The sequence below is a fragment of the Aotus nancymaae genome, unplaced genomic scaffold (assembly GCF_030222135.1).
Source record: "Aotus nancymaae isolate 86718 unplaced genomic scaffold, 86718_ANA_hifiasm-v0.15.2.pri h1tg000029l, whole genome shotgun sequence".
NCBI lineage: Eukaryota > Metazoa > Chordata > Mammalia > Primates > Aotidae > Aotus > Aotus nancymaae.
In genome coordinates, this window is record NW_026988442.1 from 28,697,627 (window position 1) to 28,769,217 (window position 71,591).

At 47.6% G+C, this 71,591-nt stretch overlaps 1 protein-coding gene and 1 long non-coding RNA gene across 2 annotated transcripts; one reads left to right on the forward strand and one right to left on the reverse strand.

Moving 5' to 3' along the window:
- The first annotated feature begins 752 nt into the window (after positions 1-752).
- LOC135276976 (uncharacterized) lies at positions 753-4,172 on the forward strand. Its single transcript, XR_010344565.1, has 3 exons — positions 753-922; positions 3,361-3,527; positions 3,731-4,172. It is a non-coding gene; the product is annotated as an uncharacterized LOC135276976 (long non-coding RNA).
- A 3,681-nt stretch (positions 4,173-7,853) lies between these two features.
- Positions 7,854-50,235, reverse strand: PTGIS (prostaglandin I2 synthase). Its single transcript, XM_064382903.1, has 10 exons — positions 50,213-50,235; positions 47,178-47,301; positions 45,036-45,214; positions 44,670-44,813; positions 39,521-39,672; positions 26,344-26,525; positions 18,141-18,309; positions 17,000-17,181; positions 15,007-15,158; positions 7,854-11,772 (listed from the first exon to the last, which is right to left on the reverse strand). Exons 1-10 carry the CDS (start codon positions 50,233-50,235, stop codon positions 11,628-11,630), a joined length of 1,452 nt encoding a protein of 483 aa, XP_064238973.1. The 3' UTR covers positions 7,854-11,627.
- Between the last annotated feature and the right edge of the window lie 21,356 nt (positions 50,236-71,591).

A 71,591-nucleotide genomic window follows, 5' to 3' on the forward strand; every position in this document is an offset into this window, starting at 1 on the left:
TTATTAAGCCCTGGGTTTCCTGGCCCAAGTTTCTGGTAAATGGATGAACTTGGTTTTCTTTTCTTTCTTCATTTTCATTTTCTAAATTAAATAAAATTTGTTTTAGAGATGGAGTCTCTCTATGTTGCCCAGGCTGGCCTTGAACTCTTGGTTCAAATGATCCTCCCACCTCAGCCTCTCAAGTACCTGGAATTACAGGCACATACCCAATGTGCCTGGCTAAGCCTGGTTTTCTGACCAACCTAAACATTTGTCCATCTCTCCTTCCTTTCTTTTGCCTATCACCTATCCGTCAACCTAATCATCCCCTCATCCATCCATATACTCAGCAACCAAATTATTCAACTACATACTCGCCCATCCATATACTCACTTACTCATCTATTCAGTCACTCACCCACTTACCCATCCATCTTTCTTTTTATTCATCCACTGTCCCTCTTTCTACCTACTCATCCACCTACCTATCCATTTATCCATCTATTCACCCATCCATATACCATCTGTCTTTCCACTCATCCAACTATCTGCCCACTCACCCACCCACATGTCCAGTCCCTCATAGACCCCAAATATTTATGCATCTATCCCCCACTCACTCCCCACTCATCCGTCCATCCTTCTAATCCATCCAGGTATCTACCCGCCTGCCCAGCCATCTTCACCCATCTACCACTTAATATTTACAGTGACGCTCTGTGCTAACCCCTAGTTTGTTGTTTTCAGCTCCCTCCCTGGGAGGAAAGGCGGGTGCCATCAGAGGGTCCCCATAGAGAAGACAGACAAGCCTGCGTGGAGTCCAGTGAGGCTCTTTGTGGCCAGGACCTTCAAAGCCACTGACTTCCAGGATCTGTGGCCAAACAATGATGAAATGCAAGGTGGAGATGGATGGAGGCATACGCTTCCAGCAGAGCAATTAGAGGTAAACTAATATCTCTTTCCCACAGAGGAGCCTGGAACTCCAAGACGCGATAGAAAAGAGATGAGTCAGCAAAAGGAGGAAATCAAAGCCACAGAGATCAAGAGCTAATTAACTGATCCTCCTCAGATAATATTTCATTAAAATCCAGTTCTTCTGCCCTTTGGGGACTGATATTTCTCCTACCGCCTCTCCATTGCCCTTTTCCCACCCATTCCTGATCTCATCTGCCTCTGCTCTGATCTTTCCCAAAGTCTTATCCCCCCTCCAATCCAACCTCCCCACAGCTACTAGGGTAGACTTTTAAAGGCACAATTCTGACCATGTCACTCCCTATTCATAAGCCTTCACGACTCATTGCCCAGAACATAGGGCAAGCTCTCAAATTGAGGCAAAGGCCATTCATTCATTTAACACAGATTTTCTCAGAGAGCTCCCTCACAAACTTGGGGATGGCAGGGCACAGAGACAAGTTTCTGACCCTTGCCCTGTTTCTCCAGATTCCTCACCCACCACTGCTTTCCACATTCCTGCATTTCAGCAAAGACTTTCCAACCTCTGGCCCAAGGGTAGCCAGTCCCCAGGGAATGTGCCCTCAGTATCCATGCTTTACTCAGTTCACTTCTATGTTGGCTCTGGGCTTGGTTTTGTGACTTGCATTTACCAGTGGAATGTGGCAGCAGTGATGCCAGTTCCAGGCCTAAGCCTTGAAAGGGTCAGGCAGCTTCTGCTTTCATGCTCTTGGGAGCTCTGAGCCACTGTGGAGGCAGCCAGGCTACCCCACTGGAAGGGACCGTGAGGAAAAACTGTGAAAAATAAGAAACCCTAGAATTACATGGAAAGAGACAGACGCTTAGCCCTCCCAATGTTACAGCTGAATGCAGCCTTCCAGCCATCTCTACCAAGGCACCAGACATGTGAGTGAAGTCATCATGGACGTCCCAATTCCATCTGACATCTGACTGCAGCTGCATGAGAGACCCCCAAGTGAGAGCAGCAGCAGAACCAATTAGTTAGAAGTCCCATTCTTATTCTACCAGTGCTTAGGAGAGCTATTCGTTCTCATGAGCTTTTTAAAAAGTGCCAACCTGACTGGGCACAGTGGCTCATGTCTGTAATCCCAGCACTTTGGGAGGCTAAGATGGGTGGATCACTTGAGGTCAGGAGTTTGAGACCAGTTTGACCAACATGGTGAAACCCCACCTCTCCTCTACTAAAAAAAATAAAAATACAAAAACTAGCCAGGTGTGGTGACAGGCGTCTGTAACCTCAGGAGGCTGAAGCAGGAGAATTGCTTGAACCCAGAAGGTGGAGGTTATAGTGAGCTGAGATCATGCCATTGTACTCCAGCCTGGGCAACAGAGTGAGACTCCATCTCAAAAAACAAACAAACAGAAAGCACCAAGCCACAAAGCCATGATAAATAACCAAACAGTTCTGTGTCAAGTCACTACATCTGGGGGTTGTTTGTTATACAGCACCAGATATCTGATACAGCAGCCTTGCTCCTGCTATTTCTGTGGCTTAGAATGTCTCTTTCCTCTGGGAAACTGTTGAGACTAACCTACAATACTCATTTTTCCGTCTCCTTCACTGACTATGAATGACAATATTTACTCAGGCAATGCTCACAAGAACCCTATGAGGGAGAAGGTATTATTATCCATTATACCATTTTACAGGTGAAGAAGCTGGGGCACAGAGAAATGCCCCCAAATCACCCTGGTATTAAGTGGCTCGGCAGAGATTTAAGCCCATACAGAGCCCCAGCTCTTGTCCACTGTGGCTTCTAAGTAAAGTATAAAAAAGTTATGACATTTATTGGTCTCATTTTAACACAAAATCCAAAAGTAGGTGATGCCAGGATCTGTCCCAGCAGCAGCCTAGCTGTCTCAAGGTTCTCCTTTGATTTCTGTGAGAGTTTCTAGTCCACATAATCACAAAATGGCTGCCATGCTCAGCCTCTCACATGACAACTCCCGGAGCGGGAGGAAGAAAGAACATCTCCCATATTTTTGAAGTTCCCCCCTGATTTTCCCAGCCATTTCATTGGCCAGTACTGGATCACATGACCACCACTAGCCCAGTTACTGGCAAGAGAAGCCTGATACCATGTTTGGCTTGGCCCTGTCTTGATTTAGAGGTTGGGCCCATTTCCTCTGAGCACAAGACTGCCTAATATCTCAAGAAAGCCAGGGTTTCTTCTAGTGAGGAAGTTGACCAATTAATTAGTGTCTCTTCCACAGTGGTCAGCTCTCAGAACACCTGACGTAAAGTCACAGACAGACCCTGTGCATTTCAAGGATCCAGATGCCCCAAAGGTTACTCTCCCAGGTTTGCATAACGTGGGTAGTCTTAGTCCATTTGTGTTGCTATAAAGGAATACCTAAGGCTGGGTAATTTCTAAAGAATAGAGGCTTATTTGGCTCAATGTTCTGCAGGCTGTACAAGATGTGGCACCAGCATCTGCTTCTGGTGAAGGCCTTACGCTGCTTCCACTCATGGTGAAAGGGGAAGGGCAGCCTGTGTGCGCGGAGATCTCACGGCAAGAAGGGGAAGCAAGAAAGAGACGAGGGAGGCACCAGGCTCTTTTCAACAACCAGCTCCTGTAAGAACTTGCAGGAATAGAGTAAGAACACACTTATTGCCAATGGGAAGGGCACCAAGCCTTTCATGAGGGATCCACCGCCATGACCCATACCCTTCCCATTAGTTCACACCTCCAACGCCGGGAATCGAATTTCAACATGAGCTTTGCAAAGGTGAAACATCCTAATTATCGCATGGGTGCACCTGTCTTGTCTCTTCCAGGCCACTGGGAAGCTCCATGGAAGGTCCTGGGGCCGTAAGATCACACACTGCCAGCTCTTCCCCAACTCGTCAGACTCCCGTCCTTGCAGACACAGCTCTCAACCACGTCCCAAATGGCCATGACTCCCAAATGCCAGACCAATAATGTGTTTTCATTTTCACTGGCCCATCATGGAATGAATGAGAAAAATAGGGACAATGGAATGAGATTTGTATAAAGCTAAATTGATTCCATTTAAAGGGTGGTGGTTTACTTTCCTACTTAAACTCTCTAATGGCTTCCCGGGGCACTTAGCATAATGCCCAGCCTCCTCGTCCTGATGACGTCTGTGCCCAGAGCGGCTCCTGCCACCCCTCACTCGGCCTCAGCCTCCCTGAGAGGCTCTTTCTCCAGCACACCAAACCCTTTACCTCTTTAGGGTTCTTTGGACTCGTAGTCTCTTTCTCCTGGAATATTTCTCCCTAGTTCTCTACAAAGCTGCTCTCTCATCTTCACCTCACCTCATATTGTCGCCTGCCTGGAGACTTTTTGTGACTGCCTCCAAGGCCATGGGCACATCCACCTCCATTCAGCATCCATCACCTCCTGCTGTTTGCTTGTCTTCAGAGCCCTCCTCAGCACTTGACACTGTATTTATGCTAATTTGTTTCTTCACTGGGTGGTCTCTGCTGCCCAAATGTGAAACCTATGAGGGCGGAGACCTTGCCCAGACCGGTGCAGTCTCTTCCTCCCTGGTCTCCAGCTTCCCACCCCTCGGCATGCATGGTGAGATGGCTCCTGCTACAATATGAGTTAAACCATGGCTCTTCTCTACCCGGAGCCTTCCATGGCTGCTGGCCACGCCACACTGCCTCACCCCTTCTCCTGGAACCTGCCCCAGAGCTTCCCATCTTCACATTTGCTGTTGCATCTCTCCGGAACATTCTTTCTTCAGATGCCCCGTGGTTTGCTCCTCTCATTTCCATCGAGCTTCTGTTCAAAGCTCCCCCAGGGAGACCATTCCTGCCCACTCTTTAAAATCTCACTTTCTATCCCTTGAAGTCTTTATTCTTCTCCAAAGTGCTTATCTCCATTTTACCTGCTTTATATAGTGTGTGTGTATGTGTGTGTGTGTGTGTGTGTGTTACTCACTGCCAGGTCCTGTTGTCTAGAACAGTGCCTGGTACAATGAGAGTTGCTCAAAATATTTACTTTAAAAATGCACAACAGCTTTCTTGAGGTGTAATTCATATGTCATCAAGTCTGCCCACATGGCCAAGCACGGTGGCTCACACCTATAATCCCAGCACTTTGCAAGGCCAAGGCAGGAGGATCACTTGAGACCAGGAGTTTGAGACCAGCCTGGGCAATATGATGAAACCCTATCTCTACAAAAATATACAAAAACGAAAGTTAGCCAGGCAGGAATGGTGGCTCATGTGTATAATCCCAGCTACTCAGGAGGCTGAGGTGGGAGGATCACTTGAGCCCAGGAGGCAGAGGTTGCAGGGAGCTGAGATCACACCACTGCACTCTAGCCTGGGTGACAGAGTGTGATCCCCGTCTCAAAAAAAAATTTGCCCACTTAGAAGTATATTCACAGTTTTACAACCATCGCGGTCATGGTCACTCCCTATTTCTCCCTATTTCCCCATGCCTGGCAACCACTAGCCCACTCCATGACTCTATAGATTTGCCGATTCTGGACGTTTCATGTACATTCAGTCCTATAATAAGTGGCCTTTTGTGACTGGCTTCTTTCACTTAGGATAATGTTTTCAAGGCTCATTTGTGTTGTAGCATAGACCAGTACTTGATTCTTTTTTATTGACAAATAAGATTCCCTTGGAATGGGGGATACACCACATTTTGCTTATCCATTTATCAGTTGGTGAACATTTGCGTTGTTTCTACCTCTTGGGCTATTCGGTATAGACTCTCAAGTGAGTGGTGTGTTAATTCTAATATGAAACCTACCTTTCTGATTTACAGGTATTAAAATATCCTTTCATAAACTGACAGTAGGAGTAAATGTATTTCTTAATGTCCTTACTTGGCAAGATAAAACACTGGGTCTTTCTGTTGACTTTAATGGTACAAGGGTATGGAAGGCCAAAAAGTCTTGGAGCTGCAGATCACTAGGACCCAGGCTGTAACAAGGGCTGGGTCAGTGGCTCAGGGCAGCCAAGCCCTGTACCTCTGGCCTTGCCATTCAGACCATGACTGGTAAACAGGAGAGCATAATGTAGCACTTCTCAAATTCGGGTATAGTACCCCTCTGAGGACACACACTGATGTCCTGAAGAGAAAGACTACATTTCCCAGACTCCTGTCTGTCCAGCGAGACATGATCATGTGATTGACTTCTGACCAATGGGATGAATGCAGGAGACTTAATCTCTTCTTTGCTTCACCCTCCTTCCTGCTGGGTGGAATGTGGACAAAATGGCTGGAGCTCAAGCAGCCATATCAACCCCTGAGGTGAAAACCACTGGTTACAGATGCTAGAGGGTCCAGAAGGAGGGACCTGGTGATTGTGGAGATGCCACACCACCTCTGGCTTCCTGTATCTGCTTGAGAGAGAGAGAAAAAAAAATGTGGCTGGCAACAGTGGCTCATGCTTGTAATCCCAGCACTTTGGGAGGCCAAGGTGGGTGGATCACTTGAGGTCAAGAATTCGAGACCAGCCTGGCCAATATGATGAAACCCTGTCTCTACTAAAAATAAAAAAATTAGCTGGGTGTGGTGGCGCACACCTATAATCCCAGCTACACAGGAGGCTGAGGTAGGAGAATCGCTTGAACCAGTGAGCCAAGATCACACCACTGCACCACTGCACTCCAGCCTGGGAGACAGAGCAAGACTCCATCTCAAAAAAAGAAAAAACCTGAGGTCTTGAATGCCTGCAGTCTTGAATGTAAGCATGCTAATGTATAACATGTTGCTATGTTACTGTGAGAAGTCTGTCACTCACTGCCAAATCCAATCCCACCTGATGTGCCTCCATGACCTCCTCCTCACAGATGAGGAAACTGACGTGAGAGACATCTGCCCTGGGATGTTATTTCTATACAAGATTTGAGATAAAAAACAAATTTCCCTTTTTATTTTTCCCAAGGCTTATTTAATCCATTTCACCCCTTCTGTTTTATATTAAAACAAATGCACGCATTCTGGGGAAGGATGGAGAACATCCAGTGAATTTTAAAGAAACCTTTTGTGTTATCCACTTGTTACCAAGGTCTGCCCCAAGGTCCTCTAATGCAGCGGTCCCCTACCTTTTTGGCACCAGGGACCGATTTCATAGAAGCTAATTTTTTCACGGACCCAGCGGTGGAGGAGGGGATGGTTTCAGGATGGTTCAAGTGCATTACATTTATCGTGCACTTTAATTATATTATTATTACATTGTTTAAAATAGTGAAATTATACAACCCACCATATGTAGAATCAGTAGGAACCCTGAGCTTGTTTTCCTGCAACTAGACGATCCCATCTGGGGGTGATGGGAGACACTGACAGATCATCAGGCATTAGATTCTCATAAGGAGTGTGCAGCCGAGATCCCCCGCATGCGCAGTTCACAACAGGGTTCGAGCTCCTATGAGAATCTAGTGCCACCACTGTGAGGCGGAGCTCAGGCGGTCATGCGAGCGATGGGGAGTGGCTGTAAATACAGATGAAGCTTTGCTCACTTGCCATTCACCTCCTGCTGTGCAGCCCAGTTCCTAACAGGCCAAGGACCTGTACTGATCGGTGGCCCAGGGGTTGTGGTTGTGGACCCCTGCTCTAATGGGTACCTGGTCCCTCTGCTGCCAGCAGGAGGACCACTGAAAGAAAGGTCCTGAACATTGTCTTAGGCAGCAGAGGAGCCTGCATTTGAATCCCAGGTCTACTACTTCTTAGCCACGTGTTCTTGGGCAAACAACTTCACCTCTCTGACCCTCAGTTTCTTCCTCTGTAAAAATGGGGATACTCATGTATGCCTTGGAGGGTAGGTAAAGGTGTGACTCGATTCCGTCTGTGAGTGGTCCGGGCCGAGAACAAGGCACACAGTAGATGCTCTGTGTTCCTGTCCCAGGAGCTGACCTCACCATTCCAGGCACAGCCAGTGGCCTCTGTCAGAATCACACTCGGAGACAATTCCACAAACAAGATGGTTTAATAGATTTCAGCATGTTTCCACTTGACAATGTTATATGAAAATAGAATCTTTATTAAAATAGCAAAGCACAACAATCACTGCTACTCAGGAAACACTGTCTTTGTTGTTCTTAACGATCAAAATCAATGACTTTGGGCAAGACCTGTGAACTCTCGGAGACTGTTTCTCCCTCTGGAGGACAGGCAGGTAGGACATTGCCAGCTCCCTGTGGGTGGGAGCCACTGGTGGGAGGAAATGGCCCTGGTGGCCTGTGTGATGAGCAACTCACTCCTCCTTCCGTCCCTGGAGAAGGTCTGGGAGATGCTAGGTGGCCTTAAGGCAATGCTAACACTTGCTTATCTCGTTTTGTAACAGAGAAGAGACAGCTCTGAGCCTTGGCCAACCAGCATGGACCCCCCTCCCCAGTGAATTTATTTTTCACCGTCACTTTCTATTTTTGGCAGCGAGTGATACATGTTATCCACTATCGGCAGCAATAGAAAAAAAAAGTTCCTTTTTAAAACAAATTTAAATTTAAAAAGCGAGTCTGTTTAAAGGAGAATATTTGGTAAACAACAATATTAAAATATAGCAAATAATAGTAATAATAATCATAATGGTAAGAAAACACTTCATTAGGTCAACTTAAGAGTATTTCATTCTTGCCACTGAGCTTCAAAAAAAAAAGAATATTCCTTACATATGTCCAGCAATTTTGATTCTTTTTTGGTGGGGGGTGGGGGAGCATAGTCTCGCTCTGCTGCCCAGGCTGGAGTGCAGTGGTGCAATCATGGCTCACCACAACCTCCGACTCCTGGGTTCAAGTGATTCTTCTGCTTCAGCCTCCCGAGTAGCTGGGACTACAGGCACGTGCCACCATGCCTGGCTAATTTTTGTGTTTTTAGTAGAGACGGGGTTTCACTGTGTTGGCCAGGATGGTCTCAATCTGTTGACCTTGTCATCCTCCCGTCTTGGTCTCCCAAAATGCTGAGATTATAGGCGTGAGACACTGCGCCCGGCCAGCAATTTTTATTCTTAAGCAAAAGATGAAGAAATACAATGGCATCCACGTACCTTCCTAACTAGCATGTAGCAGGTAGCTAACCCACTCATCTCTCCCTCTTTTCTTTCTGGCTTCTATTTTTTTAAGAGAGAAAAAGGGAGAAAGAAAAATAACGATTAAAACAAGGGCAGCTTTAAATCATCAACTCCCGAGCTGCACTTCAGTATCTCAGGTAACAGCTGGAGCTGCCTTGTGGGAGCAGGTCTTTTCCTTGCGTGGAATTCACTAATGATTGTGGCTTCAAGGAGGTGCGACCTTTAAAGGGAATTGGCCCTTCTTTGAAGGCAGGTGAGAATCTAGTCTCAGTGACAACCCAACCTGATTTGGAAGGGGGAAGTCATAAGGGTTTTCCCCCAGCACACTAGGGCTGCAGCCTGCGTGAGACCTTCCACAGCTATTTCTGCTGGCTTGCTTCCTTCCCTTCCCAGCCACCATGAGGCAGCTGAGGGTTGCCACGGAAACCGGCTCTGTCCTCCCACTGGAGGCTGCCAGCTCTGATTTCCTGCAGAGTTAAGAAGGAGGCGGCAGCGGGGGTCACCCAGGCGTGAAGATGGGTTTCCCTGGGGATATCCCGCCTCCTGCCAATCACAGTGTCTCTCTGGGAATCCTGGGGGTGCCTGGAGGCTGAGGCCCAGGGAAGCCCCCAAACCCCAGTGCTGCTCTGAGAAGAGACAAGGCTCTGGGACATTCAGAGGTGTGGGGTTCTTTTCTCTCCCTCCAGCTAAAGCTAGAGGGACCTCATCATGTGACTTATGAGATGTCCCCATGTTTAGGTGCCTCTGGCTCTGTCAGCTCTCTGTAGTTGAAAAGAATTGCCCCATCACCATCCCCCAAGGAACAGGAGTTGCCCATCCAGCATTTGCTCCCGGGACAGTCAATCTGCCTGCGGAGTTCTACAGCTTATGAGCCATGTGGCCTCGGCAAATCATCTCTCCTCTCGGTTTTCTCATCTACAGAGCAGGCACAGCCCGCCTTCTCTTCACAGAAATGCTGTATTTCTAGAAATACTGCCAAAAGGGCCTATCGCAGGCATGTGAAGGGTCTCAATAAACAGGACCTAATATTAATATAAGTATTTAGCATCTAAAAAAGGCTTGTAGGCCATTTTCCTCTTTAAGCTGTATTTTGTTTTATTTTATTTATTGAGACAGAGTCTCATTCTGTCACCCAGGCTGGAGTGCCATGGTGCAATCTCAGCTCACTGCAACCTCCGCCTCCTGGGTTCAAGCGACACTTGTGCCTCAGTCTCCTGAGTAGCTGGGATTACAGGCGCGTACCACCACACCTGGCTAATTTTTGTATTTTTAGTAGAGATGGGGTTTCACCATGTTGACCAGGCTGGTCTTGAACTGCCAGCCTCAAGTGATCCGCCCACCTCAGCCTCCCAAAGAGCTGGAATTACAGGCATGAGCCGCGGTGCCTGGCGTAGGCTTTTTGTTCTAAAGCTGGGGCAAAGGCAAGTTTTCATCACTGATACATTTGTTCCAAGGGTGGTGCACTCAGGCTGGGTTGGACCAATTAGCTGGTCCCCACCACCTCTTGTAATGTCACTTCTAAGAGTTAGAGCAGGATCTCACACTCAGATGCCTTCAGGGCCAGGAGGCACTGTGAATGCAAAAGCAGACCTGGTCAGAACTGCAGTGAAGCAGAGAGCTCATGTCCTGCATAAGGGAGGTGGCTGCCATTCGGCTCTGGCCAAGAGTTACCCTTGGGAATGTGAGCCCAGTGTGGTCAGATATACCATGTTTCCAAGAGAAGCTGGATATTTTGAACGAACTCTCCCAAAGATGATAACAACTAAGGAAATTTTCTTTAAGTGCAGTCCAAACAAAGCACGTCTGCAGACTGGATCGTGACCACAGTTTGGGCTTCTGCACTAGAATGCATGAGATCAGCACCTTCTTTTTTGGTTTGAACAGTCCAAGGAGTCCTGGGTGGCTTCTTCCAGCCATCTCATCTGGGCTGTGTCTTCCTTAGCTCCCTACCTGAGTGCTGACACTGAGAAAACCCATCTCATCTTGTTCCTGTCACTCTAGAACAGGAAACTCCACTCCTCAGAGCCCCGTGTTTGGAGGGTGCCCTGTTCTGTACCCGGAATGCATCAGCCTTGGGGAAAGCTCTCCTGCATTTTCTCAAGTAGTGTGAGCAATGAGGGAAGTGTCTGGTAAATGGGGCGTCCAGGGAAGCAGATATTCTAAGGGACTCCTTTGGCTTTAGCTGGTTTAAGGATAATTTGGGGACTGACTGCTGAATGACATCAATGGACACACTGCTAGGTCCTGAGTGGCCTTTCTGTGGCAAGTATCTGCTTTGACTGGATAAGGCCTGGACCATGATAGCTGATAGGAACAGGGAAGGTGGCCCTCCGGGAGTTGGGGGCAGAGCAGTGAGGACTCCTAGTTCTGCCTCGTTTGTCTTCACAGCGCCTCCTGGCCCTGGAGAAATCTGAATGATGAATGAGGTGAGTTGGGAGCAGATAAGGCCTGATTTTGGAAAGAAAACTTTGCAGCAGATAATCCATAGAGCTTTGGATGTCTTTTCTTTGTTCACCGTCTCTTGGCTTTTCCCTCCCCTGGAACCAGCCTTCTGGGAGAAAAGCAGGGAAGTGGTAATGCTGGCCCCTGCACCCAGGCCAACTGTGCACGCAGAAAGCTGGGAGGCTGGGGCAGGCTGGGCAGAGGCAAGCACGTGGATCCGTCTGCTCCCTGTGTCACGGCCGGATGCGGTAGCGGATGGGCACGTCATGTTCTGGCTGCATCAGACCAAAGCCATACCTGCTGAGGTCAAACTCGGGGATTTCCACATCTGCGTTGATCAGCTCCAGGTCCAAGTGCACCAACACGAGGAAGACAAATCTGCAGAGAGATGGCATGGCAGGTGTGAGGAAGAGGGGTAGGGCGGGGTGCTATCAGGAATAAGGCAGGGAAGCCATGGCTGCCTCCTGAGTCTGACTTCAACTTTGGGAAAAATGAGAACAGAGGAGCGAGGAAGCAGAACAAAGGCATTTGCTGCTCACCACATTTTCCAGCCCCCTGTAAGGTTAGGCAGGCCCATGGATGAGTTCTGGTGAATGGACTGTATGCAGAAGTGGCCTGTGTCATTCCTGTGTCAAAGCCAGTGTGTGGCTCTCCAGCTGTCCCTCCTGCCTAGCAGCCATGCGGGCTTCACCTTGAGATAGCGGAGCCAGAAGAGGAAAAGAGCCTGGCCCGAGTCTCTGCACAGAGTGGGGAAGCCCCAAAACTCACAGCTGATACCATGAGTGGAACTAAACCCCTGTTGGTAAAAGCCACTGAGGCTCAGCAGGTGCAGAGCTGAGCCTATGCTGATTAATATAGACTCCTCTGGATCCTTCAGCCCACACCCTTCTCCACCTTTCTCCAAGCTTCTGGAACCCTCACTGTCTATCCTGGCCAGGGCTGCTGCTCTTAGGCGTCTTTGTGAGGTTAGAAACAGGCATTGCTCAAGACATTTTACTGCCATCTCCGAGAACATTGTCCTAATAGACCAACTTTGCAAGAACAATTGCTCTCTACTGCCATCTTCTGGGAAAACTGTCATAATAAATATTCAAAGCTGCCATGCCTATGATGTAATCAGTGCCCCCATAAATGTGGAGCCAGCCCTACAGATGTCAGCGGTTGCTGCCTGTCTGCCTCATCTTACCACTGCCTGTGTTCATAAGGGTCACAGAATATCTTATGACTTTTTTGCCACCATTATTCCCTACCCAGACCCAGGTGCCCGATGCAGGACTGAGCATATGGCAGGGATTCTTTTATCTTACTGAAGGAGTGAAGGAGGGGGAAGATGAGGAGAGAGGGAAGTTAACACTCTGGAAAGAAGATCTGGGCTGTGCCGCTTATGGGGATGTGGCCCTCGCCAAGTTTCTTCTCACTCTGGGTCTCGGTTCTCCCATCTGGTCAAAGAGGGGAAAGACAGGATGAGTCTCTTCCAGCTCTGAGGCTGTAGAATACTAGAGGGTGAGTTTCTATGGGATGGCAGTTTTGTGCTAACCCCTGGATTTGAACCTGGTGCCTCCACTTCCCAGGAACATGACCACAGCAAATGGTCTACCTGTTGAGACTCAGTTTTAGACGGACCAGCAAGGTTGTCATGACAATTCAGTGAGATAAAAATAACAACAAATTAGCTAATTTATTGGAACACTGTGCGCTACGCACCAGCTAAGCATTTAGTATCTATCGTCTCTTTTTATCTGTCCAAAAACTTGATGAAATAGGAACGCCAGTCGATTCTGCTCAACACTTGTTTTGAACAGGTGAATTTGTTCCAATAGGATTGATATATTAGGGCACAATTTGAGTATAATGCAAGTTTCACATTTGCTCATATGCAATTTCACTTGTGAGAAACATGAGATGAATACAAAAAACTGTACCCAGCTGAACCCTGGCTGTGCAGAAATCCATAAAACATACACACACACATAACTAAGCATCGATCTACAGCCAGTTACTACAGCACTTACACAGTTCTTAGCCATGTAACATGCATAAAACTTTACTACCATTTTTTACTGGGTTCCTCTTTCTTTTTTTTTTAATGTGTCACTGATGAGGTTTTTGAGTGTTGGACCCAGTCCCTCTTTTCCTCTAATCCCTGCAGTTTTGTTTGTTTGTTTGATTGGTTGGGGTTTTTTTTTTGAGACAGAGTCTCACTCTGTCACCCAGGCTGGAGTGCAATGGTGCGATCTCAGCTCACTGCAACCTCCGTCCCCTGGGGTTCAAGAGATTCTCCTGCCTCAGCCTCCTGAATAGCTGGGATTACAGGCATACTCCACCACACCTGGCTAATTTTTGTATTTTTAGTAGAGATGGGGTTTCACCATGTTGGCCAGGCTGGTCTCAAACTCCTGACCTCAAATGATCCACCCACCTTGGCCTCCTAAAGTGCTGGGATTACAGGCATAAATCCCTGCAGTTTTTGTTGCATGATTTCACACAGCAAAGTGATTTTTAGGAATGCATATGAACTGTATTATGCTCATAATCAACTCCATTTTCTTGAGGAAACTGAGGCCAAAGGTTAATGTAATGTGCCCATTCACTTAGCATAATGTATGCACATTAATAATATTAATAATTATGATAATAATTAACATTTATCAAATGCCTACAATGAGCCAGGCAGTGGGCTAAGAACTTAGAAAGATCCAACTCATTTATCCTGATACCCCTGGGTGCAGTTATAATCAGAACCCTTGTTTTACAGTTGAGGAAACAGGCTCAGGTCACCCAGCTTATGATTGCACAGGGGCTGGACAGGAGGACAGGGCAGATGTCATAACCCCAGTCCAATCTGTTTGTGAGCCTGGTGGCCAAGGCTCCTGGGGTTCAGGGGAGATAATTTATCAGGCTCTCGGCCCCCATTGGCATTAAAATAACCAAGCGGGAACAGTGAAGTTCGGCCAGTTCCTAACACGAGGTTCTGAACATGCAGTAGCAGCTGCAGACAGACAGCTATGGTCAGCCGAAAAGAATGTCCAGTATTTGGAATTTGGACACCAGTCTTGCAGGGAAGAACCTACTGCCAGATCTGATTATTTCAAAAGAAATCCAAAATCTGGCTTTTTTTTTTTTTTTTTTTTGGAAACGGAGTCTCACTCTGTTGCCCAGGCTGGAGTGCAGTGGCATGATCTTGGCTCACTGCAACCTCTGCCTCCTGGGTTCAAGCGATTCTCCTGCCTCAGTCTCCCAAGTAGCTGGGACTACATATGCCCACCACTACACCCAGCCAATTTTTGTATTATTTAGTAGAGACGGGGTTTCACCATATTGGCCAGGCTGGTCTTGAACTCCTGACCTGCCCACCTCAGCTTCCCAAAGTGCTGGGATTTCAGGGCTGAGCCACGGCACCCAGGGCCTGAAATCTGGCTTTTTAAAATAAGCTCTTCTGATTTTTAAAAGCGCATAGTTGAAAAACCACAAATAAATGATGGCTCACAGGCTGTCCTTGTGGAGCCTCTGCCAAATCATTCTCCTGGCTGACCCCTCAGTCCCAGGAGAGAAGGGTGCGTGCCAACCAGGGGGTCAGGAGCCACCCTGGCCCCACCCTGGCCCCCCACTTACTGTTTGATGCTGTTGACTGCGTAACTCCTCCCCAGGCAGTGATTGTGCCCCGCCCCCCACGGCATGTTGTAATTCTTCAGCCGTTTCCCATCCTTGTAAAAGTCTTTCTTCTCTGATCCGTCAGGGTTCAGGAATCGGTTGTATTTAAATACCTGAAATAGGAAGAAGGTCCATTTCTGACCCCACTCCCAGAACAAGACTGCACTAAGAAAAATGTATCAGGATGTTCATGACAGTCATGTTTGCAAGAGGGAAAAACTGGAAACCATATATAGGTCAATTGATAGGAGATGGGTTAAAAATTTATGGCAAAAGGTTTGTGTATACTGACATGGAAAGAATTTCTACAATTGGTTGTTGAGAGAAAAAAGCAAGTTTTAGAATAGTATTCACTGTATGATCCTATACACACACCGGTCTTTTCATGGTGTGTGAATGTGCTGTGTGTATGCCGGTAAAGCCATGAAAACAATTCACAAGGCACACTCCAAACCACGTTAGAGAACTCTGTAGAACTGGAGAAGAAGGGAAATATATATTTTTTACTTTTAAGTATGTATTTCTCCATATTTCTTTATACTTTATGATAAGTATATATTACTTTTGTAATGTAAAATAAAAGAAACTTAAATAATTTTTTTAAAAGAAAATGCCAGTTTCCTTTGGTTACATTGCACAGTGGTAAGGCAAGGATTGTACCTGAGCACAGGGCTTGGCATGAAGTAGCTGCTGACTGAAAGATGGGTGGAAGGACAGGTGAATGGACCAGTGGATAGACTAAGAGATGGAAATGTGGATGGAACAATGTATGAATGGAGGGATGGATGAATGGATGGGTAGATGGGGTGGATGGATGGGTGGGTATATGGATGAATGAATGGGTAGACTGATGGATGGGTGGATGAATGAATGAATGAATGGACAAATGGAAGGATGAGTAGATAGGTGGATGGATAGATGCATGGGTGGATAAGTAGAAGAATGGGTAGATGAATATATGAGTGAGTGGGTAGATAAATGGGTGGGTGGATGGATAAATGAGCAGATAGATGAATGGACAGATGGATGGATAGATGGATGAATTCACAGGTAGGTGGGTGGATGAAAGGGTAGCTTGGTGGGTGAATGGATGGATGGATGGGTGGAGGGGTGGATGGATGGATAGATGGGCGGTTGGGTGGATGGATGGGTGGATAGATTAATGGATGGATGCGTGAATTTGTGGGTGGATGAATGGATAGATGGGTGGATGGATGGATAGATGAGTAGATGGGTGCTGGATGGATAAATGAATGGGTAGATGGGTGAATGAAAGGGTAAATTGGTGGGTGGATGGATGAATGGATGGATGGATAGATAGATGATTGGATAGGTAAATAGGTGAGTGTGTAGATGGATGAATAAATGGATAGATGGATGCATGAGTAGATGGGTAGACAGATGAATGAATGGATGGATGAGCATGTAGTTTAGAGTCTGACACACAGTAAGCACACAATCTGTTAGCAATTGTGAAAGTCTGCTTCATCTCAAAGTCTGGGGAGAGGGAAGTGTTGGGAAACTGACCTTATAATGTTCTGAAATAAGGAAAATGGCTCAGCTATCACAAAGCACTCAGTGTGAATGAACATCCCTTCATGTTCAAGGGTTCCTCAGAGACCCTTGAACATGAGGGGATCTGGGTCTGACTCGAAGAGAAGCTGTGAAAAAAGGTAGGAGCCAGAGAGGTATCAGAAGGCTGGGGAGAGAGGGGGGCCATCAGTGTCTGCTTCTGCATGATCCCATTTCATCTTCCTTTCAACCTCATGAGGCAGGTGCTATTATGAGGTCCATTTCACAGGCGAGGAAGCAAACACAGAGAGGTGAAGCAATCTGGGCAATGTAACATAGCAAACAAGGAGCAGAGGCAGGCTGCCACTCAGATCTGGCTCATCCCAAAGTCATTGATTTTTCTCCCACAGACCCCATATGACCAGGCACTCCTGGCATTTACCTCTGGGTCTGTGTAGATTTCCGGGTCTCTCTGGGGGCTCAGGAAGGGGAAGAGGAGGAGGCGGTCACCACGTCGCAGGCTGAATTCTCGCCCGTCTGCCATGGGCATGGCCAGGTCCACCACGACCTCACGGGTGATGAAGGGAGCAGCCGTAAGCCTGAGGCTCTCACTCAGCACGCTGTCTGCATGAGGCAGGTGCAAGGAAGGGTCAGCAGGCTGTTCCTTCACCTGCTCATATGCCACCCCCAGCTCTTATTTTACAGAGGAAGATGAAAAGGCTCAGAGAGGGTGCCTGCCTTGCCCACAGTCACACAGCAAGGTGGAAAAGGCCAAATTGATGAGATAGGGTCTCTGTGGCCCCTCAGAGACCCTTGAACATGAGGGTATCCAGGTCTGACCCCAGGAGAAGTTGTGAGGGAAGGTGGGAACTAGGAAGATATCAGAAGGCTGGGGAGAGAGTGGGGCCATCGATCTCTGTTTCTGCCTGCCCGGCATATATTTCTCTTCTGGAAACAGGCCCCTGATTTTCCTCTAGGGTCCACTCCTCTCTCACTCTCAGGGGTTAGACTGCTGATTCTGTGCTCAACTACTGGGATGGGGCTGTGACTGGCCAATCAGAGCATCCCTCTGAGCCCTGTGATTGGTTCAGGATGGATACATGACCCAAAGAAAGCTAATGAAATACAGTCTTAGGATTCTTGGTGGAACCATTGTAAGAGATGCAGAATCTCACAGAGCTGGGAGGAAGTCAGCCTTGAGCTGCCAATAGCTACTGCCAGCCTGAGACTGTAGGAAACAGTGGGAAACAGGGCTGAGAAGTGGAGAAGAACTGAGTGGTCCTGACGACATTGTTAAAGTGCCTGGGTCTACCTGTGCCTTAGGCCAGTCCTCTGGACTTTTTAGTGACATTTCTCAAAGTACCTTTTCACCTCAGGCAATTGAAGTTAGGTTTTCTGTCCCTTGCCTCCTAGCTGAGACTGGAGTATGCAGATGCCAGGTGTGTGAAGATAGGAGGCTCAGGGAGACCCTAGGTTGGAGGACACTGATGGACCCTGGAAGACAGGAGCCCATGTTGGGGAGAGTTTTGGGGTCCACAATGATGCAGTCTTAGGGGCTATCTTGGGGGGTCTGACCATCTCACCAAGCACAGGTGTGCTGTCTAGAACCTTCTGTGGGAGGGTGGTCATCTGCGAGACAGGCTGCTCTGCTGGCCAAAGGATACTCTCGAGCTCTCCGCGGACAGCAGCCAGGGCTTCAGGATTCTTGAGAAGGAACAGCAGGAGCCAGAAGGCAGCAGGACCCATATTCCCCTGCAAGGAGAAGGGCCCCTGTTATGCCATTATGAGGGCAGAGCTGACTCGTCTCTGCCAGGGACACAGCCCAGGCCAAGACAGAGGGGCCAGTAGGCCTGGGCTCCCACTGCTGCCAAAAACCTGGGCATGGCCAGTGTCTATCTCCAGCCTCAGGACGTGTCCAAAACTGCTCTGTGGCCCAAAATACCGACTTCAAGCCCACTCATGGCATCCCTGACTGTGAGCAAAGTCATGAATCCTAGGTCACACAGGAAATCTTCATAGCTAATCAGCAAGACGGTGTCAGTAATAGGAACAGGTTGTCTCAGTTAAGGCCGTTAACATCTGAGAATGATCACGTTGTTGGCCCCAATTCTTCACCAATCCCAGAATCCACATTCTTTACCATGTGACTTCACTGTTCCTCCCATTAAAGAGCAAGAGTGTATTTCCCCTGCCTTTTGAATTTAGGCTCAGCTATGGACTTACTTTGTCCAATAGAAGAGGCAGAATTGACAGAACACCGACTCTACACCTAAGCCGTGAGAGACTTTGTGTGTTTCCACTTGCCCGGCAAGCCCGGTGATTCCAAGAGGAGAATTAGAGACTCATGGACAGAGCTGAGCTGCCCCACTGAGCCAGACCCACAGGCCCATGAGTTCAATAAGTGCTGATGGGTATATGCCACTGAGTTGTGGATGTTTGTTACGCAACAATAGCTAACTGGTGCGATATCTAAAGATTTGCTTCCAAATACAATCATTCTCAATGTGGTTTGGGATTCAAAAATTCCTTATATGCTTTTTATGTTAAAATTCTATAGTCACTTGAATAAATGTGTGTGTTGTGTATGTATAAAACAAAGCTGCAGTCATCACTGATGACTGTGAAAGCTATGAATAAAAATTATTTAAACTTCTTAATAGGTAAACACTTAGGAAAATGAGTGGAATTTCTTGCTTCAAGGCTTCAGTCTTAGCTGAACATTTTCATACACATTTTAGCCTCAGCTCTTTGGTATGTGGCTAAAATGTATACATGGCACCCTTTAGTGATCCAGAGATGGGTGGAATGCCAACTAATCTCAATTTGGGGTAAGGTTTTTGTCTGCCACGACTATCCTATTCAATCATAATAATGGAATGTTAAATCATCATTAAATATCATGTTTACCCAGTAATTTCATTACAGACATAATTGCACATGGGCAAAAGGACATATGCACAAAGATAATTATTGCAGTGCTGATATAATAGCAAAAAGCTGGAAACCACCTCCATGTCTATCAAGAAGAGATCGATGAGATAAATGAAGATCCATCCATGGGCTGATGATGCAGGAAGTCATTAAGAAGAAACTGGCTCTATGTGTACTGATGTGGGACTGTAACCAAGACACACGGAAGCACGCAAACAGCAAGGTGCAGGGTGGCAGCTCAGCATGCTGCCATTTGTGTGTTTGTTTAAAGAGAAATACACATGAAGAAGCACAGACCATTGCTTTTTTTTGAGACAAGGTCTTGCTCTGTTACCCAGGCTGAAATTCAGTGGCACAATCATAGCTCACTGCAGCCTTGACCTCCTAGGCTCAAGTGATCCTCCTGCCTTAGCCTCCCAAGGAGCTGGGGCCACAGGCAAGTGATACCCAACTAAGTTTGTTTTTTTTTTTGGTAGAGATGGGGGTCTCCCTATGTAGCCCAGGCTGATCTCAAACTCCTCCTGGCCTCGAGAAATCCTCCTGCCACAGCCTCCCAAAGCACAGACTATCTCTAAGAGACACCAGAAACTGGTAACTGAGGTTGCCTTGGAACAGAAGCTGGGAAGACGAGCATACGGCGGAAGGAGACTGACTTTCCTTGCAAATACCCTTTCACGCTGTTCAGAATTTTTAAATGGACACATTAATTTTAAATGAAACAGAAGACCCCTAGGCTGGAGTGCAGTGCCGTGATCATGGCTCACTGCAGCCTCCACCTCCTGGGCTCAAGTGATCCTCCTACCTCAACCTCCCAAGTAGCTGAGACTACAGACATGCACCACCATGCCTGGCTAATCTTTCTGTTTTTTTGTAAAGATAAGGACTCACTGTGTTTCCCAGGCTGTATCCAAATGATTTCTATAGTGATGTACAATGTCATGAGAAATGTTCATGTTACAATATTAAACCAAATAGGTTAGATTAAAACAACTGCATGATCTTAACCACAGAAGAAAAGCATATGAGGAAAGGCTGGAAAGAAATGCACCAAAGCATCAATGATGGTGAGACAGATTTTGTCTTCTTTAGTGCCCGTGAGGCCATGAGGCCCCACACTCCTCCGCTCAATACTTCCATCACGCAGGCGCCATAATTAGGCCTTTTACTGAAAAGGAAAACGAAGCACTCCCTGGTCACTACCCACTGCCCACCATATAATGGAGGCTCACTGGTATTTGTCAAATAAACATCTGTGACCCTTTAGACCAGGGTTGGAGCCCCAAGACAGCCTGGGAGGTGGGTTGGAAAATCCCTGGACTGAGACCAGACAGAGGTGAGTTCGAATCCCAGCTTCCCACTTTCTGTGACTGTGGGCAGGTCACATTCCCCTTTGGGTCTCAACACTGGGGGTACTGCCACCTCCTGGGTGACCGCAAGGGTCCAGTGAGGCTGAAGCAATCCACATGTGCTGCGCCCAGAGTATGTGCTCAGAAGGGGTTACCCCTTTCCCACCGGCCTCTCCCCTGAATTTGAGAACAAGTCGGGGGGGCCTCGGGCCCTTTCTGAGAGTTCTACCAGCACCTCAAGTCCAGCTGAGACAGCAAGGTCACTTGCTGTCCATCACTTAAATAGCCAGGCGAATGCGGGTGATAAATAATTCAGCACTGGGTTAGCTCAGCGCCAAGGCCATTTTATCTGGCCCAGATGGTCAGATGGGGGCCACCACTCACTAATTACCAAGCAGGAGTGGAACACATGGGTGCTTGGCTATCTCTGCTTGCAGGAAAAAGCTGTGGCAAGTTAAGGAGGTGAGCAAGACCACCTTCCACCCAACTGCACAGATGTGAGTGTGAGCGTGCGTGTGAGTACACGCAGCCGTAAGAGATACTGAATTCGCCACCCTGGAATTTGAGCTCTCGCCCATGGAGCCTTGCCTCTGTTTACTCAGGAAGTTTCTCGTTTGTCCTCATTCCCTCCTACTGCAGCCACAGGCCATGACCCAGCAGTGTTACCTCCTGTTCTAGCTTTCCTGTAAATGGCGGTGGCTGACCTCTGGAAGGCACTGACTGCGGGCCAGAACACACTCTTAATGACTCGCATGCTCCGTTTTATTACCTCCTGACCACACAGCCCATCGGTGGGAGTGGGGGACACCCACTGCCTGAGTCTGCCCTGCACCTGTAACAGCACCCCGCTTTCCTTCACGGAACCACCTCCTCTTAAATCCAAGTCTGTGTGGGTCATCCAGGGCTGACCCATCCTTCCAGACTTCAAGTGTGGCCATGGGACCCAGGCAGAGACACTGAGTGATCCACGCAGAGGGGATGTGTGAGCGGGCTGGGCCAGTGAGTATCAGGCTTGGGAGCTGTACTAGAATTTAGAGGAAGGGGAGCCCTCCTTCACGGGGATTGCTAAATTGCCTGGAGCTGCTGGAGGGTATCATAGCCACCCCCAGGGCAAACCCTCTTAAGATGCAGCCCAGCAGAAGGGAGAGCTGAGGGATGGGGTCACGAATGGTGTTTCTTTTAATTTTTGTGATTTGAAAAATTCCAAGGGAATAAAAGAATATGTGATAACGATGCGTTAGTTTAGGTCATAAATTGTAACAAATGTGCCACTCTGCTGAGGGGCACTGGCGATAGAGACGGAGGCATTGGGAGAAGGGGGATGGGGAGATCCCTGCACCTTTCCTTCAGTTTTGCTGTGAACCTAAACCTGCTTTAAAAATAGAGTCTATTTAAAATGAACAAAAGCCCTACGCGCAGTGTGGGATCCTGGATTGGCTCCTGGAAGAGAAATAGGATATTAGTGGGAAGACGGGGGAAATGGAATGAAGTATGGACTTTAGTTACTAACAATGTTCCAGTGCTGATTCTTAGTCTTGATGAACGTATTGCGGTCATGTAACACCAGGGAAAGCTGGGTGAAGGGTATCTGGGAACTCCCTGTACTATCTTTGCAACTCTTTTATAATCTAAAATTATTTCAAAATAAATCTACTGATGAACAAAACAAAACAAAACACCCAACCCTCTTTACAGATGGTGAAACTGAAGCCCAGAAAAGTGACTTGTTTGAGGTCACACAACTAGTTTAGTGGCAGGTGCGAGATTCCAACCAAGTCTGTCTGACTCTAAATACTGTGGTTTTGCTTTCCACTCTGTTATGAAATGCCTCAAGGATTCTTCCTGATGGTCACTACCTCAGTGCGGCCATCTGCAGGCCCAGCAGCTCCCATGCTCCCCTCCCCTACCTCTCAGGACCACCCAGGAGTTTCCAGGGCTGTGTGGCTGTGGCTGGTGAGGATGTGATGGAGTGAAGACCAAGCCAGATATGGGGAAGGAAGAGAAGGACAGGATGTGACTGATGGAGCTGAGGGAGTCAAGCATCATGACTCTCAGTCCTGGCATTACCAGCATCAGTGAGCTCAGAGCTGGGAGGGAAACCTGTCCTGTGCTTGGAAACTCTCCTCCATCTGCCCCCCCGCATCCCATCCCACCTTCCCTTAGAGCCTCCTCTTCTCCCTGCCTGGGCCTTAGGTCTCTGCCCACAGGGTCCTCCCTGGATGCCCAAGCCTCCCTCTGCCCCTTCCATCACTCTAGCTTTCAGGCTTGGGGGTTCTGGATTCATGGAGCTGTTGTGAAGATCCTAGAGATAAAGTTTGCAAAGTGCTCAACAGGATGCTTGGCCCAGGGTAACTGTTCAGTATCTTTTGAGATTATTATTCCTGACTCATTATCTCTGACCTTACAGCAGCAATCACAGCTACCATTTCTCAGCCTCTCAGCAGCATCTGACTCAGCTTCCCACTCCTGGCTCTCCCCCACCCTCCCTGGCCCCTTCCTCCTCACCTTTCTCAACATTGGAGAGCCCCCGGGATGCCCACTTCTCCACCCACCCTCACCCCAGTATCTCCTTCAGTCCTGAGGCTTTAAACTTCTCTCTGCTGACAACTCTCAAAGGTATATCTCAGCCTGGACCTCAAACTCCAACTCCAGACTGTCTTCTCCAAGTGTCCACTCCTCCTCCTCCATCTCAAATTCAACACACCCAAAGCCAAACCCCCAATCTTCTCCTTGAAACTTGCTCCTCCCACCACCTTCCTCATCTGCCCATGGCCTTGCCATCCTTCCTGTTGCTCAGGCCCAAACCTGGAGTCGTCCTTGATGGCCTCCCCCATGGTCCCATCCAACACCGAATCCTGTTGGCTCTACTTTGGAATATGTTCAGAATCAAACCACCCCCTGACCCTGGCCCAGCACCACACTCTCTTGCCTGGATCCTGCAGTGGCCTCCTCCCTGCTCTCCCTGCCTCTGCTTCCCCCCACTACAGTCTCTTGTCACTGCTGCAGCCAGAATGATCCCTCGAAAGCATAAGACAGACCAGATTTTCCCTCTCTCAGCCCTCAGCAGGTACCTCTCTCACTCAAAGTAAAAGCCAAAGCCCTCCCCAAGGACTACAGGGCCCTCTGTGATCCAGCAGCTCTACCTCCCCATGTCACCCTCAGTCCTGCCTCATGGCCTTTGCACTTGCTGCCCCCTGCCTGCGAGCCTTCACTCTGTATTTACATGGCCCACCCCTCACTTCCTTCAGTCTCTGCTCAGATGTCACCTTTCAGTGAGGCCTTCCTGGACCACCCTATTTAAAATAGCCCCTCCTCACTCCCCTCTGCCGTTCCTTTCTCCTGCTGCACCTCTTCTCCATAGAACACATTACCTCTAATCTTTGTTTTGTATTTCTGAGACAGATTCTTGCTCTGTTGCCCAGGCTGGAGTGTAGTGGTGCGGTCTCAGCTCACTGCAATCTCTGCCTCCCGGGCTCAAGTGATTCTCCTGCCTCAGCTTCCCAAGTAGCTGCGAACACAGGCACCTGCCACCGTGCCCAGCTAATTTTTGTATTTTTAGTAGAGACGGAGTTTCACCATGTTGGCCAGGCTGCTCTCGAACTCCTGACCTTGTGATCTGCCCGCCTAAGCCTCCTGAAGTGCTGCGATTACAGGCATGAGCCATTGTGCCTGACCTAATACATTTTTTTTTTTTTTTTGAGACAGAGTCTCACTCTGTCACCCAGGCTGGAGTGCAGTGGTGCCATCTCGGCTTATTGCAACCTCCACCTCCCCGGTCCAAGTGATTCTCATGCCTGAGCCTCCTGAGTAGCTGGGATTACTGGCATGTGCCACAATGCCCGGCTAATTTTTGTGTTTTTAGTAGGGTCAGGATTTCACTGTGTTAGCTAGGCTGGTCTCAAACTCCTGATCTCAAGTGATCAGGCCGCCTGAGCCTCTCAAAGTACTAGGAATACAGGTGTGAGCCACTATGCCTGGCCTCTAATACATTTTAGATGCTTACTTGTTTGTTTATTTGTTTATTTATTTATTTATTTTTAAGACAGGGTCTCGCTATGTCACCCAAGCTGGAGTGCAGTGGCACAATCATGGCTCACTGCAGCCTTGACTTCCCAGGCTCCAGCAGTACTCCTACCTCAGCCTCCCAAGTAGCTGGGATTATAGGTGCGTACCACCACGTCCACCTTGTTTACAAAAAATAAAGTATTTTTTGTAGAGATGGAGTGTTGCTACGTTGCCCAGGCTGGTCTTGAACTCCTGGCCTCAAATGATGTTCCTGCCTAGCCTCCGAAAGCATTGGGATTACAGCTATGTGTTTATTAATTGTCTATCTATCTTTTTCCACCAAAATGCCACCTCCCTAAAGGCAGAGATTTTTGTCTGTTTTGCTCACTGCTCTATCCCCAGCTTCTACAATGAGGCTTGGCACACAGTAGGCGCTCTAAATGTTTGTTGAAGATGTTTATTGAGCACTTGTTACCTGCAAGGCATAGTTACAAAACTGCACGTGTATCATGCCTCCCTCCTTTCATCTTCACAAGCATGTCTTGAAGCAGGTGCTGCCATCCCCGTTTTACAGATGAGTAAACCGAGGTGCTCAGAAGTTAAGTGACTGACTTGCCAGGAAGTGTCAAAGTCAGGACTCAAATCCAGGCAGGGAGGTCATGGAGCCTGCGCCAGAAACTCCTGGGCCAAGTACCCTCTTGGCTCTGCTCCCAAAAGGCTCTTGAAAAGTTTTCCCACCTGCCTGAATTCTGGACGCTGTCAACGACTCAACCTCAGAGGACATCTTGTCCCCAGCTCCTGCCCAGCTCTCCTGACCCTGCCAAAGGCTGTTCCCTGGCCTTAATGCCACTTGAGCCCCTCAGTCAGCATCCAGTTTTGCTGACACAGGTCATTTCCACAAGGGGTTCTGGGGACAGTCTGGAGCTCCGAGTCATCTCTGCACATAAATATGTTATTAGGCACTGATGTGGGGACAACTGCCAGTTAATCCCAGCCCCCACCCCTTGCCAGTCTCTGCCTGCAAGGACAGTTAATGGCTCTGAGAGGAAACTAAAAATAAGCTGCAAGTCGATGGGAGAGGAATTACCCAGAAATGTCAGCCTGTGCAACTGTCACTGTCGAAGTGGGGCCAAGAGGAAGATGGGGGGCTTGGAGATCAGGAGTGAGGCAGGAACCAGACCTGGAGCCCTGCACCATCCAAGGCTGCCCACTTTCTTTCACTCCAATATCTGGCCCATGACCAAATCCACTGGCTCTGTCTTCCTGAAATTTCCAAAATCTATCCACGTCCTCATCACCTCCATGGCCGCCACCTGATCCTGTCACCACCGTTTCCTCCTTGGTGACCTGTTTTTGCTTTTGCCCCCAAGATCCTGTCCCTCCTCTGCTTGGAACTCCCCTAGGCCCCCATCTCACTCAGAGAAAAATCCCAAGTCCTCACTTATGAGGACCCACGAGGCCCTCAATCACAACCACACATGCACACTCGCACACTCACGCCCACCTGTGTGGCCCACAGCTGCAGCACCAGGGCCCGTGCCTGCATCTCCTCTGATACACCCATCTCCTCCAGGTGCAGCAGGTAACTCTCCAGCCATTTGCTCCGGTGGGCCCTTGTGGCCAGCCTGGCTGGGGACAGCAGCTTCCACAGGTGACTTTTGACACTGGACATGTGGTCCTTGTCTCCTGCAGGGGCAGAGCACAGAGTAGGGGTTACAGATTTAACATCCTACCCAGGGCTGGCCAGGCATGACCTCCTATGAGGCCAAGGGTCTTCTGAATGTCACTCTTTGAGGGTGGGGAATTCCTGTGGGAAAGAAGCTGCAGGGACAGGCCTGCAGTGGGAAGCCCTTTCAATACCAACTTGCTTATTATCTGTCTTACCCCCAGTAGAAGGCAGCAAGGGGTCTTGTCTCCTGCAGGTGGAAGCCCTATTTCAATCACCTCTATGTCCCCAGCACCCGGCCTGCAGTGGGTGTTCAATAATTAAATATGCATTGCATTAGTCTGTTTTCATGCTGCTAATAAAGACATACCTGAGACTGGCTAATTTATTTATTTATTTTAAAAAGTGGTTTAATGGACTCAGCATTCCAGGTGGCTGGGGAGGTCTCGTAATCATAGTGGAAGGTGAAAGGCACATCTTACATGGCGGCAGACAAGAGAAAATGAGAGCCAAGCAGAGGGGACACCACTTATAAAATCATCAGATCTCATGAGACTTATTCACTACCGGGAGAACAGTATGGGAACCACCTCTATGATTAAATTATCTCCTGCCGGGTCGTTCTCATGATATGTGAGAATTATGGGAGCTACAATTCAACATGAGATCTAGCTGGGGACACAACCAAACCATATCATACATTAGGTAAATGGCATTTCTTTCCAGGGCAGGAGAAGGAACACTAAACCCTGAGCAGCATTCTCCCTCCCCAGGGTCCAACTCCAGAGCAATGTTAGCCCATGTGCTCGAGGAGGAGGCCACTGTGAGCAGGCTTAGCACAGCAGCAATCCCAGAAAGACAGCAGCAATCCCAGAAAGACAGCAGCAATCCCAGAAAGACAGCAGTAATCCCAGAAAGACAGCAGCAATCAGAGAAAGACAGCAGCAATCAGAGAAAGACAGCAGCAATCAGAGAAAGACAGCAGCAATCCCAGAAAGACAGCAGCAATCCCAGAAAGACAGCAGCAATCAGAGAAAGACAGCAGCAATCAGAGAAAGACAGCAGCAATCAGAGAAAGACAGCAGCAATCCCAGAAAGACAGCAGCAATCCCAGAAAGACAGCAGCAATCAGAGAAAGACAGCAGCAATCCCAGAAAGACAGCAGCAATAAGAGAAAGACAGCAGCAATCAGAGAAAGACAGCAGCAATCCCAGAAAGACAGCAGCAATAAGAGAAAGACAGCAGCAATCAGAGAAAGACAGCAGCAATCCCAGAAAGACAGCAGCAATCCCAGAAAGACAGCAGCAATCCCAGAAAGACAGCAGCAATCCCAGAAAGACAGCAGCAATCCCAGAAAGACAGCAGCAATCCCAGAAAGACAGCAGCAACAACCTAATTGACCCTCCAGGGAGGGCAGATGGATCTGGAGTCTCAAACTCAACTCACTCCAGTGAAAACAAATCAAGTAAAAGAGAGAGGGGACCAGAAAGGGGCCATGGTACTTGGCCCACTGACCAGCCCTTGGCAGGAGAGAGAAACTCGCCCCAGCATGGCCAGAGGACCTGTGCTTTCAAGAAAGCTAACAATCCAGACAATTATGTATAACCTTCTGATGTTTTCTAAGGTTAACATCCAAGTAAAAAGTTTTTAATCACTGCGCAGACCACAAAAGCATCTCTGAAGGTCAACTATAGCCCACAGATCACTAGTGTGCAATCACCATGAAACAGACAATGGTGTGTGTATGTTCTGGAAAAACCATACAGCAGTGAAAGTGAATTAGCTCATTTTACATACAGACACAGAGACTTCCCAAGGGCAGACTGGCAAGGGGATAAAGCCGGGCACTGAAGAATAATACTATTTAGATATTGTTTTCTTTTCATTTCTTTTTTAAAAAATATTTTTGTGAACGATACATGAGACAGTATATATTGTTTTTAAAACTCCAAGGTAATGCTATTTATATGCATAAATATATAAAGTTTAAAATAAAAATATAAAATATAGAATTTGGTTTTCTCCAAAGTCACCCCTTGGAAAAGCGAGTCACCTTGGATTGCTCCAAAGTTTCAAAGTGCTGGAAACTCCTTCACTGACTCTTTTGAACCGTGTTTCAGGAAGACTCGTCCCACCAGTGATTCTAAACCTGGCTGCACATCACAGGGCGTTTGAAAGGGTGGGAAATGTAGGCTATGGATTTTTTCTTTTTAAGTATCTTGGCTTCATTTTCAAACAATATGCTGAATATGTTTAACTTTTAGACTTCAACTTAAGCTCATTGTTTTACATTAAAATGAATGTCACCATTTCGGGTGACATTTCAATGTAAAGCAATAAGCTTAAGTGTTCAACTGAAATACATTATCTTCCTATGTTTCCCAACTTTTCAGGCTCTCTGAAGAATTACCTGGGAGCTCTTAAATCTCTGGATGCCCAGGTGCCAACCCCTGGGCAAACTGATCACATCAGAATCATGTGGGTGGAAACTGAACATCCAGAGATTTAAACAGGTGCCTGTAGGGCACAGGCAGTGTTGAAACCACCTCAGTTGATGCAAACTCTGGATACTTCTAAGCATGAGCTGATGAGTTGGCTAAAAAACAAGAGGCAAAGAAATTTAACACAGCTTTAGAAATAACTAGCATTCTTTGAGGTCTGACCACATAGCTGCAATCTTGAGTATCATTGTAAACATAGTGTTTAAGGATGACTTTAAAAAGCAAGGCAGGACCATTCTCCACTTTTCCCCTGTGCCTAGAGCAGTTCTGAGTACATAGGAGGTACTCAATATTTGCAGAATAAATGAACAATGAAGCAAAAAAAGGTAATGCAGTACAAAAATACAGCTGACAGAATGTGAGAAAATATTTGCAAATAATATATCTGATAAGGGTCTATCACCCAAAATATATAAAAGAACTTGTACAACTAAACAACAATTAAAAAAAAAACCTGATTAAAAAATGGGCAAAGGACTTGAACAGATACTTCTCCAAAGAAGAGATACAAACGGCTGATCAACACATGAAAAGATGCTCAACACCATTAGTCATTAGAAAAATGCATATCAAAGCCACAGTGCAATACCACTCACAACCATGAGGATGGCTGCTAGCTAAAAAACAGACAATAAGTGATGCTGAGCACCTGGAGAAACTGGACCCCTCATGCATTGCTGGTGGGAATGTCAAATACTGCAGTTGCTGTGAAAAAAGAGTTTAGCAGTTCCTCAGAAAGTGAAAGAAAGAATTGCCATATGATCCGGGAATTCCAATTCTAGGTATGTACCCCAAAGAACTGAAACCAGAGTCTCAAACAGACACTCGAGTACCAGTGTTCACAGCAGCATTATTCACAGTTGCCAAAAGGTAGAAACAACCCACGTGTTCATTGATAGGTGAATGGATAAACAGAATGCAAGATATACATGCAACGTATTATTATTCAGCCTTAAAAAGGAATGAAATTCTGACACATATGCCAGGCTTGGTGGCTCACGCCTGTAATCCTAGCGCTTTGGGAGGCCAAGGTGGGCAGATTTCCTGAGCTCAGGCATTAGAGACCAGCCTGGGCAACATGGCGAAACCCTGTCTCTACTAAAATACAAAAAAAAAAAAAAAAAAAAAAGCCTGGCATGGTGGTGTGTACCTGTAATCCCAGCTACGCAGGAGGGTGAGGCAGGAGAATTGCTTGAACCCAGGATGTGGAGGTTGCAGTGAGCCGAGATCACACCACTGCACAGCCTGGGTGACAGAGCAAGACTCTGTCTCCCCCCGCCCAAAAAAAAGAAAAGAAAGGAAAACAAAAAAAGAAATTCTGACAAATACTACAACATGAAAGAACCTTGAAAATATTATGCTAAGTGAAATAAGCAGACACAAAAGGACAAATATTGTATGATGTCCCTTATATGAGATTCCTAGAGCAAGAAATTCAGAGACAGAAGAGAAGATACGATGGGCTGGGAGGAGAGGCAGGTGGGGAATTATGGTTTAATGGGCACAAAGCTTTTGTTTAGGATCATGAAAACTTTCTGGAAATAGATAATGGCATGGTTATGCAACTTTGTGAATGTATTTACTGCCACTGAATTGTACAATTAAAATGGTTAAAATAGTATATTTTATGTTATATATTATTTTACCACAATTTTTTAAAAAGGTCAAATGAACGTCATTTGGCAAATGAGTCAAAGATAGTGTTGTATAATAAAGAATTTGAATTCCGGCTGGGCATGGTGGCTCACACCTGTAATCCCAGCATTTTGGGAGGCCAAGGTGGGCAGATCACCTGAGGTCAGGAGTTTGAAACCAGCCTGGCCAACATGGTGAAACCCTGTCTCTATTAAAATACAAAATATTAGCCTGGCATGGTGGTGGGCACCTGTAATCCCAGTTACTCAGGAGGCTCAGGCAGGAGAATCGCTTGAACCCAGGAGGTGGAGGTTGCAGTGAGCTGAGATGGAGCCACTGCACCCCTACCCCAGTCTGGGTGACAGAGCGAGACTCCATCAAAACAAAAAGAATTTGAATTCCAAGGTTTCAGTTACCCATGGTCAACCATGGTCCAAAAATATTAAACGAAAAATTCCGGACATAAACAGTCATAAGTTTTAAATAACATGCTCTTCTGAGTAGTGTGTTGAAATCTTGTGTCATCCTGCTCTGTCCTGCCTGGCAAAAAACACAGGATAAAAATATAGCAGTGGGCAGGGTGCAGTGGCTCACTCCTGTAATCCCAGCACTTTGGGAGGCCAAGATGGACAGATTACCTGAGGTCAAGGGTTTGAGACCAGGCTGGCCAACATGGTGAAACCCATCTCTACCAAAAATACAAAAATTAGCTGGGCATGGTGGCAGGCACCTGTAGTCCCAGCTACAGAGGCTGAGGCAAGAGAATCATTTGAACCCAGGAGGCGGAGGTTGTAGTGAGCTGAGATTACACCACTGCACTCCAGCCTAGACAACAGAGCAAGACTCTGTCTCAAAGACAAAAAATATATAGCAGTGATTAGATTGTGGATCAAATCAGTTTACATTTGTATGTCCCTTAGAGCAGTGCAGGGGACACACTAAGTTCCTTCCCCAAGATTTATCTATTGCTATGATATATTGTTAGGACAAAGCAAAGTGCCAGCAACCACGTGTTTAGTGCATTTGTGGAAAAAGAGAAAAATAAGAATATAGTCACATTCACTTGCACTTGTATGAATGAACTCTAGAAGGATCTATTCGAAACTAATAAAATTAGTCAATTACTAGCAGTGGGAATTGGTGGAAGGGGTGTGACAAGAAAAGGAAGGAGACTTACCGCTGTTATTAATTTTTTCCAGCCTAACTGAGGTATAATTGACAAATGAAAATTCTAAGTTGTATGACATGATGCTTTGATATACACATATGGTGTGAAATGATTGTCACAATCAAACTAATTAGTATATCCATCACCTCACATAGTTACATGCACACTGGTGACAGTGTGTAACTTAAGATCCACTCTGGCAGTAAATTTCAAGTATACAATACATTGTTATTAACTGTGGTCACCATTTTGTATATTAGGTCTTCAGAATGTATTCATCTTGTAACTCAGAGTTTATAGCCTCAACCAGTATGTCCTCATTTCCCCATCTCCTGAGCCCTGGTAACCACTATTCTACTCTGTTTTTCTGAATTTGACTTTTTTAGCTCCCACATATCGATGACATCATGCAGTATTTGATTTTCTATGTCTGGCTTATTTCACTTACAATAATGTCCTCCAAATTCATTCATATTGTTACAAATGGCAGGAGTATCCTTTTTATGGCTGAATAACATTCTATCATGTATTTACATACACAGTAGTCCTGTCTTAGCCGCAGTTTCACTTTCCAAGGTTTATTTCCATTCCTAATTATTTCAATATTGAAGTTGACAAAAAAAATCAAAAAAAGACAAAATTTTAAAAACCTCCCCACTGGGGAAACAGAGGCTTGCCGTCTACTTTGGATTCCAGCACAATTTGTTGTTTGGTTGGTTTTTTCCTTTTGAGACAAGGTCTCGCTCTGTCTCCCAGGCTGTAGTGCAATGGTGTAGTCCTGGCTTACTGCAGCCTCAACCTCCTGGGCTCAAGTGATCCTGCCACCTCAGCTTCCTGAGTAGTTGAAACTACAGGTGTAAGCCACCACACCTGGCTAATCTTTTAATTTTTTTTTTTTTTTTTTTGTAGAGACAAGGTCTCTTTATATTGCTTAGGCTAGCCTCAAACTCCTGAACAAAAGTGATCCTCCTGCCTTGGCCTCCCAAAGTGCCAAAGTGCTGGATTACAGGTGTGAGCCACTGTGTGCAGCCTCGTGCTGTATTTTAATGCGTGCATAAAGGCCAAGTGTTGCTCTGAGCAACAGAGTGGCCACAAGCCCCAGGAGGTTACAGAGCATTTGAAATGGGGCAGGCTTGAATGCAGCCATGTTTAATATAGGGTAAGGTAGACACTGGATTCCAGAGTCAGCATGAGAAACAAAATATAAAATATCTCATTAATAATTTTTAACATTGTTTGCCTGCTGAAATGCTAATAATATTTTAGATATATTGGCTTAAATAAAATGTGTTATTAAAATCGATTTCACCTCTTTATTTTTCTTTTTTAATGTGTCTAATAGAAAATTTTTAATTACAAATGTGATTCATAGGATATGTCTATGTACAGTACTGTTCTAGAAGGATAACACCAAACTGATAGCAATAGTTACCTGGGGACAGATTTAGAGGGAATGTGGTCAAAGGGAATTTTCCTTTTTGTAATATTTGACTTTTTTTTTTTACAAAAGTCAGGGGAGCCCAGTTAAGAGGCCAAGCACTGTAGCAGAGTGCCTGACCTTGAACAAGTCACCTCACCTCTCAGCACCTCAGTTTTCTTGTCTGTAAACCAGGATAATAAAAGTACCCACCACACAGGGTAATATACAGATCGAATGCATTAACATCTAAAGCACAGAGATGCCTGACACAGACCTAATAAACAGCTATATTATTAAATAACAAATCTTGCTGAATGTTAGCCAAGTATTAGCCTAAGGAGAACATGCTCATGAATTGCTTCTATAATTAAGAAATAATAATAAATTGCGAAATACAGAGCACAAAGTTTGAAGACAGAGAGAAACCCAGGTTGAAATCCCAGCTCTTCCCTTCCTAGCAAGAAGAACTTGGCCAAGTCACTTTGCATCTCTGAGCCTCAATTTCCCCCATATGTAAAATGAGGGCCATCTGGCTCATAGGATTGTTAGGAGGATTCAGAAAGATCACACACAGAACGCATTGGTGTTGGTAGAGGTTTGTAAAATACTACTTGCTACATTCTTGCCATTATTTTGAGATATTATTTATTGGTGCAATGACTCAATCCCATGAATCAGGGGTGCCAGGCCCACGGTGATTGGCAGCCCACCAATTTAAATCAGATTGGTGTAGATACATATATATGTGTATATACATATATGTGCTATATATATGTGTATATACACACATATATACATATATATGCTAAAGGAAAGCAAAAGGAAATGCTATATATATATGTATATGTGTGTGTGTGTGTGTGTGTGTGTATAGTGACATAGTCTACCCACTGCCTGCACCTTGCTCTTTTTTTGTAACTGTAGATTTCATTCACTACCAGTATGTCCCACTCTGTTTTAGATGCATAGTTTGCCTGTAGGTGAATGCATAATTTATTTAATCAGCCCTTACTTGTGGACTTTTAAATTGTTTCTAGCATTTGCAATTATAAGCAATGTGACAATGAATATGTTTGTGTATCTGCAGACAGGTGCAAGCATTTCTGTAGGATAAATTCCTAGAAGTGGAAGTACAGGATAAAAGGAACGTGCATTTTATGTTGTGGCAGGTTCTGCCAAAAGAGGCTGCAATGCTTCACACACCCCACAGCAACGTTCATGGACTGAGATGAGAAATCGCCCTCCCACATTGCCACCTGCTGCTCACATTGAGAAACGCAGCCTTCCTCTACCCAGCCCAGGGCTGCTCCCAGAGTGATGGTGAGGGGAAGTTCCTCTGCATCTAACCAGACTCCTCTGGAGCATCTGTATGGTGGAAAGGGTAGTGGAGAAACCCAGTTTTTCCTGGGGAACTAGTCAGTGCTAGGATGTGGCAGGTGCTTTATGCACAGGACTTTGCAATCAAACAGACCAAGTTTCTACCTACCAACTGCCTATGACAAGTGATCTCACCTCCCTGAGCCTCAGTTTCCTTATCTGCAACAAGGGTATGTTAATACCAACCTTCCAGCATGGATGGCAAGATTCAATAAGATCAAATGAGTTGCTTCTAAAAAGATGATAAAGGACACAAACAGCCGACTCACAAAGAGGAAATGCAAATGGGTACTGAAACACAGAAAATATAAAAATCAGCCGGGTGCAATGGCACATGCCTGTAGTTCCAGCTGCTCAGAAGGCTGAGTTGGGAGGATCGCTTGAGCCTGGAAGGTCAAGATTGCAGTGAGCCGAGATCTCGCCACTACACTCCAGCCTGGATGACAGAGCAAGAGTTTGTTTCAAAATAACAACAACAACAAAACACACACACACAAAAGATGTTTCATCACAGTCATCAGGGAAATGCCACATAGAGCCAGATGTCCTTTCTTGCCCATCAGATGGGCAATGATTTAAAGATTGATAACTGCATGTTGGCAAGGTTGTGGTAACATGCAAATTAAAACAATAAGTTACCCACCTCTGCCCATCAGATTAGCAAACAAATGGAAAGACTGATGGCATCTGGTGGAGCAGATTTCTTCCCTTTAGGTAGGCGGATGAATTGCTCTATGGTTTTGGAAATGATGTGACAGAAGCAGATAAAAATGTTAATGTATATGGCCTTTGACCTGGCAAAGCCATTTCCAGGAAGTGGGCAGACAGAAGTGAAATCACCAGATGATAGAATAGATACAAGTACAATGAAATACTTTAAAAGCAAAAAGAAAGAGAGAATACTGGCATCTATCAGAGGGAAATGGCTAACTACTGAAACAGCCATTTGAGGATTAAAAAGTCTTGTTTTTTCATTTTTGTTATTGTTTTGAGATGGAGTCTCGCTCTGTCGCTCAGGCTGGAGTGCAGTGGCACGATCTTGGCTCACTGTAACCTCTGTCTCCCAAGCTCAAGTGATCCTCTCACCTCAGCCTCCTGAGTAGTTGGGATTACAGGCATGTGCCACCACGCCCAGCTAATTTTTTGTATTTGTGGTAGAGACAGGGTTTTGCCATGTTGGCCAGGCTGGCATTGAACTCCTCACCTCAGGTGATCTACCCACCTCAGCCTCCCAAAGTGCTAGGATTACAGGTATGAGCCACCGTGCCCGGCCAGATGTCTTGTATTTTTAATGTTAATTTCATATCCTTCTACTTTGTTGGATTCAGTTATTGCTGGAGTTTGTTTAATTATTAATTTTCTGGGGTTCTCCAGGTACAGTATCAGATCATCTGCAAATATGAATAGTTTTACTTTTTCTTTACCCATTCTTAGGTCTATAATTAGTTTATCTTGTTTAATTGCATTGGCTAATATCTCTAAAAGATGTTTATATCAACAGAGGAGAATGTACAGCTATATTGTTAAGTTAAAAACAGGTTACAAATAATAGAATCCTTCTTTGTAAACACAGATATGAATATTTGCCTCTAGTTGTGAGAACATACAAAATACTGTGAAGGGGTACACACCATCATGCTAACATTGGTTTCACAGGAAGCCGGGCTTGGAAAAAGGGGTATTATACTTTATACTACCTATAACTCTGAATTGTTAAACATAAGATTATGTTTCTCTCATGTAAACAAAATCGACAATGTGTTAAAGTTTTGGCTTTTAAAAACACATAAGCAAAAGGAAATGGGCAATGAAGTGTTTGAGCATTGACTATGACAATGCTTAACCTCATATCTGGCACATAATAAGTGCTCAGCAAACAGTGCTTTTTCTTTTCCTTTTTTTGTTTTTCAGACAATGTCTCACTCTGTTGCCCAGGCTGGAGTGCAGTGGCACAATCTTGGCTCACTGCAACCTCTGACCCCGGGGTTCTAGAGATTCTCCTGTGCTTCCTGAATAGCTAGGATTATAGGCCCCCACCACCACACCTGGCTAATTTTTTTGTATTTTTAGTAGAGACAGGGTTTTGCTATGTTAGCCAGGCTGGTCTTGAAGTCCTGACCTCAGGTGATCCACCTGCCCCGGCCTCCCAAAATACCGGGATTACAGGCATGAGCCACCGCGCCCAGCCTCGGTGCTTTTTCTTGTTACCTCAGCCAGTTCTAACGGCCGCCCCTAGGAAGATCCTGCTGTTTCCTCCATTTTACAGATGGCTGAGATCACAGAGAGAACACACAGACGCAGGGAGTGGGAGCTGGTAAAGCTCTTCAAGCCTGGAGAGCTCAGACTCTGTCTTAGCTACTCCCTTCCACGGTCCCTCCAGAGAAAGGAGCTGGAGCAAGTAGAAGTAACTTGCTCCGAGTCACTAGCAAGGAAGCAGCAGAGCAGGAATTTGAATCCAGGCCTCTGCTGCAAGTGTCTGAGCCCAGCACACACGGAACTTCCCAACCTTCCCAGGGCGCTTGCCAGACAGGCAGTTTTGCAGGCTCTCCCCTGGGGATCTGGATTCCTATGAACCTGGATGCAGCTCAAGAACTATGTTATGAACAATGCTCATCCGGGAAGTTTGGGGTACGTGACCCAGGGGATGGCGCAGCCCAGTGGTTCCTACAGCTCCTGCACATGGAAACAGCCAGGACACTCTTTACCAACACTGAGTCCACTCTGCAGCCAAAAATAAATGAGGTAGATTCTTACAAATCGATGTGGAAATACTGTAGACATGGAGTTGAGTGAAGTCTCTAAGTGATAGAACAATTCTTCTAGTGTGATATATCTAAGTTATAAAAGTATAGGCCAGGCCGGGCACAGTGGCTCACACCTATAATCCTACCACTTTGGGAGGCCGAGGTGGGCGGACCACTTGAGGTCAGGAGTTTAGACCAGCCGGGCCAACATGGCAAAACCCCATCTCTGCTAAAAATACAAAAATTAGCCGGGGATGGTGGTGCATGCCTGTAATCACAGCTACTCAGGAGGCTGAGGCAGGAGAATCGCATGAATACAGGAGGCAGAGGTTGCAGTGAGCTGAGATTGTGTCACTGTACTCCAGCCTGGGCAACAGGGCGAGACTCCATCTCAAAAAAAAAAAGAAAAAAAAGCACAGGCCATCAGCTAAGAGAAATGAGGTCACATGTGCACTGAAAGACACATACAAGAATATTCACAACAAACTCTTCCTAACAGCTCCAAACTGGAGACTACTCAAATGTCTATCAACCAGGAATCGATAAACAAATCATGGTATATTACTCTAGTGAAATACTATACCGCAATAAAAAGAGCAAGCTGTTGGCCAGGCAAGTGGCTCACGTCGTTAATCCCAACACTTTGGGAGGCCAAGGTGGGAGGATTGCTTCAGCTCAGGAGTTGGAGACCAGCCTGAGAAACGGTGAGACCCCATCTCTACAAAAATTTAAAAATTAGCCAGGCATAGTGGCACATACCTATAGTCCCAGCTACTCAAGAAGCTGAGGTGGGAGGATCACCTGAGCCCAAGAGATTGAGGCTGCAGCGAGCCGAGCTTGCACCACTGAACTCCAGCCTGGGTGACAGAATGAGACCTTGGTTCAGAGAAAAATAAAAAATAAAAAAGCATGGTGGCTCACTCCTGTAATCTTAGCACTTTGGGAGGCCAAGGCAGGAGGACTGCTTGAGCTCAGAAGTTCAAGACCAGTATAGATAACATAGCAAGACCCCATCTCAAAAAAAAAAAAAGTTTTTAAGACAAAAAAAAAAAAAAACTGAACTATTGATCCATACAGCAACCTGGACGAAGCTCCCAGCATTAAGTTGAGTAAAAGAAGCCGGACATAAAAGGCCACATACTGTGTGATTCCATTTCTAGGAAGTTGAAGAATAGTCAAAACTAATTGGAGGTAAAAGAAACCAGTACAGTGGCTACCTGAGGGCGGGTTGAATAATGGCTGGGAACGAGCATAAAATGTTTAGCTCTACCTCTCAGTGCATTTATTTATTTATTTATTTATTTATGATGGAATCTGGCTCTGTCACCCAGACTAGAGTGCAGTGGCGTGATCTTGGCTCACTGCAACCTCAACCTCTCGGGTTCAAGCGATTCTCCTGCCTTAGCCTCCTGAGTAGCTGGGATTACAGGTGCCTGCCACCATGCTTGGCTAATTTCTGTATTTTTAGTAGAGACAGGGTTTCACCATGTTGATCAAGTTGGTCTCAAACTCTTGACCTCCAGTGATCCACCCACCTCGGCCTCCCAAAGTGCTGAGATTACAGGCGTGAGCCACCGTGCCTGGCCTCTCAGTGCATTTAAATGTGTGTGCTTTCCTGTATATACATTATACCTCAGGAAAAAAAAAAGAAGTTAAAAGCCTCAAAAATAGAAAACAATAAAAATAACACACAACTGCGTGTCTGTTTAGAGAAAGTGCTCCCAGGATGTACTCCAAGCTAGTGATTGTGGTTGCCTCTGTAGAGGTAAGTGGTAGGCTGATGCTGGGGAGAAAGTGGAGAGCTCTTTTATTCTTCCTTCTAAATTATTCTATATAGCTTGAATTTTTTATAATGAGCATGAACTACTTATAAAAACCTTTATAGCACTCAAACCTTAAAACAAAAAAAGGAACACACCCACCCAGAGATTCTCAGGCCCCACTCCAAATGTGCTGATTGGAATTTCCACCAGGAACCCAAGCTCTAGTCCAAGCCCTGGCTCCCCGCCATTGCGCTCTTGCATACCCCTAGTGACGGGGATCTTACTGCCTCGCAGGGCATTGGATGTTCTTCCGCCTGTGTTGCCGCTGGTCCTCCACCTTGAGTTGGGCTCCCCCTCTGCGTCTTTCCATCCTCCCCACCACTCACCGGGGCCCCCATGGTGCTCACCCATTGACAGGGAGCCACGGGCCAGTTTGGGGAGCAGCCGGTCAAGCTGGCGGAAGGTGTGGAAGACATCAGCTGAGTGGACGCGGTCCTCAGCCTGGCTCTGATGGGTGCGTGGCAGCGCCTCAATTCCGTAAAGAGTCAGGTAGCCGGCTCTGGGGTGGTAGACAGAGGGTCAGAGGTTCTTAGAAGCTTCATTCGTACATCCAGTGAGCACCTACTAACCCTACTGTGCGCTAGGGACTGTTCCGGGCACTGAACAGTCGGCCGTGAAAAAAACAAAAATCCCTGTCCTCAAGGAGCTAACCCCTCAGCACAGGGAGACAGACAACAGACAAGAGGATGAGTAAAATGAGTAATGTGCCAGCTGGTGCCCTGTGGCACTGTCAGACACAAAGCTGGGCAGCAGGATGGGAGGGCAGGGTCTTGGTGTGAGCTGCCAGGTGAGGAAGGGGCTGGCATTAAGCTGACGGCTGAAGGCTGAGAAGGAGCTAGCCATGGGCAGAGCAGAGGGAGGGGTCGGAAGCAGAGCAAGCCCCAGGTGCGATGTCCTTAGGCAGGAGGAAGCCCGGTGCTGGGAGCAGCAAGGAGGCTGATGAGGCTGCAGCAGAGAGCTCGAGGGGACTATGCTGAGACGGGGACACAGAGAAGGGGAGGAGACGCCTGCTCCCAGGGAGGGATTCAGGGCAGACTTCCTAGAGGAGGCAGGTTTTGAGCTGAAACCTGCAGGATGATGGGGGAAGCAGAAGAGGAACGTGTTCGGGCAACAGGCACAGCCTGTGCAAAGGCCCAGAGCTGAGGGTGCAGCCGTGCCTGGTGGGAGAGCTGCCAGGTGTGGCTGGTGCAGGCACTGGAGCTGGGGTGTGAGGCAGAGGGTGGGAGGGCCTGGGGCTGTCAGGGCTGCCACACAGTGCAGAGCATTTGCAACAGCGGGAAGGTTGTGCTTGACCTGAGGGGCTCTGGGAGACCCGAGAAGGAGGACAGGGTCTGGTCAGGTGTGAAAAAGGGTAAGACATGGGAGCTAGCGTGTGCTCTCACTGAGGCACGCACACACATGCACACACACACACACACGCGACCACATTCAGAGGACGCGCCTTCACCTCCAGCCCCCTTTAAATACCCCAGGAGTCCAGCCCCTGCCCAGCCCGCTGACCTCAGTCCTCAGAGAGAAACTGCAGGTTTTCATTCTGTCCATGAGGTGGGTAGGGTTGGGGCCTCAGCAGAGAGATGCAACCAAAGCCCTGGGGCCTCACCCTCTCACCCTCCCCTTGAGCTCCTGGGACCAGTATCTCCCAGGAGAGGGGTTTCCCCAGATGAGGATGAGGAGAGAGTGGAAGCAGGAATGAGGGTGGGTGGGGGCCAGAGAGGCCCGTGCAGTCCCTGCCCTGTCCCTCACCTGCCCAGTGATGGCAGGAGTCATAAAGGTGCAGCCCACGAACTAGATTCAGTCCACAAGTGTGTTTATCAAGGGAGTTTTCCTAAAAACAAACTAAAGCTACCTTCAAACATTTGGGGAAACTCACAAAATCCAGATTTCCCCCTCGTCTCATCTTGAAAAAGGAATCTAGCTGGCCTGCAATCCCAGCTGGCAACCCGGCAGGAGCAGACTCGCAGCCCCGCTTTTCAGACAGACACGTGCTTGCCAGGCCACCATGGTCCCCATGAGGCCCTGTGGTCTGGGTGACGCTGCAGTTGACAGTAGTTGTTGTTATCTTCACACTTGCACTGCTGTTTTTTCCTAACTCAGAGAATCATTTCCCTGTACATATATTTCTACCAAAGCAGGCAATGAAAAATAAACCAAAAAAGTACACCCCGCCGGGCATGGTGGCTCACACCTGTAATCCTAGCACTTTGGGAGGCTGAGGCAGGTGTATCACCTGAGGTCAGGAGTTCGAGACCAGCGTGGCCAACATGGTGAAATCGCCTCTACTAAAAATACGAAAATTTGCTGGGCGTGGTGTCACATGCCTGTAATCCCAGCTACTTGGGAGGCTGAGGCAGGAGAATCACTTGAACTTGGGAGGTGGAGGTTGCAGTGAGCAGAGATTGGGCCATTGCACCAGCCTAGGCAAAAGAGCAAAATTATGTCTTTAAAAAAAAAAAAAGTAAACTCAGTGGACCACAAGGTTTTGCACTGTGGAAGTGAAGGCCCCTCCTCCAGCAGCTCCATATCAAAAGAGCCTAGCTGAAGACTGGATAATCCCATGTGTAAATACACACACGACCCACAGGCGGTGCTAGAGCCATAAAGAAAAGTAAAGCTCAACCCAGCTGCGTCAGGGGAGAGGGACATCACGAAACTGGAACCCAAGAAAGACCTCTCTGAGCAGGTGGCGCTCGTGATGAGGCTTGAACGAAGTTGGGTGGGAGCCACGCAGACGTGGGGAACAGCATTCCCAGGCGAAGGAACAGAGACAACAAAGGCCACAAAGAGAGAGTGTGCCTGGCCTGTCCAAGGAGCAGCAGGGAGGCAGGTGGGAGGAGGGGAGGCCAGGGCTACAGGGTGAGGACAGAGGAGAGCTTTGAGTGTGACTCGGTGAGGCCAGGGCCAACGGGCCAGGCTGGCAGGTGTAGGAGGCGGCACCTCCCGGTTTGGGCTGCCTGAATCTGCAGCTCCTTCACATCTGTGTCCCTGCCATCCAACTTGCCCATTCCCTTTCTATTTCAGGGGCTGCAGATGGCAGTGAAAAGGCCCACAGCTGCCAAGCCAGGTGGCAGGTGCTCCAGTCTAGGCCTCAGGCCCTAAAGACACAGTTACTGATTTACAGGTATGGATTTACATCTGATTCCCCCATGCCTGCCGTACTGCAGAGCCTAGCCAGACCCAGCTGTCCCCCAAGCCTGCCTCCCCCAGCGCTTCAGCTTTCTCGCTGGCTTTTGTCTGCACAGAGACCCAGGAGCCAGGAGACCTGGGAGAACCCCTACTGTGAACTTGCTGGGCCGTTTCAGCTGCCCCTCTCTGGATCTCTCAGTCCCCTCATACAATGACAGGGTGGACCAGACCAGCATCACCCACAGTAATTGTAATTGGTGGACCAGCCAATTACAGTCCTTGACACTGTTTGCATCACCTCAGGGCGAAACAAAAAGAATGGGGACTGTCCCCGTGCAGAGGGCTGTGGCTGAGAGTGCAGGCTCTGGGGGCCAGCCCTGCCCTGACCCCAACACAGGCCTCTGGGCAAATGACTAGGGCTCTCCAGGTCTCAGTTTTCTCATCTGTCCAATGGAGCATGTAAAGTGCCAGCCTCCTAGAGTGATTGTGAGCATTCAATGAGCTGAGACACACTGAGTCTACACACGTCATATGCACGCACACGTCATAATTGTATCCACGTGCCTGTATGTATCAGCAAATGGCTGCCCTTTGTCCTAGAACTATGTGGTTCTAATTTCTTGGAGGGGTTGAAATGTCTTTTTTTTTTTTAATTAAATGCTGGCTGGTTAATGGCACCACTAAAAATCAGGGAGCCATTCCTAACACCGCTATATCGCCCCCACCCACACCCACAATCCCCACTCCCCACCGCTGCCCCAGTCAAATCTCCCAGCAGAGCCAGTGAACTCCATCTCCAAAAGCTACCCAAATTCTCATCACCTCCCTGGGCCACCACCATTCTCAGTGACACCTGGCAGCCTCCTGCTGGGTCCTCTTGCCTCCCTCTCCACCCCTCCCCACCCCTACAGTCCATCCCCCATCCAGCAGCCAGCGGGGGCTTTAAAACTAAGTCAGATCATATCCTGCCCCTGTGCAAACCCCTGATGTCACCTGATCTTCCTCAGCACAATTTCCAAAGCCTTCCCTGGCCTCCTGCTCCCTGAGTTCTGCTTCTGCCCCATCTCTGGCCTCCCAGCCATCCCTCCTTGGCTTCTTATGCTGCAGCCACACTGGCCCTCTCACCGAGCTTCCTCCCACCTCTGGGCCTTTGCACCTGCTGTTTCCCCTGCCTAGAGTCTTGGGTGGTGGGCACTTTGCAGGTAGGTCTTGGCTCTGAAGCCAGACCCCCAGAGCGTGACCCTGCCTTGTCAGTCTGCAGAAGAAAGCCCCCCAGATGCTGTCACCCCACCGTGAATCTCTGTCATCGTGTTTATCACTCTCTGACATAACCCGATTTAGCCTCCCCCACTGGAGTGTCAGCACGTGAATTTGGGGACTTCATCTGTCCTGTTCCCTGTTGTATCCCAGAGCCCGGAATAGTGCCCAGCACGGCTGAAGGAAGGAACGTTCGGTTGTGCAGGTTTTAACATACATTTACAAGGTCAGATAAAAGCTTAGGTCCCAAGTTGGTCTCCCAAACATTTTGTTTTTCTGTTCTGTGAAATTTCAAAGTCTGGAAGCCACAGGACAAGAAGGCTTTGTAAGATATAGTGAACCCCAAGTTTCTCTTCAAAGAATCAATATATTGGTATGTTCAGCTTGCTTATTCTTTAATTCCCCATTTTAAAGTTTAACTTCCTTGTAGTTTCAGTAACAACCTTTTCCACCAGTTCTAATCAGTAGTTCACATCTGTTCCCCCAGTCCCTTGCTCAGTCCTGACTCATCCTGGTTACCTGCTCCAGTCACCTGATTTGACCCCTGGCTACCTGCTCTGACCTACCCATAACCGTCCTTCCCATCAAACTACCCACTCCGCCACTCTGGCTCATACTCCTGCTCCCTTTAAAATCGCCAGTCAGAATTAGACTAGACTGTGTGATCTAACCCTAGCCAGTAGGGGACCACCATCAGGCATAAGTATCCCTTCCCCTCCCTTGTCCAGGTGTGGGCTCACCATTGTTCCATCTGTGAGCTGCACCCTTCCATAGAGGTAAATTGCCTTGCTGAGGAAATTTATATTTGAGTGCTACTTCTTTTGTGGCACCAAAAATGTTACTTACAACAGCCTCTGAAGTCTTGCTCTGCAACTTCCTTTCTGAATGACCTGCAAGGTCTCATCACCAGCCAGGGTCTCCTTTGAAAGTTCATGAGCTAGGTCAGATGAACACCTGGGCCCTGGTGCATGGGGTCTTTTCCTGCAGTCTTTGCTTTGGGCATCTCAAATTGCTTCCCCCACCCAGAGTCCTCGAGGTTCCCTTGGCCACTGCTCACGGCTGACACAGGTCAAAGTGCCGGGCCCCAGAAAGAGGGTGGGGGCTGCACAACCTCACCTGAGCAGGAAGCTGTAGGAGAAGTCGAAGAGACCCATCTCGTGCCAGCCACTGCCCGCTTCCGTAGCGTCGTCCAACAGTACCGTGCAGAGGTTGGCATACATGGCTTCCGTGAGTGCCTGCAGCTCTCTGTGGAGGAGAGTCCTGACACAGGAAAGAAAAACATAAACATTCGGCTTCTAAAGGGAAATATGCACCTGCAGGCATTTCCCTCCCCCAACCTCAGGGTCCCAGAGCTGTTTGTGTTCTCAAGACGAAATGTTTTTACTGGACACTTGCTTTGGAGCCAAGCATGACTTGGGCCACATGGGTAGCAGTGAGTCGCCCACCCTGGCCCACCCCCAGATGCCATCTCCAGCCACTCACGGTTTCATCCTGGCCTTTTCATCACTGGGGCTGTAATGTGGAAGCTGCACATCAAAAATCCTCTCCATGAGGAAGATGGCATAGGCATGGAAGTCGAACCTGGTGCGAGGCTCCCACACCACCGCGTCGTAGGAGTGTGGATCCAGAAGGACGGTGACATACCTGCCCCCAACCAGTATCTGTGGGAAGTTGGCAGGGATAGAATGAGGAGTGTCCCTGTGAACAGCAGCTGCTCTCAATGGTCAGGGGCTTGCCATGTGCCAGGCACTGTCCCACTCGGCAATAACAGACTATGTTTTCTTATCTACACCTCACCACCACCCTGTGAGGTAGGGACCGTCACTCATCTATTTATTGCTGAAAAAAGTGAGACTTAGAAAAGAGATGAAATGTGCCCAAGATCTCATAACTGAGAAGTGACAGGGTTGGGACTGGAATTTGGGAATATGGCGCTTTTTAAAATCAAAGGCTGTGTTCTTCACCACCTCACTCTTAAGCACCTGCCATGACTATCTGGGTTATTGCCGTATCTCCAGCAGCCAGGAGAGAAGGCAGCAGACGGATCCTGTGCACATCATGGATGGATGAACAGATGAAAGAATGGATGGATGGAAGGAAGGATGGATGGATAAGTGGGTGGATGGATGGAAGGAAGAAAGGAAGGAAGGAAGGATGAACAGATGGATGGGTGAAAGGATGGATGGGTGAAAGAATGGATGGATGGATGGATGGATGGATGGAAGGATGCTGTTGGGTAAATTCCAGTAGGTGGATTGTAGAAGAGTAAATGGGAAGATGGATGGATGGGTGGATGGATAAATGAATGGAAGGAAGGAAGGAAGGAGGGAGGGAGGGAAGAAGGGAGGAAGGGAAGGAAGGAAGGAAATGGCTGGGTATTTACTTGTGGATAGAATGCCGGATAGGTGGATAAATGGAAGGATAAATCAATGAGTCTATGTTGGATGGAAAGATGGATGGAAGGGCAGCTGAGGTTCATTGGAAACCAAAACGAATAATAAATGTTGGGTACATGAACGAGAGAATGCTGGGTAGATATGGGTAAAGTGAAGGATGAATGTTGATTGGATGGAAGCTGGAAGGATACATGGAAGGTGGGTGAGTGGGTAGTGGTCATTTGAATAGATGTAAGGATGGATGGATGAGATATAAATAGATGTATATCCAGTGGAGAGACATGGAACACTGAATACAGCTGAGTGTTGGTTGGACAGTGGCAGATGAATAGAAACATGCGTAGATAAATAGAAAAGTGAAAATTAGTGGAAACTGACTAGTTATCACTCAGTATCCATGGAGAATTGGTTTCAGGACTTCCTGCAGATACCAAAATCTATGGATGCTCAAGTCCCATATAACTTACATGCATCCTTCCTTATACTTTAAGTCATCTCTAGATTACTTATAATACCTAACACAATGTAAATGCTATATAAATGGTTGTTATATTTTTAGGAAAGAATTACAAGAAAAAATCTCTAAAAGTTTAATACCAATGCATTTTTCCCCAAATATTTTCAATTCATGGCTGGCTGAATCCAGAGGTATGGAACCCATGGACACAGAGGGCCAGCTATATACGGATGGAAGATGGATGGATGTTGGATCCATGAGTGGAAGAACGCTAGGTAGATCTGGGTGGACTGATGAAGGGATAGAAGATGGATAAATGAATTGACAGATGTTGGGTGAATCTATAGAAAGACGGATGGGTGGATAGATGGAGGCTGACAAATAAATGCTGGGTGGATATAAGGATGGAAGGATGCTGGGTAGACACTAGGTGGACAGGCAGAAGAATGGAATGGGAAGATGGATGTTGAACGGATGGAAATAGAATGGATGGATGAAGGTCAGCTGCATGGATATACAAGTACTGGATAGATATTGAGTGACTGCATAACTCCACGCTGGGAAGAGCAAGAGGGAGACTGAGGGGATGATGTTAGGTCAGTGTTGGGTGTACAGCAGGACAGGCAGCTGGAGAGGAAATTGGCTCGACCACTAGGTTGGATGATGGATGGGGGGGTTAGCATAGGGACAGATGTTGAAGGAATCAGCAGAAACCAGATATGAGGCCCAGCTGCTCATCTCCATCCCTCCCGAGGCACAAGAGGCACTTACAGTAAAGATGTCACCATGCTTCTCCTTCATCCTCGTGAGGAAGCTGGCAGCATCTTTTCCAAAGTCCAAGGCATAGCCCAACCAGGGGATGCTGCCCAGGTCCAGGGGAGGCTCGCCGGGTCGCCTACAGAAGCCATGACACTTGTCACCATTTGGTAAGACAAGGAAGGGGATAAAGAGTGTTGGTTGTAGGATGTGATTTTGAATGGAGCAGCTGGGGACATCATTTGGCTCAGGTTTTTACAGGTTCTTTTTGGCTGTGGTGCAGAGAATGGACTGTGGTGGGTGGGAGCAGAGGCTGGGGGGCCAGGCCATGTCTGGTACATGGCATGGGCTCTGGTAGAGGTGGTCATCTCTCCACAGGTGTAAGGACAGAGTTGTCTGTGTGAGCCAACCTGGCCAACCTGGACCAGGGTTTGGGTCACCCCACACTCCCTGTTTTGCCCACAGAGAAAGGATGAGACTGGAGGGCACAGTTGGGTGGCAGGAGGCAGTGAAGGCGCCGGCTTCATCACTGCCCCGACCACCCTCTAGGCTCAGAAGCTGAGGTCCCTCAGGTGGCAAGAGGCCAGGTCATATCCTGTGGAGATGTCCCTAGAGCACAAGCTAGGTCAGCACAGGGGGTGAGCCGGGCATGTATGTGATCATCAAGGTCAGGGTCATCTGTGAAATCAGAGGAACTCCTTTGAGAACATAAGAACAATATTTCCAGCTCACTGAGGTAGGCAGAACCCACAGTGAACCACACCCTTGTATAATCCCCTCCACTGAGTAGGGGATAGATGGTCCAGTTCACTTTAAGAAAAAAGTATTCTCCTTAGTGGGCCTGACCTAACAGGTGGCAGAGGGCAGGGCCTAAGAGAGACAAGGCTTTTCCTGGCAAAAGAGATTCAAAGTATGAGAGGGACTGGACATATGGGAGAATCTCTCTCTCTCTACTGGCTTTGAAGATGGAAGGGGCAATGTGGCAAAGAATCCAGGCAGCCTCTAGAGCTATGAGGGGACCCTGGCTGACAGCAGGCAAGGAGATGGGGACCTCAGGACCTCAGTCCTGCAACTGCAGGCAAATGCATTCAGCCAGATTCCTCCCGAAAACTTTCTGGCAGGAAGACAGCCTGGAAAACACCTTGATTTCAGCCTTGTAAGTTTCTTTCTTTCTCTTTCTTTCTTTTCTTTCCTTTTTTTTTACAGTCTCACTTTGTCGCCCAGGCTGGAGTGTGTGGGGCCATCTCAGCTCACTGCAACCTCCGCCTTCTGGGTTCAAGTGATTCTCCTGCCTCAGCCTTCTGAGTAGCTGGGAATTTAGGCATGCACCACCACGCCCAGCTAATTTTTTTTTTTTTTTTTTTTTTGTATATTTAGTAAAGACAGGGTTTCGCCATGTTGGCCAGGCTGATCTTGAACTCCTGGGCTCAAGTGATCCACCTGCCTTGGCCTCCTAAAGTGCCAGGATTACAGGCTTGAGCCACCGTACCCAGCCTCAGCCTTGTAAGTTTCTAACCAAAGAACCCTGTCACCCAGTGCTGGTCTTCTGACCCACCGAACTGAGAGCTAATAAGTAGGGGTTGTTTGAGGCTGCTTCATGTATGATACCTTGTTATGCAGCAATGAACAACAAACGCATGCAAACTTCCAGCATGCTTCTACCCGGCTCTGCCCTGAGGCAAGCCTCATCTCGCACTCATCTGCCACCCTCTGCGGGAGGAGCTGTCAGCTAATGAGAGCTGCAGTCAGGGTCATGAGATAAGCCTCACAATCTTCTAGGGCTGGTGATTACAGTGGGCCTTTTAGAGGTCCCCAGACCCAGGTTAGGATCTCTGTCAGAGCTGCAGGGATGCAGAAAGCTCCCAGATACACCTCTGCTAAATGAATGAATGAATGAATGTGTGAGTGAGTCATCATATCTCTTCTTCTCACTATGGATTCATTCACTGACTCACCAAAGATTAACTATGAAGCAGGAACTGTTCTGGGTATAGGAGATATAGCAGGGAACAGGGCAGACAAGATCCCTGACCTCATGAGGCTTAGCTACTAATAAAAGAAGACAGACAAAAAATTTAAAAAGCAAGATCATGTCAGAGAGTGAGAATTGTGATGAAGAAAAAAAAGAGATACAGCCCAACAATAGGAAGACAAATAACCTAGTTTTAAAATGCACGAGGAATTTGAATAGGCAGTTCTCCAAAGAATATATACAAATGGCCGATAGGGCCAGACATGGTGGCTCATGCCTGTAGTCCCAACGTTTTGGGAGGCCGAGGCAGGAGGATTGCTTGACACCAGGACTTCAAGACCAACATGGTGAGATCCTGTCTCTACAAAAAAAATCTTTTTTAATTAGCTGGGTATGGTGGTACCCACTTATAGTCCTAGCTACATGGAAGGCTGAGGTGGGAGGATTGCTTGAGTCCAGGACTTGGAGGCTGCAGTGAGCCGTGATCACACTGCATTCCAGCCTGAGAACAGAGCAACGCCTTCTCTCTTAAAAAAAAAAAAGTTGGGGGCAGGGGGGTCAGGCTTGGCATGGTGGCTGATGCCTGTAATCCCAGCAGTTTGGGAGACTGAGGTGGGTGAATCACCTGAGGTCAGGAGTTTGAGACCAGCCTGGCCAACATGGTGAAACCCTGTCTTCTACCAAAAATACAAAAATTAGCTGGGTGTGGTGGTGGGTGCCTGTAATCTCAGCTACTAAGGAGGCTAAGGCAGGAGAATCGCTTGAACCTGGGAGGTGCCCAAGATTGCACCACTGCCCTCCAGCCTGGGCAACAGAGCAAGACTCCATCTCAAAAAACAGGGGGTGAGGGTACCAATAAGCACATGCAAAGATGCTCAATACTATTATCATGGGGGAAATGCAAATCAAAACCACAATGAGGTATACAAAAGGAAATAAAATATCAGAACCCCAGTTCACTCCGCCAAAAGGAACAAATTAAGCTGAAACTGAGTCATACAAGAAACTGCCTTTCCTTTTGCTCCTAAGCAGAGAGCTACAGATAAAAGGTTTAATATCTCCGTAGGCAGCTACTCACCTTATCTTACATAAAGTGCCCATTTACTGAGCACGAGATGAATGCATCGTTGACTATTGCCCCATCTGCTCCTTTTCTCTTGGAACATGTGGATGATCATACTCTTCCTCTTTCCCCTCCAGCCCACTTTTCTCCCTTTAAATACTGAAACCCTCAAAGTCATCTTTGAAGAAAGGCACAGACCATGCTGCTTCTGTGATTCTATGGTTTTTCTTCTCCCTGGCATTGTCCTTAACATTGGTGAAATAAACATCTAAATTGACTGAGTTTTTAGTTTACAAATTGGCAACCATGAAGGGACTCCATGGAGGTAGCCCTGGTCTTTGACAAATCTCCTGTTGGTGCTTGATAACAGCCTAGTGTCTGTCTTTACTGCTCAAACCGGTAGGACAATTTGGTGAGGGCTGGGAGCTCCCTGCTGCAGAGAATCCCTGATCTCTGCAAATTTGAGATCTAAGAGAGCTAAAACTTGAGAGCTAAGTTTTATTTTGCTGAACAACTCCTTTTCTGGAGTTTTACTTGCTTCCAACAAGGAAGGCAAGTTTTCCTGCTTCCGTGACGGTGGAGAGCAAGTAACTCCTTTCCGGAGTTTCAACTCACTTCCAACAGGGAAGGCAAGTCTGAAGTTTTTTTCCTGCTTCTTAGATGGTAAAGTGCAGGCCAGGAACTTAATGACACCTGTAATCCCAGCACTTTCAGAAGCCAGGGCAGGTGGATCACCTGAGGTCAGGAGTTCGAGACCAGCCTGACCATCATGGTGAAACCTCCTCTCTACTAAAAATACAAAAATTAGCCTGGCATGGTGGTGCATGCCTGTAGTCCCAGCTACTCGGGAGGCTGAGGCAGGAGAATCACTTGAACCCAGGAGGAGGAAGTTGTGTGAGCCGAGATCATACCACTGTACTCCAGCCTGGACAACAGAGCTCAAAAAATCTAACCTGGCTGGAAGTGGGGGTTGGACATGTCGCATTATAGCCTCCAGCACTAATATCAACGCAGATCTTAAGTCTGATAAGAAATCTTTACAATCTATTCTCTCTGAAGCCTGCTACCCAGAGGCTTCATCTGCATGAGAAAACTTTGGTTTTCATAACCTCTTACTGTAACTCAGACATTTCTTTCTATGGATAATAACTCTTTCAACCAATTGCCAAAGAGAAAGTTTTAAGATCCGCCTATAACCTGGAAGCACCCCCCACATCGAGTTGTCCTGTCTCTCTGGACTGGACCAATGCATGTCTTCAATGCATTTGACTGATGTCTCATGTCTCCCTAAAATGTATAAACCAAGCTGTGCTTCGACCACCCTGAGCACATGTGCTCAGGATCTCTTGAGGGCTGTGTCACAGGCCATGGTCACTCATAGTTGGCTCAGAATAAATCTCCTCAAATATTTCACAGAGTTTGACTCTCTTCATCCACAGTGTGTATGTATGTATGTATGTGTGCATGTGTGTGTTTGTGTGTAGTATGTATATGTGTGTATTTATGTGTGTGTATGCCTTTATGCTTTCTTTTTTCTCTCCTAAGTTCTTATTTTTTGAGAAAAAATTTTTTTCTTCCCAGTCGACTGAATTCTGTTTTCTTCATTTACTCCTGCCTGTCTCTCCTTCCTCTTGCCACGCTCTGCTGCATGAGGGACCTAAAAGAATTTCTAACAGCCTGGGATTCCTTAAAGAAAACAGAGAAGGCGCCAGACTCCTTCTGGGGATAAACCTCTGTTTTTCCTTATGGAACCCCAAGAGTGTAAACAGACAAGTTCCTCTCAGATCTTAAACTGATTGTTCTTGTATTGCATTACCTGATTTTTTTTTTTTAACTAAAATAGTTATTACTACAGGGGCTACTCTTGTATGTTTAAGATAAGAAAGGGAGTGGTTTAAACACTTCGAGAAATGTCTTTGTAACAAAGTGCACTGTAAAAGCATTACATGGCGTAGTCTCATGAGATCTCTCTCCTTTTGGAGATCCAGGATTCAGTGTGGGCTCTGCCCAGAGCTGAGGTCCAGTTAAAAGACAGACACTAAATTTAAAACTACCAATCTAAATAAAATTGGTCTCCTCATAAATTCCTACAGTAGATTCCTATAATTTTATGCTTGGCTTGTGGCTTGGCATCCATTTTTAATCTCCTTCTAACAGACCCAGCCTGCCTCTCTCTCTCTCTCTCTCTCTGTCTAGCTCTCACTCTCCCTCTCTTTTTACTTAGAGATATACATTTCCCTATCTGACTTTCACCCAAGAGTTGTTCGTTTAGTATGCAAGTTTAGCTGACAATTGCCAATTTTAAAAAGAGAGAGCCCATATGGCAAATGATTAGTCTTGCTGCACTTTATGCAAATAATCAAGCCAAGTATAATAGAACTAAAACCTATTTTACAAATAAGTTGATTCTACTGTGATTTTGTCTTTAATAAAATTGGGGAATTGGAGAGAGAAAAGTCATGTTCCAAAGTTAACTCTAATTAACTATAGTAGGCCTGTTATTAGATTCTAGCCTTGTCTAATGTCTTTCAATTTTTATTATTTTTTACATTTTGGACTAAATTCTAAAACTTCTCCTGGCTACAAGTCTCCGAAATAATGTTTTCAGTGTTTTCCATTCTTTCTTTTCTTTCCCCTCCCTCATTTTTCCTGATGTGAAACCACTAAAAGTTAAGCTGTGCTTTTCTTAAAGCCTTATAAACTGAACTTAAACTTCGGAAGAAAATAAAAGCAATCTCTTTATATACATAAATCATTTTCATACCTGCCTCCTGATACATGGACTTGCGAGCAATATGGCCTCTATCCGTTTTCCAGGCTTGTTCTTTCTTTGTTGTTTCTCTGTTTATTTCCTCCTTTTTTCCCGTTTTTTTTCTCTCTCCCTTCCCCTACATTTTCTTTGTACAATGTGACACTTCACAACCTACTAAAAATGAGCTTTCCTAACAATATGGGATCTATTCGTCTAGAAATAAACCATCCTAGACATGAGAGATCAGACAAAACCTGAGACCAGAGACTCACTTTCTTCTAAAATGCTTTCTCCAAAAGATTTTAAATAGAAAAGGGAGGCATACATGCACGGTGCTTCATGCATGTAATTCCGGCACTTTGGGAGGCTGAGACAGGAGGATCACTTGAGCCCAGGAGTTGAAGGCCAGCCTAGGAAACACAGCGAGACCCTATCTCTACTAAAAATTTTTTTTAAATAGCCCAGCACATGCTTGTAGTCCCAGCTACTAGGGAGGCTGAGGCAGAAGGATCACTTGAGTCTAGAAGGTTGAGGCAGCACAGCAAAAACCCTATAGAAAGAAAAAAGAAAAGGAAGAGAAGAGAAGAGAAGAGAAGAAGAGACCCAGGGAGAAAAGAAAAGAAAACTGGAGAGAACGGAAAATAAAAATAGGACACCAATTCACTCTGCCATAAGGAAAAAAAAAGATTAAGTTGAAAGTTTCCTTTTGTTCCTAAGAAGATAGCTACAGATAAAATGTTCCATAGTTCCACAGGTAGCTAATCCATGCTCACCTTATGTAAAGTGCCGATTTACTGAGCATGAGATGAATACACCATTGACTATTGCCCTACCTGCTCCTTTTCTCTTGTAACATGTGGATTACCATACCCTCCCTCTTTCCCTTATAGCCCACCTTTTCCCCATTAAATATTGAAACCCTCAAAGTCATCTTTGGTGAAAGGCACAGACCTCTCTCCTGGGCATATCCTTAACCTTGGAAAAATAAACATCTAAATTGATTGAGACCTGTCTCAGACACTTTTTGGTTTATGGGTACCATGTCACCCACCAGCATGGCCATATAAAAATAAAAATTTTTTAAAAAGGAAATTAAGACTGGGCATGGTGACTCATGCCTATAATCCCAACACTTTGGGAGGCCAAAGTGGGAGGATCACTTGAGCCTAGGAGCTCAAGACCAGGATGGGCAACACGGTAAGATGCCTGGGCAACATGGCGAGACTCTGTCTCTACAAAAAATACAAAAATTAGCCAGGTGTGGTGGTGTGCACCCGTAGTCCCAGCTATTCAAAAGGCTGAGATGGGGGGATCACTTGTGCCCAGGCAGTGAAAGCTATAATGAGCTGTGACTGTGCCACTGCACTACAGCCTAAGCAAGAGAAGGAGACCCTGTCCCCACCACCAGCAAAGGAAGACAATAAGTGTTTGCAAGGATGCGGAGAAACGAGAACCTCATACATTGCTGGTGGAAATGTAGAATCACGCAGCTGCTTTGGAATGCAGTCTGGCAGTTCCTCAAAACGTCACACATAGACTTACTACACAACCCAGCAATATACCCCAAAGATCGAAAACATTTGATCTTATACAAATGTATACACTGTTACTTGTAGTAGTGTCAGAGGCGTTTAAACCAGAGAGACTCCATCTTGAATAGGAGCTGGGTAAAATGAGGCTGTGACCTGCTGGGCTACAATCCTGGGAAAAAGTTAGGCTTTTTTTTTTTTTTTTTTTGAGGTGGAATTTTGCTCTTATTGCCCAGACTGGAGTGCAATGGCGTGATCTCAGCTCTCTGCAACCTCCACTTCCTGGGTTCAAGCGATTCTCCTGCCGCAGCCTCCCAAGTAGCTGGGATTCCAGGCATGAGCCGCCATGCCCAGCTACTTTTGTATTTTTAGTAGAGACAGGGTTTCATCATGTTGGTCAGGCTGGTCTCGAACTCCTGACCTGAGGTGATCCACCAGCATCGGCCTCACCAAATGCTGGGATTACAGGCTTGAGCCACTGCGTCCAGCCAGGAAGCTAGGCATTCTTAATCACAGGATGTTTACGATTAAGGGAACACGTTAATAATGTTTACCCAGCAGACCCAGGACTTAACAGATCTAGGACTTAACAGACCCAGGAAACCTCCCAATGTTCCGATATTTTATGAACAAGAGCTTTCTTAGTTTAAGAATAAGTTTTGCTTTAAAGATAATAATACAGATTCTTATGGAAGACAGTAGGTAACAATCCTTTGTTCACCAGACCCTGTGGTAGAGCACATCTCCCCCAGGATTTTTATCTCATGTATAAACGAGAAGAACGGTACCTAAGGCAGACACATTCCTCCTCTTGCCTCCGGGAATGCCCTGCTCTGTCTATGGCGCGGCCACTCTTTCGTTCCTGTACCTTCTTAATAAATTTGCCTTCACTTTACTCTGTGGACTTGCTCTAAATTCTTTCTTGCATGGGATCCAACAACCCTCTCTTGGGGTCTGGATCAGGACCGCTTTTGGGTGACAGCAGCATTATTCACAATAGCGGAAAAGTGAAAACAACCCAAGTGTTCATTGAGTGACGAATGGCTAAACAGAATGTGATGTATGCATGCCATGGAATGCTACTCAGCCATAAAAAGGGACGAAGTACTGACTCATGCTGCTATGTGGGTGAACCTTAAAACATTAAGCCCAGTGAAAGAAACCAGACACAAAAGGCCACATATTGTATTAATTCATTTGTATGAACTGTCCAGAATTGGGAAATCAATAGAAACAGAAAGGAGATTAGCAGTTGCCCAGGGCTGGAGGAGGGAAAAACGGGGTGTGACTACTAACGGTTTTTTAGGGCTGATGAAAATATTCTGGAATTAGATGATGGTAATGATTGCACAACCCAGTGGATATACTAAAAACCATTGAATTATACACTTTAAAACGTTATTATTTTTTTTTAAGAGACAGGGTCTTGCTCTGTTACCCAGGCTGGAGTGCAGCGGCATGATCATAGTTCACTATAACCACTAATGCCTGGACTCAAATGACCCTCCAGCTTCAGCCTCCAGAGTAGCTGGCCCTATAGACACATGCCATCACACCTGACTATTTTTTTTCTAGAGACAGGGTCTTGCTGTGTTGCCTAGGTCGATCTTCACTCCTGGGCTCACACACTCCCTGTCTTGACCTCCCATAGTGCTGGGATTACAGGCATGAGCCACTATGCCCAGCCCAAAAAGGTGAATTTAATGGGATATGAATTATATCCCATTGAAGAAAAAAGAAAGCTGGGTGGTGTGAGACAGTGATGGGGACTAGTTTACAGAAGGTGGTCAAGGAGAGCCTCCTCGGGAGATGCCACATGAACAAAGACCAGAAAGACGAGAAGGGAGTGCTCTGGGAAGAGCAGAGAGAAGAGTGTTACAAGCAGAGGCGACAGCAAGTGCAAAGGCCCTGGGGTGGGAGCATCCTTGGTGAGGTTTTCAAGACAGCAAAAGCCAGCGTGGCTGGAGTGAAGAACGTGGGGGCGAGAGGTCGGTGATGATGCTGGAGATGACCTTGTGGACCACGTGTGACAGGCATCACTGGAGGGTTTGAAGCAAGAGCCAGTAAGTGATGTGACCACACTTTTTTTTTTTTTTTTTGAGACAGAGTCTCACTCTGTCACCCAGGCTGGAGTGTAGTGGCGCGATCTTGGCTCACTGTAACCTCCGCCTCCCAGGTTCAAGCAATTCTCCTGCCTCAGCCTCCTAAGTAGCTGGGATTACAGGCTCATGCCACCTTGCCTGGCTAATTTTTGTATTATTAGTAGAGATAGGGGTTTCACCATGTTGGTCAGGCTGGTCTCGAACTCCTGACCTTGTGATCCACCCGCCTCGGCTTCCCAAAGTGCTGGGATTACAGGTGTGAGTCACCGCGCCCGGCCATGACCGTGCTTTTAAAGGGTCAGAGAGAGACAAGAGGAAGGAAGGAGATGTGTGAAGGAACCACTGTGACCCCCCACCAGGAGCACAATGTGTGGAAGCAACGGCCACGGTCCCCGGGGAGCCAGGCCTGACATCGGAGTCTCCCATTTCCAGAACAGGGGCTTTTGTTTCACCCCAGCAGTTCAGGGAAGCAGCCACTTCTCTTCATCCTTTTCCTTCCCTCTCTACCTCCCTCTGCCCCTGTCTCCTTCTCCCTCTCTCCCTCTATCTGGCTGCCCCCAATATAGCCCGAAGGGTGAGACAAGTGGTGGACAGGAGCAAATGGCCCGATCTGAGGGCCAATGCCGGGAAAGATGGGAACAGAACCAAAGACGAAATCTGAGGTCCTAGGAAGTGACTCTCCCAGCCATTCCCTCCTCTCTCCAGCTCATTCCAGCTTCTCCAGTCAAAGAGGGGACTTGCAAATTTGAGCTCTGTGAGTCTAAGGAGGTGCAGGGCCTTTCCTTTTCCCTCATCTTTTTGTGAGCCTCTGGGCTAAGGGAACTTCTCCTGAAGCCTCCACATGTCACCTGCCCGAGTAGCCTTGGAATAACCGGTGCATGCCCGCCCCCTTCCAGCCGAGGCCAGAGCCCAGGGAGGCCGGCGATAAGCAGTGATTTTTCCATAAGAGGCAGGAGGGTGTGGTCATTATGAGCCCAAACTTTAGCACCACACTTCCTGGCTTCAAATCCCAGCCACGCTTCTTGCTGGCCACGTGACTTAGCTTCTCCATGCCTCTCTTTCCTCATCTGTAAAACGGGAACCACAATGCTACTGACTGCATCGGGCTGTGTCGAGGATGAGGGGAGTTACAGTTAACTGTAACTGGCACCTGGTAGCTGGCACCTGGTAGCTGGGTGGCAGTGAGAAGCAGGACCAGTAAGATTCGTGGGCACCATTTCCCTAGTGCCAACTACTTGGCATTTTCCAAATGTTTCCTTGCTTGGTAACAATGGCTAACATTTAATGAGCCCTGATGGTGAGGGAGACACCACGCTGAGGATTTTATCCCCTTAACTCAATGAATTCTCCCCCTAACCTATGAGGAAGGAATTATTACTGCCAGGCCCATTTTACAGAGGAGGAAACTGAGGTGCAGAGGGCTGAGTCACATGCCAGAGGGCCCACCATAGAGGACCTGGGTTTCTCTCCTTCCTTCCTTCTTTCCCTCCTTTCCTTCCTTTCCTCCCTCTCTTCCTTTTTTTTGATGACGTCTCCCTCTGTAGCCCAGGCTAGAGTGCAGTGGCCCAATCTCAGCTCACTGCAACCTCCGCCTTCCGGGTTCAAGCAATTTTCCTACCTCAGCCTCCCAAGTAGCTGGGACTACAGGTCCATGCTACCTGGATAATTTTTTGTATTTTTTAGTAGAGACAGGGTTTCACCGTGTTGGCCAGGCTGGTCTTGAACTCTGGACCTCAGGTAATCTGCCTGCCTCAGCCTCCCAAAGTGCTAGGATTACAAGCTTGAGCCACCATGCCTGGCCTAGAGGACGTGGGTTTCTAATCCAGGCAGGTCTGGCTGCAGTGTCCACCCTCCTGACACTACCCTGGCCTCCAGTCACCCTAAGTGGGCATTTTCACCCCCATTTTGCAGGGAAATTTCAGAGATCTACCCAAATACAGACCCGACATTTTCTCCTAAAACATCTTTGCAGGTGGGAGCAGGCTTCCTTTCCCTGCCTTTCTCCTGGCTGCGGCCAGAACTCCCCAGCGAGCCAGGTGTTATTCCTGGCAGCCTTTCCTCTTTCCCCACAAAAGTCTCAAGGAGGCGCAGACAAAGGCAGGAAGCCAGGAGCCCAGGCGCCTGACCTCTGATCCTGGCTCCTCCAGCGTTAGGCCGTCAATCCAACTCAGGCTGTGGCCACATTCCAGGGTGACTCAGCCTGCGGCCAGCGGGGACGAAGGAGGCTGTTTTGGGGCCTGCAGGCTCCAGCCTCACCCACGGACACTCTCACTTTTTTTAGGCACTGCCAGGCCCTGGTGGGCAGGCAGTGGGCCCTGACTTTTCCATCCCCGGCTCCTGCTCACACAGCCCATTTCCTGCCCACCCTGGGTCAGATGCCAAGGCATCTTTTCTGATTCCCTGCTGGAGCCCCATCATGTGGGTTCCTCTAAAAACTGCCTAGTCCTCATTCACTGACCGCACCACCACCTCTGCCGCCTGCCCTGGATCTCTCTCCCACTTGACCCTTTGTGAACCAGGGAAAGGAGTCAAGGATGGAATGTCACCTGCCTCCATGCCCACAACGTATCACACCTTCACTAAATGGAAGCTCCATGAGGGCAGGGATGTGTTCACTCTGGCACGCAGAACAGTGCCTGGTCTGAATGAATCATGTATGCAGTAGGTGCTTAATGGATAGCACATGCCTCCCAGAGTTGCTGAGAGGGATAAGAGCGCCAACACAGGTTAAGTGCCTGACACAGAGTCCACCCTCTAGATTGCCCAGAGCAGAAGCAGGCATCGTTCAGCTGTGCAATGTTGGGTAGACTGCCCAACCTCTCTGTTCAATCATTTCAACTCAATGCAGGGCCTTAAGCTCTGGGAGGATTTTATGGGGAACAAAAGGGGGTTTCATTGCCCAGTTGAGCTAGAGCAACCTGAAATTCTATTTAACCTGGTTAACTCATTCTTCCCCAAGGGCTAACCCACAGGCATCTAAGGTTTTCAGTCTGCCATTAACAGGGTTTCCCAGATGCTCTTCCATACCTGCCCCCCGCTGCTACCACTGTGCAGAAAAAGCACATGGCCTTGCCCTACTTTTTGTTTTTTGGTTTTTGAAATAGACAAATTCACAGAATTATTTCTCAACATAAGAAAAAAACAGCAGACAAAGTCCAGTGGTAACGAGAGTAGCTGCATGTTGGAGAGGCAATAGGGAGGAGAGGGGACTGTGGCAAGGTTTAGGGAGGGCGCTACCACTGAGTGCCAGGAAAGTGTTGCTAGATCTTCCCATTTTTCACAAGAAGTTGGGAATCTAGATTTTTGGGTATAGAATCCCCCAATTTTCTTCCCTTGTCCCACACAGCACAAACCCAGCCCATCCAGGGTGAATCCAGGCACGGACCGCTATTGAGTGACCTCTGGTTGGTGCATGTTAGAATGAGGCAGATTTATTTGTGCCTAGGAATCTGCAACCTGCAGGGGCCCAGACCAGCCACTGGGCCACAGGGACCCTCCCTGATGCCACTATTCCCTCTGGACCCCCGGAAAAGGGGCCTCCCAACCAAGAGGTCTCTCTCAATGTTCCTTGTGGTGGTCACACAAGCCCAAAAAAGAGATGCAGTAGCCTGATGATGTGGCTGGGGCTTAAGAGACCACTTCCGTGGGCACCTGAAACTACAGATGAACTGAGGCCTGGAAGCAAGAAGAACGTTTCTGATACTCACAAGGCAAATCAATTAGCTTCAATGGGCGCACAAGCGAGACTCCTAACTCTCAGCTCACCACCCTCATGTTCACTGAATGGGACTCGACACTTCTTGCTGTAATTGCAGAAATTTGAATTTGAACTGGGAACTAGATGATATTACGAATTATCTTTTTATATTCTCAGGCAAGAAAATGGAATTGTGGTTGTCATTTTGAAATGCATTCTAAAATATTCAAGGGTGAAATATGCAATCTATCATGTTTTAAACAATGTTACTGACTGTCAAATCAAGGTATGGGTATACAGGGCTTCTTACAGTACTCTTTTTCTTTTTCTGTATAGTTGAAATGTCTCTAATTTAAAAGTTTGAAATTAAATTCCAGAGGTAAAGACGGAGTTGCTCACTCCCAGAAGTAGTGGTTTCTTACTGGGATAAGCATGAATTTTGGAGCTACCTAGATGTGAAATATAATTTTTGTGTGACCTTGGGAAAGTCACTTCATCATTTTAAACCTCAGCTGTATAATAGTGATGGAAATTACCTTAAGGCTTGGTCAGGATAAAGAAACAAGACAAGGAACTGGAGAGCCTTGCTTATTTCAGCCCAAACTAGAAGAGCGTTCACACAGCATGAGGGTCGCTCACTTGTTTCACTCATTTGTCCTTCTTTAAGAATCTTTTGCTTGTAGTTACATCTCTTATTATCTTAAGGTCACACAGTTCTAAGACTTTTGAGTGTTCGGATTACCAGTATAATGTGTGGAAAGTGAGAATTCATTCTTCCCGTGAATTACAAATTCTTGCAAGACCAGGAGCAGTGGCTCACACCTGTAATCCCAGCACTTTGGGAGGCTGTGGTGGGAGGATCACTTGAGCTCAGGAGTTTGAGACCATCCTGAGACCGCACAGCAAGACCCCATCTCTACAAAATATTTAAAAATTAACTGGGCATGGTGGCGCACACGTGTAGTCCTAGCTACTCAGGAAACTAATATGAGAGGATCACTTGAGCCCAGGAGTTCAAGGCTCAAGTAAGCTATAATTGCACACTGCACTCCAGCCTGGGCGACAGTGTGAAATTCTCTCTCTCAAAATAAAAGCTAAAAATTCTTGCAGCCCAGAGTTTTAATCCAGACAGTCCTGGAGCAAGTTGCTTAGCCTTTCTGAGACTGTTTCCTCCTCTGTAAAATGGAGATAACCAGAGTGTCCCTAGCTGAGCTGGAAAGAGATTGAGATTAGGGATCTAAACTGGGGTTCCCAGGGTCCATGCACCTGCCCTCAAGCTGCCGGTGACCCTCATTCCCACACTTCTCCCCACTGCCCACTGTTGACCCTTCCAAGGTGCCCACAGGTACCTTAGAAGTCAAAGGCTTAGCCGGGCACAGTGGCTCACACCTGCAATCCCAGCACTTTGGGAGGCCGAGGCAGGTGGATCACCTGAGATCAGAAGTTTGAGACCAGCCTGGTTAACATGGTGAAACCCTATTCCTACTAAAAATACAAAAAATTAGCTGGGCGTGGTGGCGTGCACTTATAATCCCAGTTACTCAGGAGGCTGAGGCAGGAGAATCAGTTGAACCCAGGAGGCAGAGGTTGCAGTGAGCCGAGATCGCGCCATTGCACTCCAGCTTGGGCAACAAGAGCGAAACTCCGTCTCAAAAAAAGGCTCATCCCCAAAGATAAATTTGCTCTCCAGATTGACAGTCAGCAAGAACTAGCCAAAATAATTCAAAAACTGTCTCTGCCTCAGTTTCCCAATCTTTAAAATGGATATTTTAAAGATTGGGAAACTGAGGCAGAGAACAGTTACTCAACTTGACCATATTTCCATAGGTTGGGAATTTTCATATGTCTAGAATGCCAGACCAGGCACGGAGATAGGTGGGGTGGGGGGGCGCGGAGGGAGATGTGGAGGGCTGGAGGGTGATGGAGGGGAGGGGAGAGGGCCAGAAGGACACACCTGTAATCCCAGAACTTTGGGAGGCTGAGGTGGGCAAATCACTTCAGGTCAGGAGCTCAAGACCAGCCTGGCCAACATAGCAAAACCCTCCCATGTACTAACAATACAAAAGTTAGCTGGGCATGGTGGCACATGCCTGTAGTCCCAGCTACTTGGGAGGGTGAGGCAGGAGGATCCCTGGAGCCTAAAAGGCAGAAGTTGCAGTCAGCAGAGATCACACCACTGCACGCCAGCCCAAGTGAGAATGCAGCACTCTGAAGTAGCAGAAACACTGGAAACGACCTAAGAGTCCATCAAAAGGACAAAAGAAGCCACAATGTATTCACATGCTGGAAGACTCCAGAGAGGATCAAAAGAATGGATTTCATCTCCATGTAGCAAAAAGATCTTCTTACAGAAAAAAGAACGGATGTCAAAACTAAAATCTGGACCGGGCGCCATGGCTCACGGCTGTAATCCCAGCACTTTGGGAGGCTGAGGCGGGCAGATCATGAGGTCAAGAGATCAAGACCGCCCTGGCCAATAAGGTGAAACCTTGTCTGTACTAAAAAATACAAAAATTAGCTGGGCGTGGTGGCACGCCCCTGTAGTCCCAGCTACTCGGGAGGCTGAGGCAGGACAATCGCTTGAACCCAGGAGGCAGAGGTTGCAGTGAGCCGAGATCGCGCCACTGCACTCCAGACTGGGCGACAGAGCAAGTCTCCGAAAAAACAAACAAACAAACAAACCAAATACTAAACTAAAATCCGGAGTGAAAAGAACAAGCGTAATGTTTGAAAACATTTCTATACAGCATATTGAAAAAGTCTGAAAACTCAGGAAAAATAATTCATTTCTTCACGGGGACATTTATTCACTGTTTTTCTTTTCTTTTTTTTAAGGCAAATGATTGACTGCATAGTTGTAAATTTCAGCTGAAAATGTGTCTGGAGGGTGAAGAAAAATACAGTGAGCTTATTGTTCGAAAAGTCAACTAATGTATTGTTTAAAAATCAAAAAGTTCCTAACGTTTCCGGAATTTTCAGACACGAATGTAAACGAACTCTCTCTCTCTCTTACATGGCCCTGTATTAGCTACAAGCTCATGTCTATGGATGTAAGAGTAATTTTTAAAACATCTGGGAGACTGAGGAGATATGAAGACTAAAGGCGATGTGGTAACTTGGGGCCAGATCCTAGAACAAAAGAGGACAGTAATGGGAGAGTTGATAAAATCCCAATAAAGTTTGAAGTTTCATTAAGAGTAATGGACCAGTGTTGGTTTTTCAGTCGTGACAAATGTCCCATAACGATGTAAGATGTTAACAACAGGGAAACGGGGTTAGCGAAATAACAGGAATTTTTGTACTATGTTTGCAACTTTCTGTAAATCCCAAACTAGTCTAAAATAAAAAGTGTATGTATTTTTAAATCTGGAAGTTTCCACCCAGACTGGGCAACAGGAGAGGCCCAGAGAAGGGGAGAGGACTAGTCTTCAGGGGCTGGGGGAGGACTAAGGGGCTTCCATCTTACCTCTAACAGGATAAATATTTGTTTTAAGTCGAATGTATTCAGCTATTCCTTGTGCTTTTCAAATTATTTTTTAAAATATTTTATAAAAAGAAGAACTACAGCTATCTCCTTGATTTGAGGTTGTGAGCCTTTACTTTTTCTCCTAAACCACAGCTGCTCAATGGAGCCAGAAAACCTTCAGGACCAGGAGGCTGTGACATCCGGCCCTGGCTCGCTCTGTCCAGGCTGTGGGACCTCAGGGGAAGGTCAAACCCTTCACACGTCTGTTTCTCCCTGGCAAATGAAATTTCTGAACCCACAGACTCCCCTCTTCGGGGAAGATGGTTCCAGGGCATGATAAGGACATCCCCCAGGGGCTCTGCACTCCGCAGGCTCAACGCTCCCATCTGTGTAATGGGTTGAGGAGCGGGGCTACCCCTATAGGGTGCGGAAAGCAAGGCCGGGTTTGACAGCGAGTGGGCGGGTGCCGAGTGCTGGCAGAGGCTGCGGAGTGGAGAGCGCTTCTTCCCCCCGGGCCACGCCGAGGCTGTCCCCGCGCCGCTCCCCGCCCACAGACCCTCGGTCCTCACCTGAAACCCCCTCCCAGGTCCCTGCCGTGGCGCTAAGGGCCAGACCCGGACTTGTCGCCTTGGGCGATCCGCCCCGTGGGACCCACCGGCCCCCGCACCTCCCACCTTGCGCGTTCTTGGCAGGGGCCGCACACGGCCTGGCCCCCTCCCCCGGGTGCGGGGCCCCGGGACTCCCACCTCTGAGGGTCTCGCCCCGCTTGGGATACTGGGGCTGGACTCGGGCCAAGCCGGCCGCGGGCTCCGAAACCCCAGGGCTGCAGCCCAGGCAGGAGCCGCCCCCTTTGTCCAGCGAGGCCGGGCGGAGCGGGACACTCACCGCGTGCGGCGGCGGCTCAGCAGCAGCAGCAGCAGCAGCGCGGCCAGGAGGCCGAGGAGCGCAGCCCAGGACATCGCGGGGCTGGCGGGGCTGGCGGGGCTGGCGGGGCTGGCGGGGCTGGCGGGGCTGGCGGGGCTGGCGGGGCTGGCGGGGCTGGCGGGGCTGGCGGGGCTGGCGGGGCTGGCGGGGCCGGCTGCCTGGCCCACCCCCAGGTGAAGTTCCCCGCCCCCACCGGCCGCGCCCCTCCCACTTCGCCCACCCCGGCCAGCTTTGGGGCGGGATGGGGGGGATGGGGCCCTCCGAGGTCCGCAGGGGTCCGCCCGCCCGGGACTCTCTGGGAGAACTCCCCTTCCCGCCCCCGCGCTCCGGCCGGGACGGAAAATGTGGGAGGGATGGGAGGGTAGAGGGAGAGGAGTGGGGTGGAGGGGATGTGGAGGGCTGGGGGGTGACCAAGGGGAGAGGAGATGGGGGGGCGGAGGGAGATGTGGAGGGCTGGGGGGTGATGGAGGGGAGGGGAGAAGTTCAGGATGTGCAGGAAGGAAGGGATTGTATGTGGGGAGGGAAGAGGGGTGGGAAAGATGGGAGGGGACTTTGAGGAAGGGAGGGGAGGGAATCTGGAAAGACCGAGGGGCCCTGGGAAAATAGTGAAGTAGGGATGGGGAGAAAGGGGCCGTGTGGGGAGGAGAAAATGTGATAGAAGGGGATGAACATGGGAGGAGTGTGGGGGTCCCACCACATTACACATTCCACCTAGATGGAGGGCACCACCCCCCCGAGACCCTTCTTCCCCTCATCCCCCAGCCCAAGTGTGCTGGAGACCTGGAGCTTTCCATTATGTGGTCTGGGCTGGGAGGGCCGCGCTGGATTATATCACACCCTACAGTATCTTCAGTAACTACTGGGCAGGGAGAAAAGGATGCCTCAGGGAGTCCCCTCATCCTCACCTGCTTAGGGGACAGATGATGCTCGTGAAGCATGCACCCTCTACCTGGTGCATGTTAGGGCCTCCGGATGTGGTGGCCCTTGTCACTGCTACCTGGGCTTGGATGCCAGTCCCCTGTGCCTGCGCCTCTGCAAGGGACCACCCCAGGGTGCTGGTGAGAACTGGAGCTCCAGGCTAGAATGTCTGGGCATCAATTCAACCTTGCTCTGCGCCCCTGCCTCTACCATCCCTATTCCCACCCTGGGAGGTCTTGGGCAGCTAGCTTAACCTCTCTGAGCCCACCTTCTTAGCAGAGTTGTGCTTACCTCTGGGGCTGTTGTGAGAAATTAATGAGAGTTTGACAATAAAAGGAATTGTAAACTGTTGAGTGCTTGGCACATGTCAGTTTTATGAAGCCATGGGCTGAACCTGAAGCTAAGACCCAGGAGGTCTGGTTCTAGTCCTGTATCCACCAATTCAGTGCCGGGTGAGCTTAGGCACGTTTCATTCCATCTTCCCAGCAGAGCTCTGGAGAAGCTCTTGCTCCTCCCTGCTCTCCTGGCTTCTGTCCTTATCAGCCAGAATCCTGACAAGACCTTTCAAGAACCAGCATGATTCACTCCTTCTCACCTTTACCTCCCTGGCTTCATGCCCCCAACTCTCTCCCTCACCCACTCTGCTCCAGCCACACTGATCTCCCCATCTTTCCCTAGAGGTCTCACTGCAAGGCCTTAGTACATGCCGTTCCCTCTGCTCAGAGCGTTCTTCCCTGGGAGACTTGCACAGCCCACTCTTTCCATCACGTTCCCGGTCCCTCTGCCTCTGCTCAGCTGTCACTGCAGAGAAGCCTATTTGACCACCTGGTCTAAAGCAGTCGTCCCACCACGCTAGTGTCGTAACCTGTTACTGATTTTTTGTTTGGTTTTTGGTAGGGTGTTTTTTTGTTTGTTTTTTTTTTTGGCAGTACTTCACATGTCCTGCTATCATCTTCAAGATTCATTTATTTGCCTGCTTAATGTCAGCTGTCAAGGCAGCCAGATGACCCCACTGTGGCCTCAGCAGATTCAGAACAGCAAGAGGCAAAGGAGTTTCCTGAACCTCTTGTTTATTTTTCCAGCTTATCTGCCAGCGAAGCCAACAATCCCAAAAAGGCTGCAGAATGGGCCCGGAGGATTTTCTCCAAATTTGGGGAGCTCTGCAGGGCTGTCTGCTAACAGTGGGGTTCACAGCTGGGCTTGGCCAATACTCAGTTGTGTGACCCCAGGCAGACTGCACCACCTCTCCAAGCTGGGGTTCCTCATTGACAGAATGGGGAAAAGAGAATCTCATGGAGTTGAGGTAAGGAACAAACGACCTAGTCCATGGGACACGCCTATGTGAGTGCCTGTCACACCGTGAGCATCAGGGAAAGTTAACTGCAATTAGTACTTACACCAGTTCAGCTCCTCTCCATTGTCTGTGATCAGGCTCGGTCTCAATTTTCTTATCTGAAAAATGGGAAGAACAGTTCCTTCTTCATGGGACTGCTGTGAGAACTGAATTAAATGACAAGAGAATGAAATCACCCAGCACAGGGTCTGGTATAAAATAGGTGCTCAATAAATATTAGCTCTTCTACTCCCCACCCCTGGCTTCAGTGCAGACCAGCATCACCTCAGTACGAATTTCTCTCCCAAGTATTCTCTCCCCTTCTCAACTCATAGACAAAATCCTTCCAGGGAGGGAGATGCAGCTGCTCACACCAAAGAGAGATGAATGTGAGCCTCTGGTTCTTCCTGGATTTGTTCAGGAGTTGGCAGGTGTGTAGGGTGGTGACCAGGCCCTCTTCCCAGAGAATGACCTGCCATGGGTCTGAGCCAGTCCAGAAAATCCATCTTTGCTAGCGATTTGTCTGGAGGTGGGCACCTTCTGGACATCTGTTGGGGGCTTCTAGAAAAAAAGTGTTTCCTTCTGATTTGCCTTCTCTTTTGCTTTGGGTACCATTGTGTGAGAATGCGATTGGTGGGGGAGGTGTGGGAGTTTGTAGTGTTATGAGAGGCCAGGAAAACTGCAGACCCCAAACCAGAACTGCAGAATCACCATCCTTGGAACCACCCACTTATAGACTTCTCATTTAATGAGCTAACCACATGTCTGTGCTAAGACACCATGAGTCAGATTTTTCTATTACTTGCAGCCAAAGACATTCCCAACTGAGATGGCCTTCTAGGTATGGCTAAGAGGAGGACCAAATGAGGTGATAATGCAACTGAAGCACCTCTGCAGGACTGGCCCATGTGCGAATTCAAAAATGTTGCTTTGTCTTATTATTTTTACTTTTCTTACTGTGCAAACTTTCTGTTTATCAGGCTATTAGAACATCCAACCCTTTGGCTATGGCATCTTGGAGGAACAGGCGGGCAACTCTCCCATCCCACCAAGCCCCTGCTCTCTTCCCTGGCCACTGTGGGGTTGTGAGGATAATGTCAAGTCCCAACCCAATTAGAACACAGGTATTGGAAACAGATGCTTGGTCCTGCAAAGAAAAATCAGCACTGAGACAAAGGATCTCTTGGCAAGGCAATTTTACTTTCTGCAGAAAGGGTACTGCTCATTAGCAAGCTAATCAGCAGAATTTTGCCTGGGAAAGGGAACTCTTCTGCCCTACACCCCTGCTGTCTCTCTTCCAAGGATCTGGTCTGATTCATGTCTGCATCCTAAAGACTACAAATAAACTGTGTCAGGAAAGGAAAATAGTATGTGTATTGCCTTCTTCAAGGCAAAGCATCAGTCCCAACAGAGAGGGGCAGTTTTAAATATATATTTTTTGTAACAATAGCTCTAACTGCAGTTGGTAATTTATGCCATTTGAAACACTTTTTCATAACAATTTTATTTAATCTCCACAAAGACCCTATAAAATGGGTACTATTATTATTCTGAATTCACAGATGGTGAAATTGAGCTCCAGAAGGAGTCAGTTCACCCAAGGTCACATAGTACTTTCTTTGATAAGCCAGAGCATGGGAATTTGATGTCTTCCTAGGAAAAGCTAACTTACTTGCTGGTGCTGCAAACACACCCTTTGCCTTCCTACCTCCATACCTTTGCTAGTGCTGTTGACCTGCCTGGAAGCCTTTGCTTTCTCTTCCTTTTGGTTTTTCCAAATCTGTTATGGGTAGGTCCTCCATGAGAGCCAAGGTGAGATGAGACATACTAAAGACTTATTGAGGAAGTGTCAGGGAGTAAAATGAAGAGGGAGCCAGAGGGGGCTGGGAGAAAGGGACAGAAAGAAGGAGGAAGAATGGGAGGAAGGGACAGAGGAAAGAAGGGACCGTGGGCTGCAGTGCATTCTTAGAACGTTCAAGGCTGGTCGGGTGTGGTGGCTCATGCCTGTAATCCAGCATTTTGAGAGGCTGAGGCAGGCAGATCACTTGAGGTCAGAAGTTCAAGACCAGCCTGGCCAACATGGTGAAATCCCATCTCTACTAAAAATGCAAAAAATTAGCTGGATGTGATGGTGGGCGCCTGTAATCCCAGCTACTTGGGAGGCTGAGGCAGAAGAATCGCTTGAACCTGGGAGGCGGAGGTTGCAGTGAGCGGAGACTGCGCCACTGCACTTCAGCCTGGGTGACAGAGCAACACTTTGTCTCGAAAAGAAAAGAAAATATAAGGCTAACAGGTTGTCCTTGAGCCTCCTGAGGAGCCCTGTGTCTCCCAGAACAAGTCTGCCTCCCCTATGGCTGGGAGCAAAGCCTGGGAAGCATGGCTTATCTATCGATCAGGCTCCCCCACTGGAGGTCCGAGAGATGTGCTTTCATGACTGCTGCAGCCATGGAAGGAAGCACAGCTGCCATCTAAATTTGGAACAATGTAAGAATAAATTCTTCCACTTACAGAAGCTAAGAGAGGTTGAGAGGTGGAGGGGAAGGACAGACCCAAACTGCAACGTTTCTGGTGTTTTTGTGCTGCTAAAGAAAGTGGTAAACTCAAGTCTGCAAGCAAGTATTGCAAATGAATGAAGTGAGTCAGTCACATCAGGAAGGCAACAGGGAAGGATGGCAACGGTGGAAAACTAGAGAGGGCTGCCCCATCCAAAAGGAAGCAGCTTCTATCAGTTCCAGCCAGCTAAAGCCATGTAGAAATACATGCCCAGTGCGGCCAGATCTCCAGATTCAGGAGAAGCCAGAAATAATTTCTCAGATTATTTTAAAATACTGCATAGACAAACAACACATACATGTCCCCTGATTTTTAGCCCTGGAGTTTAGCTGTGCCAAGGGCAAGTGGTTTAAACATTTGGGGTATGCAAAATAGGTTTGGAGTTTGGATGTTGAACAAAATTGCTCTGCAGAATTAAGGAAGGACAACAGAGTTTTAGAGGGAAGCCTGAAAGAGGACGCAAAGACCAGGCTGACTTGAGGGCAGATTGGGGGCCGGTTTACAAAATCAGCCAGTGTGACATCCCCGTGGAATTAGGAGCCGATAAATTGATAAATGACCATTTCTACTGGTGATGTGTCATACTGAGTGTTTAGTTGTTTGCTGTCTTAGGCCGTAGAATAAGACCACACATACACTCATATACATACACACTCATACACACACATATACACTACTCTCACACACACACTTTGCCCCATTTACCCCCAAAAGATTCAGGAACAATCTGCTACACATGTCAGATGACCAACACATCCTGATTTGCCCAGACTTTCCCGGTTTTAGCACTGGGAACCCCCTCAGTCCTGGGTAAACCAGGAAGGTTGGTCATGCTATCACCACATCCCAGCATAACGTGTGAGTGGCCAGAGATTGGGTCAGAGCTGTGGCAGCCACTATGGAGCCTGAGGAGAGTCTTTGCTAAGTCACACAATTAATTAGCCACCCCTGGAACTGCGCTGCAGTAGATTAGATCATAGTCTCCAATTCTTACCCACTCCCTGTATCAGAATTAGACATTCACGCCCTTGGCTGCAGGGCTGTGGGGCCTTCCACTATGAGCAGAGAATAATATCTCTCTGACCCAGTGATGGTGGACTCAGGCCTGTGACTCAATTTGACCAGTGGAGGATGAAGAAATGACCAGTTGCCAGTTCTGAGTAGAGGTTTCATGAGGAATCACAGATTTCCACTTGACCTTGGTTTCCGCCTTTAGCCATGACCCACAGAGCAAACCTGAGCTCAGCCTGCAGCCTGAAGCAGAGAACCCCCAGTTGACCTGCAGAGGTCCGAGGAAGAAAATGTACATGTTTTGTTACAGGTCATGGAGATTTTGGGATCTTCTTAAGCAACAAGAATTGACTAAGGCATACTTTATCTCTGAACTTCTTGGAATCCTTTTGGTTGAATATTCTTTGTACCAGTTAAATAAGAATAGGCTGCTTTCTATTCTTGGAGCCTTGGTATTCTCATCTATACAAGAGGATGATGATGACAGCCCCCCACCGCCCACCATGGGGGTTGGATGAATTCAAGAAGATCTTGTATCTAGTGCATGCAGTAGGCACTTAATAAAAGAGATGAAGCAAGGCTGGGTGCAGTGGCTCATGCCTGTAATCCCAGCACTTTGGGAGGCTGAGGTGGGCAGATCACTTGAAGTCAGGAGTTCGAGACCAGCCTGGCCAACGTGGCGAAACCCTGTCTCTACTAAATATACAAAAATTTTCCAGGCATGGTGGCGCACACCTGTAATCCCAGTTACTCAGGGGGCTGAGGTGGGAGGATTAGTTGAACCTGGGAGGCAGAGGTTGCAGTAAGCCAAGATTATGCCACTGCACGCCAGCCTGGGCAACCAAGTGAGACCCTGTATCACAATAACCACTAAAACAAAAGAGTGAAGCACAATTCTTGCAGCACACAGCGCCAAGTATTTCTTTGCCAGCACTGTGCTGGCCTCTTTATCAAGAAATTTACAGAAGAAAGGAAAGACAGAAAACCTTTTCACTTGGTCTTTTTCACATGGGAAGAGAAAGCATGTCTGGATCAGAGGCAAAGGGCTGGAAGAAATGACCTCTTTTCTGCCATCCAGGCCTTGCTGCTGACTGTCTCTAAGAATGGGC

Excerpts from the sequence above, each read along its gene's own strand:
- PTGIS (XM_064382903.1), bottom strand. The coding sequence starts at position 50,235 with ATGGGCACTTTATGTAAGATAAG. Across the intron at positions 15,159-16,999 it reads AAATCTACACAGACCCAGAG|GTATTTAAATACAACCGATT; the intron begins GTAAATGCCAGG and ends TTCCTATTTCAG. Across the intron at positions 11,773-15,006 it reads GCAGTCAACAGCATCAAACA|ATTTGTCTTCCTCGTGTTGG; the intron begins GTAAGTGGGGGG and ends ATCTCTCTGCAG.